Genomic DNA, 72089 nt, shown 5'->3' on the forward strand with positions numbered 1-72089 from the left:
CTGAAGGATCTAGAGAAGGTCTTTATGGAGGAGTGGGCCAAAATCCCTGCTGCAGTGTGTGCAAACCTGGTCAAGACCTACAGGAAATGTATGATCTCTGTAATTGCAAACAAAGGTTTCTGTACCAAATATTAAGTTCTGCTTTTCTGATGTATCAAATACTTATGTCATGCAATAAAATGCAAATTAATTACTTAAAAATCATACAATGTGATTTTCTGGATTTTTGTTTTAGATTCCGTGTTCTAGATTCTATGAACCTATGAAGTGTACCTATGATAAAAATAACAGACCTCTACATGCTTTGTAAGTAGGAAAACCTGCAAAATCGGCAGTGTATCAAATACTTGTTCTCCCCACTGTATATTGGTCCGCTAAAACAGGACTAGTAAAGGCCCAGCACACTACTTTTGTGAGAATAAAAAATAAATAAAAATTATGATTATAATTTGCCCGGCGCTACAGAAAGCTATATCGGTCCGTAATACAGGACTACTAAAGGCTCAGTGCACTACTTTTGTGAAGAAATATATATTTTTCTATATATACAGTATACAGTGGGGAAAAAAAGTATTTAGTCAGCCAACAATTGTGCAAGTTCTCCCACTTAAAAAGATGAGAGAGGCCTGTAATTTTAATCATAGGTACACGTCAACTATGACAGACAAAATGAGGAAAAAAAATCCAGAAAATCAAATTGTAGGATTTTTAATGAATTTATTTGCAAATGATGGTGGAAAATAAGTATTTGGTCAATAACAAAAATGTCTCAATATTTTGTTATATACCCTTTGTTGGCAATGACACAGGTCAAACGTTTTCTGTAAGTCTTCACAAGGTTTTCACACACTGTTGCTGGTATTTTGGCCCATTCCTCCATGCAGATCTCCTCTAGAGCAGTGATGTTTTGGGGCTGTCACTGGGCAACACAGACTTTAAACTCCCTCCAAAGATTTTCTATGGGATTGAGATCTGGAGACTGGCTAGGCCACTCCAGGACCTTGAAATGCTTCTTACGAAGCCACTCCTTCGTTGCCCGGGCGGTGTGTTTGGGATCATTGTCATGCTGAAAGACCCAGCCACGTGTCATCTTCAATGCCCTTGCTGATGGAAGGAGGTTTTCACTCAAAATCTCACGATACATGGCCCCATTCATTCTTTCCTTTACACGGATCAGTCGTCCTGGTCCCTTTGCAGAAAAACAGCCCCAAAGCATGATGTTTCCACCCCCATGCTTCACAGTAGGTATGGTGTTCTTTGGATGCAACTCAGCATTCTTTGTCCTCCAAACACAACGAGTTGAGTTTTTACCAAAAAGTTATATTTTGGTTTCATCTGACCATATGACATTCTCCCAATCCTCTTCTTGATCATCCAAATGCACTCTAGCAAACTTCAGACGGGCCTGGACATGTACTGGCTTAAGCAGGGGGACACGTCTGACACTGCAGGATTTGAGTCACTGGCGGCGTAGTGTGTTACTGATGGTAGGCTTTGTTACTTTGGTCCCAGCTCTCTGCAGGTCATTCACTAGGTCCCCCCGTGTGGTTCTGGGATTTTTGCTCACCGTTCTTGTGATCATTTTGACCCCACGGGGTGAGATCTTGCGTGGAGCCCCAGATCGAGGGAGATTATCAGTGGTCTTGAATGTCTTCCATTTCTTAATAATTGCTCCCACAGTAGATTTTTTCAAACCAAGCTGCTTACCTGTTGCAGATTCAGTCTTCCCAGCCTGGTGCAGGTCTACAATTTTGTTTCTGGTGTCCTTTGACAGCTCTTTGGTCTTGGCCATAGTGGAGTTTGGAGTGTGACTGTTTGAGGTTGTATACAGGTGTCTTTTATACTGATAACAAGTTCAAACAGGTGCCATTAATACAGGTAACGAGTGGAGGACAGAGGAGCCTCTTAAAGAAGAAGTTACAGGTCTGTGAGAGCCAGAAATCTTGCTTGTTTGAAGTTGACCAAATACTTATTTTCCACCATAATTTGCAAATAAATTCATTAAAAATCCTACAATGTGATATTCTGGATTTTTTTTCCTCATTTTGTCTGTCATAGTTGACGTGTACATATGATGAAAATTACAGGCCTCTCTCATCTTTTTAAGTGGGAGAACTTGCACAATTGGTGGCTGACTAAATACTTTTTTTCCCCACTGTATATACAGTTGAAGTCGGAAGTTTACATACAGTCGTGGTGAAAAGTTTTGAGAATGACACAAATACACATTTTCACAAAGTCTGCTGCCTCAGTTTTGATGATTGCAATTTGCATATACTCCAGAATGTCATGAAGAGTGATCAGATGAATAGCAATTAATTGCAAAGTCCCTCTTTGCCATGAAAATGAACTTAATCCCCAAAAAACATTTCGACTGCATTTCAGCCCTGCCACAAAAGGACCAGCTGCCATCATGTCAGTGATTCTCTCGTTAACATAGGTGAGAGTGCTGACGAGGACAAGGGAGGACATCACTCTGTCATGCTGATTGAGTTAGAATAAAAGACTGGAAGCTTTAAAAGGAGGGTGGTGCTTGAAATCATTGTTCTTCCTCTGTTAACCATGGTTACCTGCAAGGAAACACGTGCCGTCATCATTGCTTTGCACAAAAAGGGCTTCACAGGCAAGGATATTGCTGCTAGTAAGAATGCACCTAAATCAACCATTTATCGGATCATCAAGAACTTCAAGGAGAGAGGTTCAATTGTTGTGAAGAAGGCGTCAGGGCACCCAAGAAAGTCCAGCAAGCGCCAGGACCGTCTCCTAAAGTTGATTCAGCTGCGGGATCGGGGCACCACCAGTGCAGAGCTTGCTCAGGAATGGCAGCAGGCAGGTGTGAGTGCATCTGCAAGCACAGTGAGGCGAAGACTTTTGGAGGATGGCTTGGTGTCAAGAAGGTCAGCCAGGAAGCCACTTCTCTCCAGGAAAAACATCAGGGACAGACTGATATTCTGCAAAAGGTACAGGGATTGGACTGCTGAGGACTGGGGTAAAGTCATTTTCTCGGATGAATCCCCTTTCCGATTGTTTGGGGCATCCGGAAAACACCTTGTCCGGAAAAGACAAGGTGAGCGCTACCATCAGTCCTGTGTCATGCCAATAGTAAAGCATCCTAAGAGCATTCATGTGTGTGTTTGCTTCTCAGCCAAGGAAGTGGGCTCACTCACAGTTTATCCTAAGAACACAGTCAATAATAAAGAATGGTACCAACACATCCTCTGAGAGCAACTTCTCCCAACCATCCAAGAACAGTTTGGTGACAACCAATGCCTTTTCCAGCATGATGGAGCACCTTGCCATAAGGCAAAAGTGATAACTAAGTGGCTCGGGGAACAAAACATAGACATTTTGGATCCATGGCCAGGAAACTCCCCAGACCGTAATCCCATTGAGAACTTGTGGTCGATCCTCAAGAGGCGGGTGGACAAACAAAAACCCACAAATTCTGACAAACTCCAAACATTGATTATGCAAGAATGGGCTGCCATCAGTCAGGATGTGGCCCAGAAGTTAATTGACAGCATGCCAGGGCGGATTGCAGAGGTCTTGAAAAAGAAGGGTCAAAGCAAATATTGACTCTGCATAAACTTAATGTAATTGTCAATAAAAGCCTTTGACACTTATGCTTGTAATTATACTTCAGTATACCATAGTAACATCTAACAAAAATATCTCATAACACTGAAGCAGCGAACTTTGTGAAGACCAATACCTGTGTCATTCTCAAATCTTTTGACCACGACTGTACACTTAGGTTGGAGTCATTAAAATTCGTTTTTCAACCACTCCACAAATTTCTTGTTAACAAACTATACTTTTGGCAAGTCGGTTAGGACATCTACTTTGTGCATGACACAAGTAATTTTTTCAACAATTGTTTACAGACAGATTATTTCACTTATAATTCACCGTATCACAATTCCAGTGGGTCAGAAGTTTACATACACTAAGTTGACTGTGCCTTTAAACAGCTTGGATGTCATGGGTTTAGAAGCTTCTGATAGGCTAATTGACATAATTTGAGTCAATTGGAGGTGTACCTGTGGATGTATTTCAAGGCCTACCTTCAAACTCAGTGCCTCTTTGCTTGACATCATGGGATGTATTTACAGTGGAAGTCGGAAGTTTACATACACCTTGTCCAAATACATTTAAACTCAATTTTTCACAATTCCTGACATTTAATCCTAGTAAAAATTCCCTGTCTTAGGTCAGTTAGGATCACCACTTTATTTTAAGAATGTGAAATGTCAGAATAACATAGTAGAGAGTGATTTATTTCAGATTTTATTTATTTCATCACATTCCCAGTGGGTCAGAAGTTTACATACACTCAATTAATATTTGGTAGCATTGCCTTTAAATTGTTTAACTTGGGTCAAACGTTTCGGGTAGACTTCCACAAGCTTCCCACAATAAGTTGGGTGAATTTTGGCCCATTCCTCCTGACAGAGCTGGTGTAACTGAGTCAGGTTTGTAGGCCTCCTTGCTCACACACGCTTTTTCAGTTCTGCCCACAAATGTTCTATAGGATTGAGGTCAGGGCTTTATGATGGCCACTCCAATACCTTGACTTTGTTGTCCTTAAGCCATTTTGCCACGACTTTGGAAGTATGCTTGGGGTCATTGTCCATTTGGAAGACCCATTTGCCACCAAGCTTTAACTTCCTGACTGATGTCTTGAGATGTTGCTTCAATATATCCACATAATTTTCCTTCCTCATGATGCCATCTATTTTGTGAAGTGCACCAGTCCCTCCTGCAGCAAAGCACCCCCACAGCATGATGCTGCCACCCCTGTGCTTCACGGTTGGGATGGTGTTCTTCGGCTTGCAAGCGACCCCCTTTTTACTCCACACATAACGATGGTCATTATGGCCAAACAGTTCTATTTTTGTTTCGTCAGATCAGAGGGCATTTCTCCAAAAAGTACGGTCTTTGTCCCCATGTGCAGTTGCAAACTGTAGTCTGGCTTTTTTATGGCGGTTTTGGATCAGTGGCTTCTTCCTTGCTGAGCGGCCTTTCAGGTTGTGTCGATATAGGACTTGTTTTACTGTGGATATAGATACTTTTGTACCTGTTTCCTCCAGCATCTTCACAAGGTCCTTTGCTGTTGTTCTGGGATTGATTTGTACTTTTCGCACCAAAGTACGTTCATCTCTAGGAGACAGAACGCGTCTCATTCCTGAGCGGTATGACGGCTGCGTGGTCCCATGGTGTTTATACTTGCGTGCTATTGTTTGTACAGATGAACGTGGTACCTTCAGGCGTTTGGAAATTGCTACCAAGGATGAACCAGACCTGTGGAGGTCTACACATTTTTTTCTGAGGTCTTGGCTGATTTCGTTAGATTTTCCGATGATTTCAAGCAAAGAGGCACTGAGTTTGAAGGTAGGCCTTGACATACAATCACAGGTGCACCTCCAATTGACTCAAATTATGTCAATTAGCCTATCAGAAGCTTCTAAAGCCATGACATCATTTTCTGGAATTTTAAAGGCACAGTCAATTTAGTGTATGTAAACTTCTGAACCACTGGAATTGTGATACAGTCAATTATATGTGAAATAATCTGTCTGTAAACAATTGTTGGAAAAATTATTTGTGTCATGCACAAAGTAGATGTCATAACCGACTTGACAAGGAGTGGTTGAAAAACGAGTTTAATGACTCCAACCTAAGTGTATGTAAACTTCCGACTTCAACTGTATACACTACCGTTCAAAAGTTTGGGGTCACTTAGAAATGTTGTTGTTTTCAAAAGAAAAGCAATTTTTTTGTCCATAAAAATAACATCAAATTGATCAGAAATACAGCGTAGACATTGTTAATGTTGTCAATGACTATTGTAGCTGGAAACGGCTACAAAATATCTACATAGGCGTACAGAGGCCCATTATCAGCAACCATCAGTTACCACCATTATTGCTAATCCAAGTTTATCATTTTAAAAGGCTAATTGATCATTAGAAAACCCTTATGCAATTACGTTAGCACAGATGAAAACTGTTGTGCTGATTAAAGAAGCAATAAAACTGGCCTTCTTGAGACTAGTTGAGTATCTGGAGCATCAGCAATTGTGGGTTCGATTACAGGCTCAAAATGGCCAGAAACAAATAACTTTCTTCTGAAACTCGTCAGTCTACTCTTGTTCTGAAAAATGAAGGCTATTCCATGCGAGAAATTGTGTGTGTGTATATATATATTTATTTGTATTAATTTTTATTTATTTATAAGATTTTTCAGGGGGTGTTGCAGCACCCTCAGCATCCCTACTTCCCACAGCTACGTCTGTCATGGGTTATTTTGGGTACTGTTTACTGCTTGACAAAGAAAATGAAGAAACACCATGTCATCTGTTTTGGTGGTTGGATTGGCTAGTTTTAGCGTCTGTTTTAGCATTTGTTCTCTATTTCTCCCTAGGTAGCAGGTATCAAAGGCATGCTGATCGCTAACAGGAGGCTAGACAACCAGGTGAAGACCTACATCACCTACAACAAGGGCCATGATTGGAGGTTACTGCAGGCCCCGGCGACAGACCTGGCTGGCAACGACATCCACTGTGTACTGGTGAGTTATACTGAAGCTAACAGGGAAGGCTCATCGCTGTGGTAATCATACATGATCTAAGACTGCCTGAACTCTGAGGTGCTTTCCTAGACCCAGATTAAGCCTACTCCAGGACTAAAAAGGCATACTCAATAGAGAATCTCGATTGAAAGTTCATTTTAGTAAAGGAATATGTGTTCAGTTCCCTTCAAGTTATGTACATCAATGATAACTGTGTGTTACATCACACACTCAAGGGAGTTTGCTTACTCATCTTAAGGGAAGGGAAATTACTTTACATAATCACATTTAAGCTATGATATGAAGATGAATTGTGTACACACTCCTTATTATTTAAAGTTATTATTAATTTATGTGCCCTATCTTTCCTTTTATCCCACGTGAGGCGACTGTAAAGGATGACTATGTAGAGAAATAACTTTGAGACATTAGCAGTAAGAGTTCATACTGCTTAAAAGCCTAGGGAGGCAATTGTGGAGGCTGCACGGCGTGCGCTGAGTGGGCTACAGGTTGAATACAATTGTGCATTCACGTGACGTTCTAATTACAGATTTCTTTTGATTACCCTGTTAAATCCCATTGCCCTTGGTGTCCTTACAGCAATGTCACGCTATCAATTGGCAAAGATGAAAGCGGACATTTTTTGTGGGAGCTCTGTGAACAGATACAAAATCATCCCTATGTCTCTATATTATTACGACAAACTATGGAGACGCAGCATGGCTTTTCAGAGGGAGGCTGCGGGAATTGGCTTGGTTGTGTTTAGATTTTTTCATGTTTTGTTAACCAAATATAGTTTGTTGTATAGTTACCTGACTATGTTAGCATTTGGTGTAAATGTAACTCACTGGAAGACTTCAGAATCAAAAGGATTCTATTAGGCAGTATCTTCAGGGTTTCTGAGATGAAATCCTGATAAAGACAGCATAGCAGCTTTTCTTTTCCTTATCTAAAGGACCTTCTCTTGAAACAAAAAGCATATACTTTGTGCACCTATAAAGATCAACCCTGTAGTGTTCTATGTAACATTGGGGATTTGACTGACCAGTGTATAATGGCTTCGTCAAATATAATGGACTGTCTGTCATTTCTCACCCCTCAGCCCTTCTGTTCACTCCATCTCCAACTGCAGACATTTGAAAACCCCTACCTGTCAGGCAGCATATCAACCAAGGCCTCAGCACCAGGAATTAAAGTGGCCACAGTTGAGAGAATACAGAATGACCATTTGATAGATAAGATTAGATTAGATTACCTTATTGTCCACTTATGTGGAATTCATTTGGCTGAATAGAAAGACATCTATTAAATTTAGGAAATGGTACAAAAAGAGAATAGCTGTCTATCATTTCCAGTCAGCACTGAAATTCCATTTGTAAATAATATGATGCAAGTCCTGTTATAAACAACTCATCATCGATTGTGTGGAAAGAATATTGTGTTTTAGCAACAACCAAATAATCTGCTTTCTTGATCTCTGTCCTCAAATAATCTTTGCTCTGTCACAAAAACAATAGTTTGTTCTCTCCTCCTATCCTCTAATCTCGTACTGGATCTGTGAGATCCCTAAGCCACTGTGAGCCTGTATAACTGTACTGAATCTGGCCAGAGACACACTATCACACTTCTGATGTTGGTCTTACTCAGAGATGTTAGGTTTTGGTGACGCAAAGTCACCCAGTTTATTTAAGTGGGCCAGTGCAGACTGAGGACACATGACACAACAGATGATGTTTGTTTGTGAGTGTGTGTTCCGCTATCTCTACACAACCCTCTGCTTCGGCCCAGTTCATCACTCGACCCTGCGCCCTCACACACACACCCACACACACACACCCACACACACACACACACACACACACACACACAAGTCAGCTGGTGCAGAGATCAGTTGGTGAACCTGACAAACACGATGCAGCTCAAAACTCGTTCTTTGTTGTATTTTTACCACAGGGAATACTGGGTCTGAGCGGTCGTACAATAACGTTGGAATGTTCATCTCATCTGATGCTGGTAACAACTGGAAACAGGTGAGTTTAGTCTGAATCTGGGGGTTAAATCTAAGGCATTCAAGGAAAACACTGAATATTGTAGTCTGGAGAATAAGTATTTTGGACATGTACTGCTGTCTCTGACTTTTGATCAGTGTTTTGAAACTCAGTATTCAGCTGTAAACTGCAGTAGATAAATGTGTACAGTAGGTATATGATAAAAACTGTATGTAAATATTATATTATATTGAATTGCCTCTGTGTCCCCTTTCAGATATTCGAGGAGGAACACTGATAGATTAATTTGTATTTTAAGAATAATGACTAAAGGATTTCACCCCAAATACAGTACAAATGTGTGAATGGTGTTAGAGTTATAATGTAGTGTCAACCCATTAACAGAGGGGGGGGGGGAGTTAGAAACTGTTGAAAGCATTCCAGGGTGAAGGGGACTAAGAAACGGTTTATAGGTGGGCGGAGCAAAGTGCCTTTGTGTGTCAAGGAATATAAAAGCTGTATGTATGTTTTTTGGCGCCAGAGCTCTCCATGAATAAAAATACAGATCATTCTTGCTGGTGGCGGACCTTTGTTTAATTCATGATTAAACCAGATAATTTACACCCTCTGGGAATTATTCAGAGCATTAAGTTTGATTAATTAGAGATAGAAATTCTCGTGACAAATGGTCCTTCGAGCCAGATCTTAAAATACATCTTTATCGTTCTGAGGACACCGAAAACCGTGCACGGGCGGATGATAGCATCCGTATAGAATAGACCTGGCCTTCGACGTTAAGGTTATAAACAGGCCGGTGATGAATCTTATGAACGATAAAGACGTTAACGAGTTTGAAAAAGCATTTAAATCCGAACTGCAAGGAGAAGGTCAGTAATTTGTATTCATGGATTTTGGTGTAATTATTTGAACTTGTATGAGAATAGTAATTCTTGCGGAGGGCAGAGAATAGTTACCAAAATCTCATAAGAGAATTAAAAGGGAGGAAGGGGGTCTGAAATGACTCAAGGTGAATGGCCATCACCAAAATAAACTAGTTAATATTGAGATTGTACGGGGTACAGTGTTTACAATATAAACAGGAAGGGAGATAATTATCATCGTGTCCATCGAAATACGTGATAATTGTTTCAAGGGAGGGACTAAAATAGGTCACGTGAGAAGAAAATGGTTGTCCCATCCCTTTCATGAAACTGGGGTTTTAAAAAACTCTGGGTTACGGGTTGGATAATTTAAATGGTTAATTACAAAACAGATCATAAACATTGGCTCAAGAGTCGCACCAGATAATATGTCCCAGGAAAATAATTCTGGATTGAATTATTACTAAACGGGGGGGATTTCTTATTTTTCCACCATGGGAAATAAATATTCTAAAGAGGTTTGAGAATTAACGGGGGATGAAAGATATAGCATTGTGTTAAGGGAATCGAAGAAATATCTTTTATGGATCCATTTGGGAGAAGAGGTATGGATTTATTGGGCATCTCGATGTGGAGAAATTAGAGGCTAAACTGTGGAACGGATTTGAAGAAACAGCTAGGGGAGGGGCTAGACACAGCAAGAGTATGGCTTTTGGAGAGTTAGGAAAGACTATAGAGAATTTTGCTAGAGAGTGTAAGGCCCCGTGTAAATACTGTAACAAAACAGGTCATAACCATCGCGACTGCAGAGCTAAGGGAAAGGGCAATGTCCGGGAAATGACAGTCTATTTTTTGGTTCCACGGGTAAAATGTTTGAAGAAGTAATTTGTGTCGATTAAGAATTGGCTAAAAACACCACGAAGCGATTATTTGAGAGGTACCTATACATTTCTAACGATATATACGTATGAACTTTCTCACCCAAACGTAGATGTACGTCATGGGTGAGAAAGTAGAGAATATTTACATTTGCATTTTTGGTCATTTAGCAGACGCTCTTGTCCAGAGCGACTTGCAGGAGCAATTGGGGTTGGGTGCCTTGCTCGGGGGCACATCGGCAGATTTTTCGCCTGGTCAGCTCGGGGATTGGAACCGGCGACCTCTCGGTTGCTGACACGGTGCTCTTGGTTACTGGGCTACCTGCCGCCCCATATGAGTTTAAGGTTGTGCCGTTGTTTGATTATGTGATAAGGTTATGTGATAAGGTTTAATGGATAATCGGACCATTGTCACGATCGTCTTGGAAAGGAGTAGACCAAAGCGCAGCGTGTTGCACGAACATGATGCTTTATTTAATTAAAGCGAAACACGAAACAACAAAACAAATAACGATTTGTGAAGTCCACAGTGACAATGACTGACTAGGAACAAAAACCCACAAACACAAGGTGAAAACAGACAGTTTAAATATGGCTCCCAATCAGAGACAACGAGCCAACAGCTGACACTCGTTACCTCTGATTGGGAGTCACTCAAACAAAGAAATACAACAACCTAGAACAACCCAACCAAGAAACAGAACACAAAGAAACGAACACACCCTGGCTCAACATACAGAGTCCCGGAGCCAGAGCGTGACAGTACCCCCCCTAAAGGCGCGGACTGCGACCGCGCCTCAATAAGGGCTAAACAAGGGAGGGCTGGGCGGGCATACCTCCTCGGCGGCGGTTCTGGCCCCGGCCTTGCCCACCACCCTCCAAACAACCCCCCATAGCGCCCCTGGTCCGGTCTGACCCCGCTGGCTGGATCTGGACTGGACAATGATGGAGCGGATTGCTTACGCTCCGTTGTGGAGCAGCTGACCGGTCTTACCAGGCTGACGACTCGCACCCCGGGCTTGGTGCGAGTAGCAGGACCGGGCTGAACCAGGCTGACGACTCGCACCCCTGGCTTGGTGCGAGTGGCAGGAACGGACCGGGCCGGGCTGGCGACGCACACCGTAGGCTTTGTGCGTGGAGCAGGGACAGGCCGGGCTGGGCTGGTGACGCACACCGTAGGCTTTGTGCGTGGAGCAGGGACAGGCCGGGCTGGGCTGGCGACGCACACCGTAGGCTTTGTGCGTGGAGCAGGGACAGGCCGGGCTGGGCTGGCGACGCACACCGTAGGCTTTGTGCTTGGAGCAGGGACAGGCCGGGCTGGGCTGGCGACGCACCCTGTAGGCTTGGTGCGTGGAGCAGGGACAGGCCGGGCTGGGCTGGCGACGCACACCGTAGGCTTTGTGCTTGGAGCAGGGACAGGCCGAGCTGGACTGGCGACGCACCCCGTAGGCTTGGTGGGAATGGCAGGAACAGGCCGGGCTGGGCTGACGACGCGCACCACTGACTTGGTGGGAATGGCAGGAACAGGCCGGGCTGGGCTGACGACGCGCACCACTGACTTGGTGGGAATGGTAGGAACAGGCCGGACCGTACTGGGGACACACACCACTGGCCCCACGCAGGGATCAGGAACGGGCCGGACCGGACTGGTAACACACCCCAGTACCTCTCGCCGTGCCTCCACACTTTCCCTCTCCTCTGTGCCCAGTGGCCCCCCTAACCTGGCGGCCTTCTCTGCCAACGCTTTGCACCACTCTAACCCGTACACCTGCTGCCCCGACGTCGTGAGCCCCCCCCTAAAAATTTCCTGGGGGACTCTCCCCTTGGCCAAGGCCTCTCTCCCTCTTGCCAGACTCGCAATCATCTCCTGCCACGTCCATCCTCTCTCCTCGTCACGCTGCTTGATCCAGTCGAGGTTGCCACGGAGATCTGCCAGCGATGGCTCCTGAACACGCTGCTTGGTCTGGTTAAGGTGGGTTTTTCTGTCACGATCGTCTTGGAAAGGAGTCGACCAAAGCGCAGCGTGTTGCACGAACATGATGCTTTATTTAATTAAAGCGAAACACGAAACAACAAAACAAATAACGATTCGTGAAGTCCACAGTGACAATGACTGACTAGGAACAAAAACCCACAAACACAAGGTGAAAACAGACAGTTTAAATATGGCTCCCAATCAGAGACAACGAGCCAACAGCTGACACTCGTTACCTCTGATTGGGAGTCACTCAAACAAAGAAATACAACAACCTAGAACAACCCAACCAAGAAACAGAACACAAAGAAACGAACACACCCTGGCTCAACATACAGAGTCCCGGAGCCAGAGCGTGACAACCATAACTAATGTGGTTATAGAAGTAAGGTATAAATAGTAGAGAGCCAATAGAGGGTTCCATTGAACTATTATGTTTTGTTGGGCATTTCAATGGCATAAGGTGAAATCTGTATGTATGAGTGAATTCAACGGCTGGTATGAATGGTAACCGGATACTACTGAGTATTTGGTTCATTGATGTTGAATGGAAGATTTGAAGCGTGGTTGGGGTTAAATAGAAAGACTCACTTATTCAATAGGGAATGGGTGTAGGGAGAGAGAGTTTTTACGTGTATTAAAAGTTGAATTAGATAGCTTTAGAAGTATTCTAGATAGGTCTATGAAAATATGTTACAAGTACGAATGACATTATTCCCTAAGAAGGAAGATGATTAGGGCAGGTCCCCGCGCCTCCCCCGTTGTGTAGGAAGGAGCGGGGGGGGTGAGAGACAGTACATAGTTCAGATGATAGGAATATCATTAAATGTATGCTTATCAACGATATCAAGTATTTGTTTTATTAATTAGGGCCGAATCAGAGAGAACAGTTAAAGAAATTGAATAGCGAACTGAAATGGCGATAGAGCTGTGAAAATTGAGTTGAGGACAAAGGAGAATAATTTATTGCTCTGGTTAGCGGGAAAAAATAGAGACAGACCAGCGAGTTAGATTGAGCTGTAAGATTTCAAGTAGAGGTCTAAATACTTGACTGGAAGGAAGTGCTTTGATACATTCAAATGGTTATAACTTTATTGTATAGGTTGGGTAACACAAGTGGTGTATAAAAATAAGTGGTGAATTCTAAAACGATAATTTGGTTTCGTTACGTGAACAATGGGATATCGTTTTTACTATTAGGATGATGATTGAATAAACATTGGTTATAAGTATGAAGTTATTAAACAATATGTTTATATTTTAAAAACATCAATGCAACAGGTTGCAATGATTAAATTAATAGAAAGAGAATGCCTGGGATAAAATATAATGTCTTACTTACACGGAGTATGTGATTGTATTGGCTAATGAATGAAAAATGACATTTACAGGGGCGAAAGGAACAATAGAAGGGGAGACAGATTTTCCTATGGTGTTGGTAAAATAATTGATAATGGATCATTTGAGATGAGATCACATGGAGCATATTTAGGGGTTCAATAATCATTGTGAGATTAGTTATGAGGAATTAGATTGATACAAACGATTATTGATGAGTTAGGACTGGGGATATCTGTATCATGTTTTGTGTGTACTTACCATCTTTAGATTACTGATGGTAATTGAAGGTTGACAAAATGTATAACCAGGAGAAAGAGATTAGCTTATCTCATTGGAATGTTGCCAAGGGCTAGGGGGAGCAGTAGTGAAGTTAGGCAGTATTTAGGTCGTAAAAGTGAGCTACCAAATTAAGTGGGGCCTGGCTATTTGTGGTTGTTGTTTTTCAAATTGGGTTTTTCAAATAGAAAACAACACACCTAGTATGATGGTTATAAAGGGTTGTTATGTTGAATTTAGGGGCTTTTCAACAGTTCATAGGTGGTGTTTACTATGCTGTGGGATAGAACGGTTTGTTGGGTGATTTCAATGGCCTCTGGGCTCTGTTTTGACTTTCTGGTGTTGATTGGTCATCCACACTGGTGGTTCTGGGGGCATGAGAGGAGGACTTTGGGATGGTTTATTTTATCAAATTGAGGGTAATTTATAGTGCTGTGAAAAGTGTGAAGAAGATTATAATTTGGTAATAATAGGATTTGAAACATTAAAATAACAGAAGAGGGAGAGAGCTTTCCCTGAATGAAAGATACCTGTTGCTAGTCAATTGTACTAATCTTGGATTACTTTTACGGGATAGAAGTAAATTGAGATATTATCAAATGTTGTCATTTACATTTACATTTCATTTTTATTATGCTTTAATAAACAACAAGTTGGTATTTGAAACTAAATTAATGCAATGAGCTGCAGTAATCAGAGGAAGGCCCAATCTAATGCGAAACAGCTATTGCCTAGATCATTGATTTATTAATAAGATCAGGAAGATAGTAATAATAGGAAACTGGATAGGATAATTTAAGATAGGGACTAGCTGTCCAGAAATAGATGAACCAAGTAAATCAGTCAAAGGATGACGGAGTCAATTCAACTAACCCGTCCACGATAAAATATTTTCTCCTCCAAGAATGGAACCAAGGGGAAGTAGAGGGAGTCCCGGATGAAAATCTCTGGTTAAAGTGGATGAAGTACACTGCTAGGGCCTTGGGGGAGACCAATTGTTATGCATGCTCCATTGGGCGACCGACAATGTTGACCGCCCCAGTGCCAAAGGAAATGTTTACCTGTGTATTAGACCTGGGGTCCAATCAAAAAGAGCACAATTGCACAGGAATTGGGCTAGCAAAGTTGACTTACTCGGCCTGCCCACCTAGGTTCACTTTAACTCCTGGCGAATACCAGTCTTACAGACATAGAAATGGCACCCGTAACTTGGGTGATTTTGATGGCTGTAAGGAGATAATTAATGTGACTGATTTAGATAGGGGAGGGGGGAGGGAAAAATTATGAACCTTACCATCCCTCTGACTGATGTGTGGTGGGCATGTACTAACAAAGGGAGCATTCGACAGACATTACCAGAAGGATGGGTGGGTACTTGTGCCCCAGTATTGTTGGTCCAACGTGTAAGAATTAGTCATCAAAGACCAGTGACAGGAGGAATAATCAGGAGGAGAAGAAATATAGGTCAGGAAGGAAATAACCAAATTTGGATATATGGTATAGGCATCCCCAGGGGTGTTCCAGACGAATACAAAGCTATGAATCAAATATGGGAGGGTTTTACCACAACATTTTCTGGTGGGTGACAATAAACAAGATTGTGAAGTGGATTAATTATATCTATTACGACCAACAACGATTTATTGGCGGGACTAGGGATGCAGTAAAAGGGATTTCTGAAATTATCCGCCATCCCACTCATGACTTAGTAAAAGAGGTTGGCTCTAGATCAGGCAGAAAGGGCCAATGTCTATAGAATGATAAGCCATTGTTGCACATTTATCCCTAACAACACCACACTGGATGGGACAGTCACCAGAGCTCTTGCAGAATTAACTGCACTAAGTGAAGAATGAACTGAGAACTCAGAAGTTAGTACATCGTGGATAGGGTGGTTTGATGAAATGGTTGGTAAATGGAAAACCATAGCAGCCACCATCTTAGGGGCGGTCAGTGTTTGTATGGGTATTCTTGTATTATGTGGTTGTTGTCTTATTCCCTGTGTCCGAGGATTGGTGAGTAAGGCATTGGTGAAATGCAGTATCTCAACAATGATGAGAGATGGACCGACTCCGGACTCTGACCAGGGGAATGTGAAAAACGATCCTCCAGGCTTGGTGGATGACGAGGATTTTGACCCTGAAAGACCACCATTGGATGAAATGTTTATTAGTTCTGACGTAATCTCTGAGATTAATCATGCTTGTAAATACATTTATCCCGAATGTGAAAACATTTAGTCAAAGGGGTGGATTGATAGATTAATTTGTATTTTAAGAATAATGACTAAAGGATTTCAACCCAAATACAGTATAAATGTGTGAACGGTGTTAGAGTTATAATGTAGTGTCAACCCACTAACAGAGGGGGGGAGTTAGAACCTGTTGAAAGTATTCCAGGGTGAAGGGGACTAAGAAACGGTTTATAGGTGGGCGGAGCAAAGTGCCTTTGTGTGTCAAGGGATATAAAAGCTGTATTTATGTTTTAGGCGCCAGAGCTCTCCATGAATAAAAATACAGATCATTCTTGCTGGTGGCGGACCTTTGTTTAATTCATGATTAAACCAGAGAATTTACACCCTCTGGGAATTATTCAGAGCATTAAGTTTGATTAATTAGAGATAGAAATTCTCGTGACAAACACAAAGTCTGATTTCTGGATAAAGGAGGGGCCCTAGTCGCTGTGAAACAACCAACCGTCCCCACCAGACATTTACAGTAGGTTTAAACCAAATCAACATGTTAATACTTCTATTGATGTCAAAAATGTTATGTAACTTTATCTGTTGATTAAAGACAGTTTTCAAGTTTGGAACAACTTGCAAAGCACAAACATATGCAATAAAGATACTAAATTGTTTCTTCACCAATTCCCCCTTTTAGTACTTTAACACATTGCCCATCCTCTTCTAAATTGGAGCGCCCACATTTTGCCTCAGTGAAGAACAACTCAACTGAAACCACATTTCTCTTCTTCTTATATCACTTTATATTTTTTTTTTGAAATTACTTTTAGCACCAGTCAAGTGTGGAGGACGCCCTTCCTTCCTGGTTGTGTCTCCTAGACTATTTAAGTGCACTAGTTGAGTAAAGGAACACAGTAGAAGCCCTCATAGCAGACCAGGGTTCAAATAGTATTTGTTTTCTTTCAGAATTTAATTGAGCCTTTTCATTTTCAGGAGTGCCATATGGGCGGGGTTTGCACTTTTGGGCCAATTCCATTGGATCCATTAGGCCAGGCAAGCTCAGTAATGGGCAGCTAAAGTATAATAAATACTGTTTGAACCCAGTCAAGCGCTGTAGGAGCCAATCGTCCGTGGTTTCTCTCTCTCTCTCTCTCGCGCTCTCTCTCTCTCTTTCTCTCCTCCCAGCTGGTATCCTCCTATTAGATGTGTTTCAATGTTTTGTCTGTTGTCTGAACTTATAGCCAGATGAAGGCATGCTGGCTGAGGGAGGTATGGATGGAAGCTGCAACAAGGGGGATGCTTCTTGTATCCTAGTGCAAGACTCTGCATTGTTGAGTGTTCTTCCCAACCTTGTCACACACAGTCCTCAAGTGTTCTAACATCTGAAGTGATGTTGATGAGCTGTCAGAATCAATAGAGAACAGGCCCGGAGAATGAAAGTTGCCCAATCTCATTTTCTTTTTTTATGTGTCTCTCCCCACCGCTCCACCCCTGTTTTGTAGTCGTTAGAACATGAAACGGTTCTATTCCGGTTTGTAATGTCCTATGTTTTTTCTTCTTCACCACCTCGCTATAGACTGTAAGTTAACCCAAGACCCATGACGTTGTTGTTTTCCCTTCAAGTTGTTATGCCTCCAAGCTTTGATAGTCAGAGAGTTCTGTTTTTTTCTTCTACTTCTATTCAGCAGAACGTGTGTTAACTGTAGTCAATTACATACAACCTGAGATTCAGTGGCTGACTGTCTATGGAGACTATTCACTCCACTGATCTTCCATGAACCCAGTTGACTCACTGTAATTGAGAGCATCTGGGCTCGTATTCTGAGTAGGAATGCTGATCTAGGATCAGATCTCCCCGGTCTGTGTCTCATTCATTATGATCTAAAAGGCAAAACTGATCCTAGATCACCACTCTTACTCAGAGATACACTATATATACAAAGGTATGTGGACACCTCTTCAAATTAGCGGATTTGGCTATTTCGCAAAGTTTAGGCCACACAAGCTCACAGAACGGGACCGCTGAGTGCTGAAGCGCGTCTGTCCTCAGTTGCAACACTCACTACTAAGTTCCAAACTGCCTCCGGAAGCAACATCACTACAAGAACTTAGTCGGGAGCTTCATGAAATGTGTTTCCATGGCCGAGCAGCCACACACAAGCCTAAGATCACCATTCGCAATGCCAAGCGTCGGCTAGAGTGGTGTAAAGCTTGCCGCCATTGGACTCTGGAGCAGTGGAAACGCATTCTCCGGAGTGGTGAATCACACTTCACCATCTGGCAGTCCGACAGACTAATCTGTGTTTGGCGGATGTCAGGAGAACACTACCTTCCCTATGCATAGTGGCAACTGTAAAGTTTGGTGGAGGAGGAAAAATGGTCTGGGACTGTTTTTCATGGTCCGAGCTAGTTCCCTTAGTTCCAGTGAAGGGAAATGTTAATGCTACAGCATACAATGACATTCTAGACGGTTCTGTGCTTCCAATGTTGTGGCAACAGTTTGGGGAAGGCCCTTTCCTTTTTCAGCAAGTAAATGCCCCCGTGCACAAAGTGAGGTCCATACAGAAATTGTTTGTTGAGATCGATGTGGGAGATCTTGACTGCCCTGCACAGGGCCCTGACCTCAACCCCATCGAACACCTTTGGGATGAATTGGAATGCAGACTGCGAGCCAGGCCTAATTGCCCAACATCAATGCCCGACCACACTAATGCTCTTGTGGCTGAATGGAAGCATGTCCCCGCAGCAATGTTCCAACATCTAGTGGAAAGCCTTCCCTGAAGAGTGGAGGCTGTTATAGCAGCAAAGGGGGGACCAACTCCATATTAATGCCCATAATTTTGGAATGAGATGTTCGATGAGCAGGTGTCCACATACTTTTGGTCATGTACTGCATGAGATGGGATTTGTTGCATCCCAAATGGCACCCTATTTACTAGCAGCCTACACTACTTTAGACCAGAGCCCTATAGGACCTGGGTGCCATTTGGGATTCATTTGATGTGTTATTGTGTTGTCACTCTGTTCCAGGATCAGTTTTGATGAGGGGCGGCAGTGGACCAGACATAGCTTCTCCTTGGTGCCTCTGTTCGTGGACGGGATGCTGGTGGAGGCCGGGACAGAGAACCAGATCATGACGTGAGTAGGGACGATGGAGGAATGGAGGGATGACATAGTAGTGATAAATGATCTAGAGATGGGGGATGATGTTATTTTGTCCTCGGTTCTTTTGGGACCCAGTTCCTTTTGGAGAGGAGGGAGCAGGGGTAGGAAGGAACAGTGAGGTTATCTTACTTTGCTTTCTCAAGGTTTTTTGGACACTTCAGCCATAGGTCAGAGTGGCAGCTTATCAAGATAGACTACAAGTCCATCTTCAACAGGAAATGTACAGAAGGAGACTATCAGACATGGCACCTTCACAACAAGGTAAGACCTCTTCAACAGGAAGTTGGGTAGGGGTGAAAATATATATATTATGATAAAAGCGCTGCATGAATCTATACATGCTATTGTTAAAAAAGAGGATAGTCTAAGTTTGGAACAGTGCTAAAGTTGTCTATCAACTGTACAAATGTAGCTCAACAGAACCAGTTACCACTGAAGTATCTGATCATCAATGAATGTGCCATTTGTTGATTAACACAGCAGTCCCATATCATCACGTAGGCCTATATGCACTTGTAACTTTGTTTCATTTGGGAAACTCTAAATTTCTATTTTATTCCATGATATTGTTGTTACAAAATAGATTTGTGTTGACTGTGATTAGGGCATGGGAATATAAGAGCATCTGCTAGGCTAAATTAACAAACTAGTCATGCATAGCTCACAGCATGATCCTCAAACCAAAGAATGGCCAAACTCGTGTTTCCATTTAATGCTAAGAAAAAAAATAAAAAAAATAAAAAAAATATATATATATATATATATATATATATATACAGTTGAAGTCGGAAATGTACATACACTTAGGTTGGAGTCATTAAAACTCGTTTTTCAACCGCTCAACAAATTTCTTGTTAACAAACTATAGTTTTGGCAAGTCGGTTAGGACATCTACTTTGTGCATGACCCAAGTAATTTTTCCAACAATTGCTTACAGACAGATTATTTAACTTATAATTCACTGTATCACAATTCCAGTAGGTCAGAAGTGGTCTAAGGCACTGCATCTCAGTGCTTGAGGCGTCACTACAGACCCCCTGGTTCGATTCCAGGCTGTATCACAACCGACGGTGATTGGGAGTCCAATAGGGCGGCGCACAGTTGGCCCAGCATCGTCCGGGTTTGGCCGGTGTAGGCCGTCATTGTAAATAAGAATTTGTTCTTAACTGACTTGCCTAGTTAAATAAAGGTAAAATAAAACAAAAAATAAATAAAAATAAACATAAACATTAAGTTGACTGTGCCTTTAAACAGCTTGGAAAATTCCAGAAAATGATGTCATGGCTTTAGAAGCTTCTGATAGGCTAATTGACATCATTTAAACTCTGAAGTTTACATACACCTTAGCCAAATGCATTTAAACTCAGTTTTTCACAATTCCTGACATTTAATCCTAGTAAAAATTGTCTTTGGTCAGTTAGGATCACCACTTTATTTTAAGAATGTGAAATGTCAGAATAATAGTAGAGAGAATTATTTATTTCAACTTTTATTTATTTCATCGCATTCCCAATGGGTCAGAAGTTTACATACACTCAATTAGTATTTGGTAGCATTGCCTTTAAATTGTTTAACTTGGGTCAAACATTCCGGGTAGCCTTCCACAAGCTTCCCACAATAAGTTGGGTGAATTTTGGCCCATTCCTCCTGACCGAGCTGGTGTAACTGAGTCAGGTTTGTAGGCCTCCTTGCTCGCACACGCTTTTTCAGTTCTGCCTTTACATTTTCTATAGGATTGAGGTCAGGGCATTGACTTTGTTGTCCTTAAGGCATTTTGCCACAACTTTGGAAGTATGCTTGGGGTCATTGTCCCCAAGCTTTATCTTCCTAACTGATGTCTTGAGATGTTGCTTCAATATATCCACATCATTTTCCTTCCTCATGATGCCATCTATTTTGTGAAGTGCACCAGTCCCTCCTGCAGCAAAGCACCCCCACAGCATGATGCTGCCACCCCCGTGCTTCACGGTTGGGATGGTGTTCTTTGGCTTGTAAGATCACCCTTTTTCCTCCAAACATAACAATGGTCATTATGGCCAAACAGTTCTATTTTTGTTTCATCAGACCAGAGGACATTTCTTCAAAAAGTCCAATCTTTGTCCCATGTGCAGTTGCAAACCGTAGTCTGGCTTTTTTATGGCAGTTTTGGAGCAGTGGCTTCTTCCTTGCTGAGCGGCCTTTCAGGTTATGTCGATATAGGACTTGTTTTACTGTGGAGATAGATACTTTTGTACCTGTTTCCTCCGGCATCTTCACAAGGTCCTTTGCTGTTGTTCTGGGATTGATTTGCACTTTTCGCACCAAAGTACGTCCATCTCTATGAGACAGAACTCGTCTCCTTCCTGAGCGGTATGACGGCTGCGTGGTCCCATGGTGTTTATACTTGCGTACTATTGTTTGTACAAATGAACGTGGTACCTTCAGGCATTTGGAAATTGCTCCCAAGGACGAACCAGACTTGTGGAGGTCTACCATTTTTTTTCTGAGGTCTTGGCTGATTTCTTTTGATTTTCCCATGATGTCAAGCAAAGAGGCACTGAGTTTGAAGGTAGGCCTTGAAATACATCCACAGGTACACCTTCAATTGACTCAAATGATGTCAATTAGCCTATCAGAAGCTTCTAAAGCCATGACATCATTTTCCAAGCTGTTTAAAGGCACAGTCAACTTAGTATATGTAAACTTCTGACCCACTGGAATTGTGATACGGTGAATTATAAGTGAAATAATCTGTCTGTAAACAATTTTTGGAAAGATTACTTGTGTCATGCACAAAGTAGATGTCCTAACCGACTTGCCAAAAGTATAGTTTGTTAACAAGAAATTTGTGGAGTGGCTCCAACCTAAGTGTATGTAAACTTCCGACTTCAACTGTATATATATATATATATATATATATATATATATATATATATATATATATATATATATATATTATACAGCCAAAATGCGAAATGTATAAGCATGTTGTTGAAGTACTGTTGTTGATGTGTTGTTGAAATGCTGAGCGCTCCTGCCAGCCTGTAGGCATGTCACATATGTTTCACAATTGATTTCTTAAATGGCGGGCTATAGCCTGGAAATAAAAATACATTTCTGTTCCTTCTTAGGCTAACTGGCTTGCTCCTGACTGATGTTAGAGTTAGAATGTTTTTTAATAGCCTGTTGAAAGGTTGAACGTCATTTGATAGTGATAGAATCACACAGTACTTCCCAAGTACATTTATTGTCTCCTCGGCTATAGAAGGTTTTAGCACAGCCTCTGAATGTCATAGAGACAAAACAAACAAGATATCCCCTATGCATCAGAGTCACGTCTTTACCCGGCATTTTACAGCTTGTTTCTAGCATAAAGCGTTGCGGACTAACGTGTCATTATAGATCACTTTATATAATCAGGTCCGGATATATTTCCCCCAAAACAACAAGTTAACAAGGGGGTAGGCCTATGCTTTTAGCTATTTTCTTTAACAAAAACCACAATACCCTCACATACCCCCTCTATTCGAGCCCTGGTTTTAACTTAATACAACAAGCCCTTCACTGACACAGATATATAAGGAGTGTACGGTGACTGAAGGAATTGGCTGACAAAGTCTATGGATAGTTGACTATAATTCCATCTGTCAAACAGGTCTACCTCTTATTTCTTGAATAGGAAGAAATAGGCTTCAAAACAAAGCCCTATTGTTGTTAGTAAAGTCAAATTAAACTGCTGCTGCTTCATGGTAATGTAAGGTATGTAAATTACTAGAATATGGCTTCTTGTGAGGTCAATAACTCTGATAAATAGCTTCAATTATATCAGTAGCAAGCTCACCTCCAGTCCTCATTTTCATCTTTGCTCTCTCCGTCTCAAACTAAACAGGACATCAGTAGGCCTAGTCTTCCATTTCAAAACTCGGGAAGGAAGTACATTTTCTTACAAATATAACTTTGCCCTGTACTTCTCCTAGCATGCTCTTCATGTAGCCTAGTCCTATAACATATAGTTTAGGCTATGGATCATTTTATTGAGACCACACTAGGCGCACTTGATATTGCGCGCACAGCAGAGAATCAGGGATGAGGGGCGTCATCAGGCACACATCGAGATACTATAATAAGCAACTAATTCTCAAACCCTGAGCAATATGACATTTAATCGATTACAAATTACTTGACCCTCCCCTGGTGTCACGCCCTGACTCAGAGGACGCTTATATGTTGAGTCAGGGTGTGTATATTCCTTGTTATGATTGTCTATGTTGTATTTTCTATGTTTAGATCTAGTATGTCTAGATCTATGTTGGCCGGTGTGGTTCCCAATCAGAGGCAGCTGTCGCTCGTTGTCTCTGATTGGGGATCATACTTAGGCAGCCTATTGGCACTAGTGGGTTGTGGGATCTTGTTCCGTGTGAGGTATGTTGTTTGTGTACCTTGGACTTCACGTGTCGTTTAGTTTGTTGTTTTTGTCGTTGTTTATTCGGTTCTAATAAACATGTATGCATATCACGCTGCACCTTGGTCTGACCCGTCTATGAACGAACGTGACAGAAGATCCCACCAAACGAGGACCAAGCAGCGTGCCCAGGAGGAGCGAATAGCCATGACACAGGTGGGCAAATGGTGGTCATGGGAGGAGATATTTGCAGGGAAAGGGCCATGGGCGAAGGTAGATGCCCAGGCAGGAGAGGTGAAACGGCGCCAACCGTGCCGACGACGGAGACCCGAGAGGCAACCCCAAGAACATTTTTTGGGGGGGCACACGGGGTGGATGACGAGGCTACAGGAGGCTAAAAGGGAGAAGGAAAGTGTTAGGCAGCAGAAGGAGCGGGGGTTAATAAAGGAACCCAGTTCTGCTCCTCGCACCAAGCCAGTGGTGCGCGTCGCCAGCCCGGTCCTGCCTGTTCCTGTCCCTCGCACCAAGCCAGTGGTGCGCGTCGCCAGCCCGGCCCGGCCTGTTCCTGCCCCTCGCACCAAGCCAGTGGTGCGCGTCGCCAGCCCGGTCCGGCCTGTTCCTGTCCCTCGCACCAAGCCAGTGATGCGCGTCGCCAGCCCGGCCCGGCTTGTTCCTGCCCCTCGCACCAAGCCAGTGGTGCGCGTCGCCAGCCCGGCACGGCCTGTTCCTGCCCCTCGCACCAAGCCAGTGGTGCGTGTCGCCAGCCCGGTCCGGCCTGTTCCTGTCCCTCGCACCAAGCCAGTGGTGCGCGTCGCCAGCCCGGTCCGGCCTGTTCCTGCTCCTCGCACCAAGCCAGTGGTGCGTGTGTCCAGTCCGGCACGGCCTGGAGCCAGAGCAGTCCGCTCCACCGGTGCCTGATCCAGCTCCGGTCAGCGGCTCCACTCCGGAGCCAGAGTAGTCCGCTCCACCGGGGTCCAGTCCAGATCCGGTCAGCGGCTCCACTCCGGAGCCAGAGCAGTCCACTCCACCGGTGCCCAGTCCAGCTCCGGTCAGCGGCTCCAGTCGGGAGCCTGAGCAGTCCGCTCCACCGGTCCAGCTCCGGTCAGCGGCTCCAGTCCAGACCCAGACGTCAGCCCCTCTCCAGGTTCGGGGTCTCCCACACCAGGGTCCAGACAGGGCTTGGAGTATAGTGGGAGGAAGGAGAGGGGAAGCAACGCGCCGAGGTCTAGACCAGACCAGGGGCGCAACAGGGAGGCGAAGAGTGAGAGGTCGTCACGCCCTGAGCCGGATCCGCCTCCGAGGCGGAATGCCCACACGGAATGCCCACCCGATATGCAATCTGTTGGTCACAGATACCTTAAAAAAAATTGATTTCACAATGGGCCTCAGGATCTCGTATGTGCATTTCAATTGTTGTCGATAAAATGCAATTGTGTTTGTTGTCCGTAGCTTATGCCTGCCATACCATAACCCCACAGCCACCATGGGGCGCTCTGTTCACAACGTTGACATCAGCAAACCGCTTGCCCACACGATGCCATACGCGTGGTCTGCGGTTGTGAGGCAGGTTGGACGTACTGCCAAATTCTCTAAAACGATGTTGGAGGTGGCTTATGGTTGAGAAATGAACATTCAATTCTTTGGCAACAGCTCCGGTGGACATTCCTGAAGTCATTATGCCAATTGCACGCTCTTTCAAAACTTGAGACATCTGTGGCATTGTGTTGTGTGACAAAACTGCACCTTTTAGTGACCTTTTATTGTCCACATTACAAGGTGCACCTGTGTAATCATGCTGTTTAATCAGCTTCTTGATATGCCACACCTGTCAGGTGAATGGATTATGTTGACAAAGGAGAAATGCTCACTAACAGGGATGTAAACAAATTTGTGCACAACATTTGAGAGAAATAAGCTTTTTGTGCATATGGAACATTTTGGGATCTTTTCAGCTCATGAAACATGGGACCAACACTTTACATGTTGTGTTTATATTTTTGTTCAGTGTATATACATTGATATAACACTTGATATAGTGTATTAATAATAATTCCCACGCGGGGCCAGTATGAAAAAATTTATGCACTCACTAAAACTGTAAGTCGCTCTGGATAAGAGCGTCTGCTAAATGACTAAAATCTCAAATCTAAAATCTAATAATAAGTGAGGAGAGATTAGTATTAATGTGTAACCAAAACATCATAGGAGTCTGCACGACTATAATGTACTAAACTGGACACAATGCTTTTGTTTGACTTGCATTACCAAAGCTGTGATTATGTGGTGCTGTAATGTCCTTAACTGGACACTGTACCCTCATTGGACTCACTTGGTCCCTTATAACTATTATCCCGACCAACCATAACATCATAACTTCACTTGACAGCCTGTCAATAAATTGGGGGAGGTTCCTAATCACACTGAGGCCAGACCCGTCCATAGGGAGTCCTAGAGGGACCTCAGGCTTCGTTGCTTCTTTGTTAGGTCTGGCTAGGTAATTAATTGATTAATCAATGACAGCGTCATTATTAGAATGGGCACTTGCCTAACCTGCTTTGCCCGATGTAAATCACTTTGTGATTGGGAGGTAGCTAACGTCAACCTGTGTTGCCTGTGTTGACATGGAGTCCCCCAGGGCTCAGTCTTCGTACCTCTGCTGATCTGGAGCATTTGTCAACTGCAGCCCAATCAATATATAATAATGATGCGTTGCAATGCAAAAAAAATGCTATTATATGTATTGTGCTGAGGGAATAGGAAAGAGAAGCTGTAACATATAACACAGTAATACTGTATGTCCTTTGGATCAAAATCATATCAAATTGTATTAATCACATGCTTCGTTGTCACGATCGTTGAGAGACGGGTCAGACCAAGGTGCAGCGTGAAAAGCATACATGTTTATTTAACCCAATAAACATAAACAAAACAAGACACAACGTAACGTGAAGTCCTCAGGCTATACACATACAAGCCTAACACGGAACAAGATCCCACAACTAAGGTAGGCAAACAGGCTACTTAAGTATGATACCCAATCAGAGACAACGAGCGACAGCTGTCTCTGATTGGGAATCACACCCGGCCAAACATAGAAACACCACATCTAGATCCTAAACATAGAAATTCTAACAGAGTTTCACACACTGACCAAACTACCTAGAGAATAACAGTATCTCCAGGTCAGGGCGTGACATTCGTAAACAGCAAATGTAGACTAACAGTGAAATGATTACTTACGGGCCATTTCCAACAATGCAGAGACAAAAATGTAGAAAAATAATAATAAATACACAATGAGTAACGATAACTTACAATGGCTATATACAATGGGTACCAGTACCGAGTTGATGTGCAGGGTATGAGGTAATTGAAGTTGATATGTGCAAATAGAGTAGCTAGAGGCAAAGTGTTGATATTGATCTCATTCTGTATGTGATCTGTTATAGTGATTATGGCTTTGAACGGCGTAGAGAAGAGAACTGTCTACCAGCGTTCTGGTTCAACCCATCTGTTGTATCAAGGAGCTGCAGCCAAGGACATAACTACCTCAACAGCACAGGGTGAGTTGCACATAGGGACACTATTTTGTAGCGTTTCTATGTTGTCTATTCTAAGTGAAGGCAACCCTTCTGTATATTTCTGCTCAACGAAAGGTAAAATATTTTTCTGTGTTTTTAGAATGTTTTCCATTTCATTTTGTAAAGCATTATGTTGGTCATAATATGGTCCATGATAAAAAGCCTGAATAGGTATCAAACATTCCAAAAGAGAACTACAAAAACACATTAAAGCTTACAGTAGCTACAGTATCTCTCTGTATAGGTTGGCCAATGCTTCATCATCTTCCCATCTTCCCACTGTAATGAAACACTGTCAGGGTGTCACACCCACTGGCACGGCTCCTAGTGTGAATAGTGATATTGGCTATTCAGGCCTGAGTCATTCACCAGACAGTAGATCTATACTGAGTGACATAGTGTACTGCTGAGAGCTACAAAGCACTGTCAGGAGTCCTAGGACACAGATTAGGACGCCTCAGGATGTCTGAGGTCTGAGGAGAACGGTACATCTTTCATTTATTAATTTGCGTCCCTAAGGTTAAAAGTCAAGTGTTGTCTAGGAGTTAGTAAGCATTTTGGAGTTTTGTCAATGTGACCGACAACTACTGTACGTCTTGTGTCAAACATGAACTTTCAGTGTTAAACGTAATGTTTTGTTTAGTAGTTACTAAGCATTTTTTTATTTAGTCAAAGAATAGCAAGTCTTGTTCACTAGCTCTGTCACTTCCACAATCACTTTGAGGTAAAAAATTAAAAATATGCGATTTCTTGTCAGCTTCATTGATGAACGTGACCAATACCTTAGCCTTGTTAACAAGTAGCGTCATGAAGCCATAACCTCAGTAAACCACACTAAACATGTCCTAACTCATTCATATGGAATCTTCTTAAGGTACCGAAAAATGGTGTCCAACAACTGCATCAAGGGAGTCAAGGACATGTACACACCCAGGAAGCAGATGTGTCCCAACAGGGCTCCAAAAGGCCTTTCTCTCTCCACCAGAGAGGGCAAGCTTACCGCCGACCTGGGAACCAACGTCACCTTCCTGGTGCATCTAGATGAGGTAGGGCTTGGCCAAAAGCCAAAATGGCCTCCTTTTTGTATATCATTGTTCTGGGCCTAGGAGCCCAAATGGATGCCGTTGTATACATTACTGTCATGAGTTGCATTGATTTTTACCTTAAGCAATGGAATGAAAAATCAATGTGTTTTGTATTGGTATGCATGGTTGTAAAAGTAATACTAGCATGTGGTGCACAACTCACTCAATGTAGACCTATGTTACTGAGTGAAATATTTGATGTGTTTCCCATATGTTCAACATGGATGTTTCTCCAGGCATACGGCTGAAATTATTTCCCTGTTATGTCATCCCATATACACCAACTGCTGAAAGTTTAGTAGTAACTTGTAACATAACATCACCCACACACAGCTACAGGCACTGAGCTCCGAGCCCAGAGACAGAGTAAGAGCTAAAGACCTTGGAGAGAGATGCACCCTGGAGACCCTGTTATAGATTGATAGACACAGAGTAGCCTTCTTCTAGGGACAGGGCCTTGCCTCGCTCCCCTCACTCCCTAGGCACTTTTAAACCACATCACATTAAATTCAGGTGGAATAAGTGTGGTAGCGCTCTGCTCTGTACGGTTGTGCTTTCCACCTGCGCTGCAGCTGAGAAGTAAGTGTCTCTCCCACGAGGTCTCTCCCGGGACAAGCTGTCATATTACAGTGTGATGAGTTGAGGAGACTAATGGAGGTGAGGAATCCTCATGGCGTTGGGTCTTATGCATTTGGAAAATCCTTCGCTCCCGTTGAATTCAGACTTTAATTTATATTCATGAAGCCCAAGATGGCAGTATTTCTTGGGGAGAGCAAATGGGTCTAAATATTTAATGTGTTCAGAAAACCTAAAAAAAAAAGGAGAGAGAGAGGTGGAAGAAACTTAGATGTTTTGAGAGAGGGATAGGATCTGTAGTGTCACACGTCAAGATTTCATTATCACAAAGTGACCTTATAGCATGTCATGTGTACACCAACCAGATTTACTGTACATTAGCTACCTTATAGCATGTCATGTGTACACAAACCAGATTTACTGTACATTAGCTACCTTATAGCATATAATGTGTACACCAACCAGATTTACTGTACATTAGCTACCTTATAGCATGTCATGTGTACACCAACCAGATTTACTGTAAATTAGCTACCTTATAGCATATAATGTGTACACCAACCATATTTACTGTACATTAGCTACCTTATAGCATGTCATGTGTACACCAACCAGAACCAATGGAAAAGTCCTAAATATGCAAATCCGTCCATCTAGCTCTCCAGACAGGCTCAATCAAATGCTCAAAGCATTTGAAAGAAAGCAAAAACTATTTGAACACAGGTATGACACACCGTCAGCATGACAGCACTGACATCACACCGTTTACAACATCCTTAGTGTGTTGACATTCACCTGAACAAGAGTCCTGTAAACAGTCCTGCTGTGTCTGGATCTGAACTAACAAAACCCCTTATTGTCAACCAGCACTGATGTCCAGACCCTATTATGCGTTTCGGATTTGGTGGCCCTCTGAGTCACACACAGAGCCACGGACACAAAGCGTGACATTAAGCCAGCATGCCAGCATCAGTCTCATGCAGGTTAGCTAGTGATCCCAGGACACCTCTATAGAGAACTAGAAATGTCCACAGAGTGTCAACAACGGACACCAACAAAAGCCTGAATGACATCGACGCCACTGTAGACCTAAGTGCCATTCCGAGTGCCATTTTGGCAAAGGATTGTGGGCCATTACAGTTCCACACAATAGCCGCCACTCTTATCCCTTTTCTTCCATTCTATTCTACCTTTCTTCATTAGGCTTATTCATAGTTTACAATTTTCTGGGTACAATGGCGTGAAATTTACCCCCAGATCCTTCCCCCACACACAGCCAACCCTACGGTGTTTTCACACTCTGCTGCGCTTGAAAAGAAGCAAAACAGATATATATATAGAGAGAGAGAGAGAGAGAGAGAGAGAGAGAGAGAGAGAGAGAGAGAGAGAGAGAGAGAGAGAGAGAGAGAGAGAGAGAGAGAGAGAGAGAGAGAGTGTAATGGGTTTTCCATTTTGCTATTGTTGTGTTTGTTGCTGGAACGGAGCCCCCTCGTGCGAATGCAGTGTTACAAATAAAGATCCCAATTGCATTGCGTTACAATGTGCTGCGGGGAGGCTGGGAGTTAGTTGTGCTTGCTCTCAGGGTACGGGCGGGATAAGTGGGAGGGTTTGGTCGCAGCGGCAGCTGGAGCCACCAACAACACTTGTTGTATATGTGTGTGTGTGTTGACTGTTGATCCTAGGGAAGTGCCAGATGTAACCACCCTGAGTAGACCTGCTGCAGATACTGCAGTGGCAGAGCACTCCTACACAAACACACACAGAGAGAGAGAGAGAGACACACACACACACCTCATGAGCAGTAACAGGCAATCACGCTGCTCTCACGGTCGGGCAGAATATGATGCATCCCAAATGTTTCGGCTGGTTCTGACTTCTTGTGTCTGTGTGTGAATGTAACCCAGCAGTCTGTTGACTAGTGTACCTGCCACCCTACTGTCTCTTGATTACTACACTGCCTCAACCTCCCTGTGGTTCTCTCTCTCCATCACACACACATATACACACACACACACAACAGTGACACGTACGTGCACATAAACACACACACACACACACACCACAGGAGCCAGACACTCCCAGTGGTGTTATGTAACATGTCAGACTCAGGATGCATGCTAATGTAGATGTGTCACAACACCAGCTGTTGGACTTTTGACAAAAACAAAGAATGATGCCCTGCCTGTGTCCATGCATGCTGAGTGCTGATTACTGAGTGGGACTGTGGTTTTGGGGCATTGTATTGAACCCCATTTCAACAATGATATGTATTTAAGTCTAGAATAAACACAAGTACAAGCATCTGGCTGGGCTCTCAAATACAATGGACTTGTGTGTTTTTAAATAATAATGATGTTTGGGACTCTTTCTTTCTTTCTTTCTTCATCTGTAGTCCTTAGGTGAGACTTTACTTGCTTTCCAGGGTGACTCAATGAGAACCAACATCCAACTGGATTTCGGAGATGGCACGGCAGTCTCCTACTCCAACCTGAGCTGGATCGAAGAGGGGATCAGACACGTTTACAAGACGGCTGGGATATTCCGTGTCTCGGCCTTGGAGGAGAACACCCTGGGATTTTATACCACCACCTTGTACCTCCATGTTACATGTACGTCACCTCTATACATTCAGCTATTGTGTCAGGGCTATTCAATTCCCGCCATCGAGGACTGAAGTACTTCTGGTTTTCTTTTGTACTGCACCTGGTAGATAATTGGTCAGTTACTGTGACGTCGGCCATTGATTGGCCAGAGTAGTCGCTCACCTGGTGACCCAGGTCTGAATCAGTCCCTGATTGGAGGGAAAGGATGGAAAACAACAGTGAAGTGGTTCTCAAGGATCATAATTGAATATCTCCGCCTCATATTTCTCTGTAAATAACCATCTTACTAATTATAGAGCAGTGTACAATGGAGCCAGTTATAGGCAAAGTACCAGAATGCTTTGCACATAGTACAGCACAATGATGCTGTCTTGCACTTATCATCTTGTAATGAACAAACCAAATGTCAAGTAAATAATAGTGACAAATATAACATGCTTATGTCTAAAAGGCTCAAGAATTATCCAGCTCTTTGCGGTGCAGTGTTTGAATTGCACCCCTCATCTCTTGATTTGATCAAGAGACGAGGGGGTTTGAACAAGAGACGTGAAGGTGCCATTTAAATGTTGTCTCTGGTCGCCAAGATACTTTCAATCAGTGTACTTTGATATTTCTGATGGCATTGATTCTGCTGGTGTTTTTTTCTCCATAGTTTGGTACATTTTGAGGTAATTCACAGGGGAGAGAGCGTGCAGGCGATGCTTTTAGCGATGTGCCAAGCACGATGCCGCCACAGATTTCCAATTGGAATATTTTTAACACCAAACACAGTTTAGGGAGCCTGTCCAAATGACTCACATCACTCATGCGCCTGCACACACACACTCAACACACATGCACATACACATCCACATAGACACAGGCTTAGAAGGGACACACACACAGATACACACGCTTTCTCTCTCTGTCACACACATCACACACACACAAACACACACAAACATACACACACACACACATACACAGACACACACATACACTGCATGCGTTTGAAAGCTAGGATAAGGATAAAGATTAGTCTCAGTTAAAGAGGATAAGAGTTAACAGAAGCCCAGGCGGAGACGTACACGCTAGAGCGCAGAGTCACAACAGAGTTTTACTGTTAAAATACCGTGTAATATCTCTCCGCTATAGGAAACTTCACCGCTTAGATGACGGTAATGCCACGTTACCCACGTCAGCTTCCATTACGGTCTCAGCATGGGAGACCACAATATTAATCACAAGGTATCATGACAAAAACATGACAACGCCAATGTGTTTTAAGTCTAGAATAAATCTTGTTCTTCAAGTAAATTCCATCAAAACTATAAAACATTATGACAGTTATTGAGTAAGATTTCATTCAACTTCCCTTTTCAGCTAAAGTAGTCTTATTGAAAAGAAGACCCACACACTACCCCAGTGATAATGATAAGTTATACTGGCAAGCGCAGTGTGAGGGATTTTCTTTTCTCTAATTCTTAATTCTCTATTTCTTTTTTCCCACGCCCCTCTAAAAATAATATTTTGATGTGCGAGTGCTTTTCATATTGTAAAGTAGGTAGTCTGAAAAAATATCCATGTAATTACAATCATATACTGAGTCTGAATCATTCAATACTGAGTCTGAATCATCCAGTACTGGGTCTGAATCATCCAATACTGAGTCTGAATCATCCCATATGGAGTCTGAATCATCCCATATGGAGTCTAAATCATCCAATAAAGAGTCTGAATCATCCAATACTGAGTCTGAATCATCCAATACTGAGTCTGAATCATCCAATACTGAGTCTGAATCATCCAATGCTGAGTCTAAATCATCCAAAGCTGAGTTTGAATCATCCTCTGTGTTTGTATCAGGTGCTGTGGAACATGTCCAGCTGCTGGCTCAATTTGTGGTCATCAAGAACAAGGAAGTAAACCTAACAGCAGTGGTCTGGCCAATCCACTCCAGGACCCTCAGCTACTTCTGGTGGCTTGGGAACAGCACTGAGGTAAACTGGACTTAAAACACTTGGTGTACAGAGAAGAGGGCCTAGAACCGAGCCCTGTGGGACTCCAGTAGTGAGACCACATTGTGCAAACAGATCCTCTTCTGATGTTGTGTATAGTATACAGTATACTGTATGTGCGGTACCAACTGTACAACATTAGTAGAGGTAAACTGACACTATTCAAAAAGGGTCTTACCCTATAATGCCATATACTGTACATGTACTGCAGTGGTGGCTGGTGTCACTTTAACTAAATCGGAGGACGGGATTATTGTAATGGCTGGAACGGAATAAATGGAAAAGCATTTTACACATCAAAGACATGGTTTCCATTCCAGTTCCATTCCACTTCAGCCATTACTATGAGCCGTCCTCCCTTCACTAGACTCCACTGATGTTATATGAGGTATACAAAATGTCTATGGTATTAGGTACATTGACCTCTTCTATGATCGAAGGTGGCTGTGATAGAGGCGGAGCAGTCTCTGATCTTGTATGTTATAAGTTATTACCTTAGCTGCATTGGTTCTCGGTCTTATGGGGAGGATGTTTTTTGTAGGGTTTTACTAAAGTCAGAATTTTGACTACTCTAACTACTCAAGTCAAAAGTTCTGTCTACGCTAAGTGAGAAGTTCAAGGAGAAGTTGTTATCATCTGACATGGGTTTCTTTCATGTTCCGGGGTTTTAGGTGAAGGGATTATGACCGGATCAAAGTGTGATCATCCATTTTGTCCATGTTCCCTCTTCCTCCAGCCGGTAATCAGCTTAGACGGCAGCATCTCGTACACCTTCACCAGCGAGGGAATGAACACTGTTACTGTCCAAGTGTTTTCAGCCAACACCATTGTGCAAGACACCAAGATGATAGCAGACCAAGGTAAGGATCAGTATTCTCTCTCTCTCTCTCTCTCTCTCTCTCTCTCTCTCTCTCTCTCTCTCTCTCTCTCTCTCTCTCTCTCTCTCTCTCTCTCTCTCTCTCTCTCTCTCTCTCTCGGATCTCCCTAATCAAATAATTATACTTGATTTAATGCTAATTTGCACATCTAGCAGCCATCTCACTTGGTATGCAACGTTTGAGGGTACTTTACATTTGAATATGTCAGGATAAATGCGAAGAGGACGCTTCCCCAATTATCTAAGAAAGCACTTGTACGAGCAATCATCTCCCTTTGTCAAACCATGAACACACACACGCATACGGACACACACACACACCAACATCTCTGTCAGCTTTCCCACCCATCAGAAGACAGTTAGAGGAGGGACACAACTAGAACAAATGACAGTGGGGAATGAGGAGGATACCTTGAAAATAATGCACCTAGATCAGGAGCTGAATTAACGGTCTGTTTCTGGAGCCAATGGAGCCAGTTATTCACCAACTCCACAGTGGAAATGACATGAGGCGACTCAGACGAGCTAGGCTGAGAGCCAGTGGAGGGAGCTACTGTGATAGAGGTCAGGGTGAGGCTTTGTGACGGATAAATTGCACTTTGTCACCTGGGAGCAACATACGCTGTATTCGGAAAGTATTCAGGCCCCTTGACATTTCCACATTTTGTTACGTTACAGCCTCAATCTAAAATGGATTGAATCTATTTTTTCCTCATCAATCTACACACAATACCCCAAAATGATGAAGCAAAAATAAGTTTTTAGAACTTTTTGCAAATGTATTAAAAATAAAAAACATAAATATCACATATACATAAGTATTCAGACCCATTGCTATGAGACTCGAAATATAGCTGTTTCCATTGATCATCCTTGAGCTGTTTCTACAACTTGATTGGAGTCCACCTGTGGTAAATTAAATTGATTGGACATGACTTCGAAAGGCACACACCTGTCTATATAAGGTCCCACAGTTGACAGTGCATGTCTGAGCAAAAATAACAAGCCATGAGGTCAAAGGAATTGTCCGTAGAGCTCCGATACAGGATTGTGTTGAGGCACAGATCTGGGGAAGGGTACCAAAAAATGTCTGCAGAAATGAAGGTCCCCAACAACACAGTGGCCTCCATCATTCTTAATTCATTCGGAAGAAGTTTGAAACCACCAAGACTCTTCCTATAGCTGGCCGCCCGGCCAAACTGAGCAATCGGTGGAGAAAGGCCTTGGTCAGGGAGGTGACCAAGAACCCGATGGTCACTCTGACAGAGCTCCAGAGTTCCTCTATGGAGATAGGAGAACCTTCCAGAAGGACAACCATCTCTGCAGCACCACCAATCAGGCCTTCATGGTAGAGTGGCCAGACGGAATCCACTCTTAAGTAAAAGGCACTTGACAGCCCGCTTGGAGTTTGACAAAAGGCACCTAAAGGACTCTCAGACAATGAGAAACAAGATTATCTGGTCTGATCAAACCAAGATTGAACTCTTTGGCCTGAATGCCAAGCGTCACGTCTGGCGAAAACCTGGCACCATACCTACGGTGAAGCATGGTGGTGGCAGCATCATGCTGTGGGGATGTTTTTAGCACCAGCCAATTGAATTGTGTTGAACTGAGGGGCACACTCAGTTATAGAAAGTCATAGCTCTAGCTTGAGTTATTAATTGCTAGCCTCAATAGAGTGTTACAGCACCTCTTTTCATTCTGAAAGTTTTGTTATACAACCTTTTATTACCTAAAGTAAATACATTCAACGGTATATGGGTTTCAGGTCTCTATTGAGTTTATGAACACTAGTTAATCTCCTCCATATGCTGTTTAATGCTATCAAACCATCCCTCCTTTCACTCTTTCACCCTTTCTCTGAAAGGAAATCATAGTAAGACCTATTCATCCATGTACTGCTAGAGTTGGTTCATAGCCTAGATATTGTGCAACAACCGCCATACAAAGTGTTATTACATTTATTTCTTCATTTATTTTTATCTTGCTGCGGTTCGTGTTCAGTTCATCATGTGTCAAAGTAAACATCTCCCCTCAATAAAGTGAAGATGATTAGAAGGAGAAGGGGCAGCAACATCGCAATTAAAGTCAGGGTCCATTAAGCTGCAGTGTTGCTGTACTACAGTACAGCTCTATGGCTGACAATAGTGAGGCCTTCATGGTAGAGTGGCCAGACGGAATCCACTCTTAAGTAAAAGGCACTTGACAGCCCGCTTGGAGTTTGACAAAAGGCACCTAAAGGACTCTCAGACAATGAGAAACAAGATTATCTGGTCTGATCAAACCAAGATTGAACTCTTTGGCCTGAATGCCAAGCGTCACGTCTGGCGAAAACCTGGCACCATACCTACGGTGAAGCATGGTGGTGGCAGCATCATGCTGTGGGGATGTTTTTAGCACCAGCCAATTGAATTGTGTTGAACTGAGGGGCACACTCAGTTATAGAAAGTCATAGCTCTAGCTTGAGTTATTAATTGCTAGCCTCAATAGAGTGTTACAGCACCTCTTTTCATTCTGAAAGTTTTGTTATACAACCTTTTATTACCTAAAGTAAATACATTCAACGGTATATGGGTTTCAGGTCTCTATTGAGTTTATGAACACTAGTTAATCTCCTCCATATGCTGTTTAATGCTATCAAACCATCCCTCCTTTCACTCTTTCACCCTTTCTCTGAAAGGAAATCATAGTAAGACCTATTCATCCATGTACTGCTAGAGTTGGTTCATAGCCTAGATATTGTGCAACAACCGCCATACAAAGTGTTATTACATTTATTTCTTCATTTATTTTTATCTTGCTGCGGTTCGTGTTCAGTTCATCATGTGTCAAAGTAAACATCTCCCCTCAATAAAGTGAAGATGATTAGAAGGAGAAGGGGCAGCAACATCGCAATTAAAGTCAGGGTCCATTAAGCTGCAGTGTTGCTGTACTACAGTACAGCTCTATGGCTGACAATAGTGAGAGCCAGGCAGGGCTGCACTTTTGCTCCTCAGCTGATTCCAACCCACCACCTCATAAAGGTTTGAATGGGGAGTTCAGTAATAGAGGCTATTTGAAGTTATTTTCAGAAGTCATTCCATCTTCGGTTTCTCCGGCTTCTTCTTTACTCCCCTTGCGGTACATGGAAGATGGCAGAAGACTCCCTCTCAGGTTCAAATCAATCAATCAATCACATTTTATTTATAAAGCCCTATTTACATCAGCAGATGTCACAAAGTGCTATACAGAAACCCAGCCTAAAACCCCAAACAGCAAGCAATGCAGATCTAGAAGGACGGTAGCTAGGAAAAACTAGACAGTGACTGTCGGAAGCTCCCCGCTGGTTTCACCGCCACCTATTAATGCACCTCTCAGTGTGGTGCAAGAGGTTAACATGTCATCTTTTTTCCCGAAGAGAGTGCACTGCTTCTGGGCATCCCTTTCATGCTCTCGCCCCACCTTTCCTTTCCTGGGTAATGACTGTACTTTACATCAGAGAATAAAATGATAGTTATAGGTAAATCATCATAACCTAGTATTGTCATAGTTCATAGTTACGGTCAAGTTCACGATGAATGAAAAACAGAATCCACATCATGGTGTGTTTACAACAGTAATTAGTAACTGACCACTTTTTATTTAGCTTTGCATACAGTAAGATTGTGAGGAAGCCGCTCCAAAAGCTTTTGCTGTTCAAATATTAAAGCGTCAAGATAAAGCCCGGTAGACGTGTTTTTTCAGCCACATTTGAGCTTGGCCAAAATTCCCTCCTAAAAGCTCACTCATCTGACTCAGTCTGACTCACCTACTCCCCTCCCTTAACCCAGATCAGATGTTTCACTCCAGCCAATGAGTTTGGGGGACATAAAATGCCAGTGCTACCCAAGCACACAGAGCCAGAAGGCTTTTTAGACTAATGAGTGATCGCAAAGAGAACAAACCGGCCTGAGTGTATTGATTTTTACAGGGGCTATTGCATCCTATCCCCTTCCCTATCCCTCTCCTTTCCTTCTATGCCTATTTACTCTCATTGTGAGTCATTCCTTTGCTCTCTATTTGTCCACTATTTTGCTACTCAAATACTGATTTTTATGCTTGATAATTAATGTGCTTCAAGTGTATGTGACTCGCCGACTACGCCACTCCATTGTCTGCCGATAGCCCCATAGAGAACCCATTAAAACATGAATGGCTTTTAAAATGGGCACTGATTACCGGTTGGAACCCCCTGCCTCATAGGTGGTCTGAAGTGGAAAAAGGCCATTATAAAGAAAATAACATTTAATAGTAGCTATTTTGAAGGTCTGGAAAAACTGTTGGTTGGCAAGACCTACTTTTCCTATCAAGAAATAAATACACTTTCGTGAAAAACATGGCGGTTGAGATAAGAAAGTCCTATTAATGTTGGATTATCATCTATTGGTTTGGTGACATATTGTATCATTGTTTACCTGTAGGTTGTACTGGGTTATCAACACATGTTGGTCAAGCCCAAAACTATTTCGTTGTCACCTCCCTCTCCTTTGATTTCAAACATGTTAAATATGCATATACTCTAAAAGCATTGTTTTTGACTGTAGACAAAGAATACTATACAAGTATGAACATATTGTAACAGTACTGTCCATTGTCAACAGGTGTCAGACTTTCCAGAGGATCAGCTATTGGTTGCAGTGTTTCCAGGTGTGCCAACGGCCGCTGAGCTCTTCCTGTTACCACACAAGAACCAATCAGAGGGCAGGAAAAAGAGCGAAGAGGAGCTAAAGCAGGTATGGGACAGTTAGATTGGACGCTGACATTTTGAGTGTCATTGTAATTCTGTCATGGCATATATGACTAATTGTTTCCAATCCTTCACGCCAATTCACCCAATAGGATAATTACATTGTCATGGCTAAAATGACACACATTCATTCTACGCGCCCGAGTCTGACAATTGAGATAACTGAACCAATGTGGTGGGTGTCATGACAAGATGGCAAATATTATTTAAATATGCAGTGTGTGAATTGAAAGAGCTGTAAATGGTGACAATTGTTTAACTAAATTATGCTTCTTTCATCTCCTTCAACAGATCTCTGAGATACTTGCCTGCACTCTGGACCAGAATCTGGTGGAGTTTGAGCTAAAGCCAGGAGAAAGAGTAATTGTTTACATCACACAGCTAACTTGGGTATGGAAAAAAGTTAGCATCAAGATAATTACATAAATTAACTGTAAGTACTTGCATGAGAAATCATAATTTTCTCTACATATTCTGCCTTTTTTTAGCTGTGTTTGTTTCTTTTTGTGATGTCTGTCACGCCCTGGCTCTGGGGACTCTGAAATGTTGAGCCAGGGTGTGTAGTTTCTGTGTTATATTTTCTATGTTGATGTTCTAGATCGTTTAGATCTATGTTGGCCAGGGTGGTTCCCAATCAGAGGCAGCTGTATCTCGTTGTCTCTGATTGGGGACCATAATTAGGCAGCCTGTTTGGCACTAGTCGGTGTGGGATCTTGTTCCGTTAAGGTTTGTTTTGTGTAACCTAGGACTTAACGTTTCGTTTGTTTGTTGTTTTGTCGTGAGTTAAGTACTTAATAAAATGTACGCTTATCACGCTGCGCCTTGGTCCGTATCTTCCATAAACGATCGTGACAGAAGATCCCACCAACAGAGGACCAAGCAGCGTGCCCAGGAGGAGAAGATAGCGATGTCTCAGGTGGGCAAATGGTGGACATGGGAGGAGATATTCGCGGGGGAAAGGGCCATGGGTAAAGGTAAATGCCCAGGCAGGAGAGGAGAAACAGCGCCAACCGTGCCGACGACGGACACGCGAGAGGCAACCCCAATAAAAAAATTTTGGGGGGGGGCACACGGCGTGGATGACGGGGCAGCAGGAGGCAGCTACAGGGCAAATCTGCAGACTAGAAGAGGAGGCCACCAGGTTACGGGGGCTATTGTTCCAGAGGGAGCAGGAGTTAATTGGTCAGAGGGAGGAGCTACAAGAGGCGTTAAGGGAGAGGGAGAGTGTAGAGGCACGGCGAGAGGAACTGGTTAGGCAGCAGAAGGAGCGGAGGTTTATAAGGAAACCCAGTCCCGCTCCTCGCACCAAGCAAGTGGTGTGTGTCACCAGTCCGGTCCGGCCCGTTCCTGATCCCCGCACTAAGCCAGTGGTGCGTGTTCCCAGTACGGCCCGACCCATTCCTGCTTCCCGCACAAGGCCAGTGGTGTGTGTTCCCAGTACGGTCCGGCCCATTCCTGCTCCCCGCACTAAGTTAGTGGTGCGTGTTCCCAGTACGGCCCGACCCATTCCTGCTCCACGCACTAAGCCAGTGGTGCGTGTTCCCAGTCCGGCCCGGCCCGTTCCTGCTCCCCGCACCAAGCCGGTGGTGCGTGTTCCCAGTCCGGTCCGGCCCGTTCCTGCTCCCCGCACCAAGCCAGTGGTGCGTATTCCCAGTCCAGCCCGGCCCGTTCCTGCCCCTCGCACCAAGCCAGTGGTGCGCGTCGCCAGCCCGGTCCGGCCTGTTCCTGCTCCCCGCACCATGCCAGTGGTGCGGCGTCGTCAGCCCGGTCCGGCCCGTTCCTGCTCCCGCACCAAGCCAGTGGTGTGTATTCCCAGTCCAGCCCGGCCCGTTCCTGCCCCTCGCACCAAGCCAGTGGTGCGCGTCGCCAGCCCGGTCCGGCCTGTTCCTGCTCCCCGCACCAAGCCAGTGGTGCGCGTCGTCAGCCCGGTCCGGCCCGTTCCTGCTCCCCGCACCAAGCCAGTGGTGTGTATTCCCAGTCCAGCCCGGCCCGTTCCTGCCCCTCGCACCAAGCCAGTGGTGCGCGTCGCCAGCCCGGTCCGGCCTGTTCCTGCTCCCCGCACCAAGCCAGTGGTGCGCGTCGTCAGCCCGGTCCGGCCCGTTCCTGCTCCCCGCACCAAGCCAGTGGTGCGCGTCGCCAGCCCGGTCTGTTCCTGCCCCTCGCACCAAGCCAGTGGTGCGCGTCGCCAGCCCGGTCCGTCCTGTTCCTGCCCCTCGCACCAAGCCAGTGGTGCGCGTCACCAGCCCGGTCCGGCCTGTTCCTGCTCCCCGCACCAAGCCAGTGGTGCGCGTCGTCAGCCCGGTCTGGCCCGTTCCTGCTCCCCGCACCAAGCCAGTGGTGCGCGTCATCAGCCCGTTCCGGCCCGTTCCTGCTCCCCGCACCAAGCCAGTGGTGCGCGTCGTCAGCCCAGTCCGGCCCGTTCCTGCTCCCCGCACCAAGCCAGTGGTGTGTGTGTCCAGTCCGGCACGGCCCGTGCCTGTTCCACCGGTGCCTATACCGGCACCGGTCAGCTGCTCCACTCCGGAGCCAGAGCAATCCGCTCCACCGGGGTCCGGTCCAACTCCAGTCAGCGGATCCACTCCGGAGCCAGAGCAATCCGCTCCACCGGTGTCTAGTCCAGCTCCGGCCAGCGGCTCCAGTCCAGAGCCTGTACGGTTTGATCCACCGTCGTCGGGTCCAGCTCCAGTCTGCGGTGCCAGACCAGATCAGGGGCGCAATGGGGAGGTGGAGAGAAAGTGGTGGTCACGCCCGGAGCCGGATCCGCCTCCGAGGCGGAATGCCTACCCGGCCCCTACCCTGTTGTGTTTGTGTGGCGCGGTCGCAGTCCGCGCCTTTGGGGGGGGGGGGGGGTACTGTCACGCCCTGGCTCTGGGGACTCTGAAATGTTGAGCCAGGGTGTGTAGTTTCTGTGTTATATTTTCTATGTTGATGTTCTAGATCGTTTAGATCTATGTTGGCCAGGGTGGTTCCCAATCAGAGGCAGCTGTATCTCGTTGTCTCTGATTGGGGACCATACTTAGGCAGCCTGTTTGGCACTAGTCTTTGTGGGATCTTGTTCCGTTAAGGTTTGTTTTGTGTAACCTAGGACTTCACATTTCGTTTGTTTGTTGTTTTGTCGTGAGTTAAGTACTTAATAAAATGTACGCTTATCACGCTGCGCCTTGGTCCGTATCTTCCATAAACGATCGTGACAATGTCGTAAATGCAATGTCATTTACTGGAGATAATCTCTTCATAAGCCATATTTGGATAGCATAAACCAAACACTTTTTTTGTTCTGTATTTAAAATGCATGATATGTTTGTCACCATCCTGGGTGTATGAAGATTGGAGGAGGACATGGGAGGAAAGGGATGATGGATTTTATTTTAAGTGGAACTCCTTGAGACAAGTGATCTTTTATATCAATACGCCCAACATCTGTTCACTGTCTTTTACAGCCATCCAACCACAAAATGAGTGTTGCACTGAGTATAATTATGTTGATTATTTAGTCCTTGAGAAAAGGACAAAAAAAGAGAAGTTTGGTTATAAATGCATGCAGAATTCAGAATCACACCAGAATTACACCAGTTTGAGTGTTGGCTTGAAATGAGACAAATAAATAACTACTCTTGGCTGCAATTCAAATGATTTGCCAGTGTCCAACCAGAAACAAAACAAAACCTGCTTCACAATGGAAAAGATTTGTGTGTGTGTGTGTGTCATCTCAGAAAAGGTAGGAAGAGCCTTCAAGCTGCTCCAGAAAGGTCATCGACATCACTGGCCGCCTCTCAGAGCTGGGGCTGGAAAAAATACAAAGTAGAAAATATACTAATATTCATTTCAAAGTCAATGTAATACCCCAGAGAGAGGGTGAGAATGAGGTGTTGAATAGGATAATCAGCATCACACACTTATTCCACAGTAAGTGTTGCTGTGTTGCACTATATTTGTGACAGTAAAAGGCTAGTTTTTACCATAATTTAGCATTTACCTCAGAATATGAATGTTGCTATGCTTGTTTTAAGCAGATGGCTTTTAGTTGGAGGAAAGGCAACCAATTAGAAATAGCAATTTCACACTACCACCGTCTTTTGATTTTGTGAAATTATAAACAGGGCAGGTTCTCATAATGCACTATCATTGCCGTGGATCTACCCATAATCCATAGCCAGATTTATTTACTGTTGCATAAACTTGGTGGCGAAGTCGTCCCTTGTCCCAGCTCTGTTGTTTTGGGCCTAGACTACATCATCACACATATCAGACAAAATAAATGACATTTGTTGCTGTATACGGGCCACTGAAAGGGAATAGTTTTTTGACAATGTTGTGGCTCCAAAACAAAACTTTATTGTATACTGTGGTCCTGTTTAATACAAATTTGTTTTAAACAAATTGATTCAAGTAAAGCATATGCATTGAATGAATATAGCCCTACTGTACAAGACTATTGCGATGCAAAAAATATATCTCAACTGTACTCCATGGTTGTTATTGGTGATACAACAAAGTATAGGTTCAATTTTGGCAATGAAGCAAGAAAATCTCAAAAAACAACAGCCTTTATTGTGTTGCTATGTTCTTGTTATGTTTAACGTTGGTCTTCCTCTACCCTCTGTTACAGCACCCTTGGTGGATTCCAGCCCGAGACACAGCAGTTCAGCCATGCTGATGCTCCTATCAGTAGTATTCCTGGGTTTAGCAGTGTTTCTCATCTACAAATTCAAGAGGTATGTACAGTACTGTATGATTATATATTTGAACACTGTATCCCATCACTAATCCAATCACCTGCCATCATCTTTAAAAATGCATATTATAATAATATGCTAGATTGATAGAGCCTGCATAAATGAACGATGAACTAATTACATTCCTTTGAAATATCTTTTCAAATTATTCTGTAGATGTAGTAAACAGATTTAGAGTGATCTGGATGCATGAGGCACATGTGTGAATCAGTGATGTTATGATAAGAAAACTATCATTAAATTGGTTAATATGCTGTTGTCGTACTTTGGCTGTTAGTAGCTGAATTATTGAATGATGGAAAAGTCTGCGGAAAACGCATCAATTATGGATATGGCATTTCCTGCATTAATCTAAAGAGGAAACAGATTTATTGAAATGTCACACACAACAAAGCAAAACAATTAAATAACAAAATTGCTTGTAATTTGAAATAAATTGAAGTACGAGTCGATTAAACACATATTTCTAATCATAAATATCAATGGGGAAAGATTTTTCAGAGATTATGCAAAATGTATATGCATTAGGATTACAGTCTTATATCACTACTAGACATTGATGTCAAATGGGAATTTAATGATGCGTAGATTAAGATTTTCTTAGTGGCTTCATGATAATAACATGTGCAAGGGTTAATTTAGTCTTGTCATCATACGAACTCTGAACAAAAAGTGTAATATACATCTTTGAGAAATGCTGCCAATGGGACGGACCATCATTGACTAGTCATTGCTTATTGTAACATGGCTGTTGTCTGTCTACATTTACCAATCTGCAGAAAAATCCCCTGGATTAACATATACGCAGAGGTGAACCAGGAGAAAGAGCATGAGATGATCGGTTCGGTCAGCCAGAATGACAGCACGTCTAAATCACCCTCAGTGAGAAGGAGATGGACGCCAGGGTTAAACGTAAGATACATAGTCTGATAAATCGTTGTTTATTCTGTTATTAGCAAGTTACTGATTTGGTGACTTTGAACTTCCTTGTTGAGAAAGATCCACCAATATTGCACATACATTGTCCAAACTAATTGTATTGGACTAGAACACATATGGGTCATATCTCCATGTATAACAATGTTGACTTTTGACCTGCAGTGTATACAATACATAGTGTTTAGAAAGTCTACATTGTTTCTTTACATGGAATTAACTGGTAGGAAAAAGGAGGGGTACTGTATCTTCAGAAGAAAACAAGGAAACAAACTAACGAATGGGTCAGCCACTAATGTCCCACACATGAAACAACAGCTTAAGAGCTTTTGATATGACATTGTAATGAAACCCAAGTAATTAACAGGCCGTATCAATGTCCAAGTAGTTATTTGTTTCACAGGCATCAAAGGCTCTACTACTAGTGGACTAACCCACATTGTTCTTATGTTGTGTTTTTTTTCTCTCTACCCCAGGGCGAATTGGAAATGCCTGCGAGAGCACAAGGGAGATTCCTAACTGTACTAGCGTGTAAAGCCGAGGAAGGAATGCAACAAATGTGTACAGACTTAAAGTATTGCCATTTTGAGGGTTTTCTCTTTTTTTATGTATTTTGTAATTTCTCAAACACAAACCCAATGTTAATAGTTTTCTAAGGAACTCATTTATATTGATGTGCATGGGTGTCTTGTTTGATAGCATCTATGCGGCGAATTTGAAATCCACTCAATGAGACAAGTTTTAATTACAAGTATGAGCTACTTAGGCCTACTGCTACACAATTTGGATTACAAAGAAACGTTTAATTTTCAGTCCTTAATTGCCTTATTTCATGGACATTTATCAAAGCCTTTATTAAAACCTACGAAGAGAGGTATGTACATTTCTTAAAGTTTTACTTTCATGAGGTATAAGAGTATTGTCTGTATGGGCCAACATGTCTAGGTCTCCGATCTAACAGGGAATATTATTGAAAATGTACCAATTTATCTTTAGATATCTGTTATCGCTCTGTATAAACTATATGTATATTTACTTTCCACATGCTTGTAGTAAAAGTACAATGCTGTCACGATCGTCAAAAGGATTGGACCAATGCGCTGCGTGGAATGCGAACATACTTTATTATATATTCACCACACGAACAAAAACAACAAAACGATACGTGAAGTCCTTGGTAACAAACACAAACCAACACGGAACAAGATCCCACAATACACTGTGCCAAACAGGCTGCCTAAGTATGGTTCCCAATCAGAGACAACAAGCAACAGCTGATTCTCGTTGCCTCTGATTGAGAACCACCCCGGCCAACATAGATACACATGAACTAGATCCTAACATAGAAACACAAACACATAGAATCTACACACCCTGGCTCAACATATAAGAGTCCCAGAGCCAGGGCGTGACAAATGCAGAACACAGGAGATCTAGTCATGGCCTGTTATCAGTTCTTGAAAATGTGTTAAAAAGCAAGATGTTATACACTGCTCAAAAAAATTAAGGGAACACTAAAATAACACATCCTAGATCTGAATGAATTAAATTATCTTATTAAATACTTTTTTATTTACATAGTTGAATGTGCTGACAACAAAATCACACAAAAATTATCAATGGAAATCAAATGTATCAACCCATGGAGGTCTGGATTTGGAGTCACACTCAAGATTAAAGTGGAAAACCACACTACAGGCTGATCCAACTTTGATGTAATGTCCTTAAAACAAGTCAAACTGAGGCTCAGTAGTGTGTGTGGCCTCCACGTGCCTGTATGACCTCCCTACAATGCCTGGGCATGCTCCTGATGAGGTGGCGGATGGTCTTCTGAGGGATCTCCTCCCAGACCTGGACTAAAGCATCCGCCAACTCCTGGACAGTCTGTGGTGCAACGTGGCGTTGGTGGATGGAGCGAGACATGATGTCCCAGATGTGCTCAATTGGATTCAGGTATGGGGAACGGGCGGGCCAGTCCATAGCATCAATGCCTTCCTCTTGCAGGAACTGCTGACACACTCCAGCCACATGAGGTCTAGCGTTATCTTGCATTAGGAGGAACCCAGGGCCAACCGCACCAGCATATGGTCTCACAAGGGGTCTGAGGATCTCATCTTGGTAACTAATGGCAGTCAGGCTACCTCTGGCGAGCACATGGAGGGCTGTGCGGCCCCCCAAAGATGCCACCCCACACCATGACTGACCCATCGCCAAACCGGTCATGCTGGAGGATGTTGCAGGCAGCAGAACGTTCTCCACGGCGTCTCCAGACTCTGTCACGTCTGTCACATGTGCTCAGTGTGAACCTGCTTTCACCTGTGAAGAGCACAGGGCGCCAGGGGCGAATTTGCCAATCTTGGTGTTCTCTGGCAAATGCTAAAGGTCCTGCACGGTGTTGGGCTGTAAGCACAACCCCCACCTGTGGACGTCGGGCCCTCATACCACCCTCATGGAGTCTGTTTCTGACCGTTTGAGCAGACACATGCACATTTGTGGCCTGCTGGAGGTCATTTTGCAGGGCTCTGGCAGTGCTCCTCCTGCTCCTCCTTGCACAAAGGCGGAGGTAGCGGTCCTGCTGCTGGGTTGTTGCCCTCCTATGGCCTCCTCCACGTCTCCTGATGTACTGGCCTGTCTCCTGGTAGCGCCTCCATGCTCTGGACACTACGCTGACAGACACAGCAAACCTTCTTGCTACAGCTCACATTGATGTGCCATCCTGGATGAGCTGCACTACCTGAGCCACTTGTGTGGGTTGTAGACTCCATCTCATGCTACCACTAGAGTGAAAGCACCGCCAGCATTCAAAAGTGACCAAAACATCAGCCAGGAAGCATAGGAACTGAGAAGTGGTCTGTGGTCACCTCCTGCAGAACCACTCCTTTATTGGGGGTGTCTTGCTAATTGCCTATAATTTCCACCTGTTGTCTATTCCATTTGCACAACAGCATGTGACATTTATTGTCAATCAGTGTTGCTTCCTAAGTGGACAGTTTTATTTCACAGAAGTGTGATTGACCTGGAGTTACATTGTGTTGTTTAAGTGTTCCCTTTATTTTTTTGAGCAGTGTATATAGAAAGAGTCCAAATGTATTTGTTTTTAATGAGGTCCTTGACTTGTGCATGTTATTATTAAGGACACGATGTATATGTTGTAGATAAGCAAGTGTTGTAAATGGTTATTTTCTATTCCCCTTGGTTTCTCAAATGACTGTCTCGCCTGGTTCACCAACTACTGTCAAATCGGAGGGCCTGTGTCTGGACCTATGGCAGTCTCTATGGGGGTGCCACAGGGTTCAATTCTTGGGCCGACTCTTTTCTCCGTGTATATCAATGATGTCGCTCTTGTTGCTGGTGACTCTCAGATCCACCTCTACGCAGACGACACCATTTTGTATTCATCTGGCCCTTCATTGGACACTGTGTTAACAAACCTCCAAACGAGCTTCAATGCCATACAACACTCCTTCAGTAGCCTCCAACTGCTCTTAAACACTAGTAAAACTAAATGTATGCTCTTCAATCGAACGCTGCTGGCACCCGCCCACCCAACTAGAATCACTACTCTCGACGGGTCTGACCTAGAGTATGTGGACAACTACAAATACCTAGGTGTCTGGTTAGACTGTAAACTCTCCTTCCAGACTCACATTAAGAATCTCCAATCCAAAGTTAAATCTAGAATCGGCTTCCTATTTCGCAACAAAGCCTCCTTCACTCATGCTGCCAAACATGCCCTCGTAAAACTGACTATCCTATCGATCCTTGACTTCGGCGATTTCATTTACAAAATAGCCTCCAACACTCTACTCAGCAAATTGGATGTAGTCTATCACAGTGCCATCCGTTTTGTCACCAAAGCCCCATATACTACCCACCACTGTGACCTGTACGCTCTTGTTGGCTGGTCCTCACTATATATTCGTCGCCAAACCCACTGGCTCCAGGCCATCTATAAATCACTGCTAGGCAAATCCCCGCCTTATCTTAGCTCATTGGTCACCATAGCAACAACCACCCGTAGTACGCGCTCCAGCAGGTATATCTCACTGGTCATCCCCAAAGCCAACACCTCCTTTGGCCGCCATTCCTTCCAGTTCTCTGCTGCCAATGACTGGAACTAATTGCAAAAATCTATGAAGCTGGAGACTCTAATCTCCCTCACTAACTTTAAGCATCAGTTGTCAGAGCACCTTACCGATCACTGCACCTGTACACAGCCCATCTGAAATTAGCCCACCCAACTACCTCATCCCCATATTGTTATTTATTTTGCTCATTTGCACCCCAGTATCTCTATTTGCACATCATCTCTTGCACATCTATCATTCCAGTGTTAATACTAATTGTAATTATTTTGCACTATAGCCTATTTATTGCCTTACCTCCATAACTTGCTACATTTGCACACACTGTATATATATTTTCTGTTGTATTTTTGACTTTATGTTTTGTTTTACCCCATATGTAACTCTGTGTTGTTGTTTTTATCGCACTGCTTTGCTTTATCTTGGCCAGGTCGCCGTTGTAAATGAGAACTTGTTCTCAACTGGCTTACCTGGTTAAATAAAGGTGAAATAAATAAAATAAATAAAATAAAATTCATCAAAAGAGCTCACTAATTTTTACATACAGTATATATACAGACTTGCATAACCATCATTTTGTTAATTTATGGCTATACAATGTATCTGTCTTGTACAAAGGGTTTAACTGTTAAGATGGGCATCATTTTCTAAATATCAAACCAGGTTTACACAACGCCACCCCTGTTTGACATGAAATAAAACACATCATTGGTGGTAATTTTTTACATGCATCTCAATGGTTAAACTCATTGTAACAGATAACACTTTCCATAAGCATCATGGGATTATTTATATTGTTTGCCCTTTGAATGTAACGAGAAAAATGGAGTCAACCATTTATGATCCGTGGATATCATTTGTGTCTGACTCATCAAGATGATCACACATTGTTGTACATGTCAATTGTTATTACTGATGAGTATATTGTATAAGGCCCTTCAACGTGACAAGGACAAGTAGCTTGAAGGTATTTTGCAGTGCTATAGTTTATCATGTCCTTTGCTGGCATCTATTCATAGTGTTCTATCTCTGTAAAGCACATGAACTCTCAGAGTTTCATGGTAATCTCCTCAAACATTATCTCGCAAACATTATTTCCATACAAGAAGGGAACAAAACAACTTTGTGTTGACTTTCCACTCATCTGATAAGGTGTCTAGAGTAAAAACTACACAAGACACAGATTTTTAACCACCATCCCATCCATATGTCTTATCAAATTATCCCACTATCAACATATTTCATCAGCTTCATTTAGAAGTTAGAAACCAACTGTTGAGTCAAGTTCCACCACTTGAATTCCCTAACATAGTGAAATACTGTACACACAACAGTGTGCATGCTAGCTAGTAGCTAGTTTCCTCCACTACACTGCTGTGCAAAGCAGTCCTCTGAAAGCTGTCATCAGCAGGAGTAGAAGCAGGAGCTCCAGTCAGCCAGTCAGCAGCTTGAAGGCACGCACAGGTCCCCTGGCAGCAGGTGTAGCCAGTCTGGCTGTAAACAGAGATGGGTGGATGGTTAAGCACCGAATGCACCATGCCGAGCTATCCCAGAATGCCGTGCCTGGAGTCGGCATGTAACGACACAAAGGAGAGTGAGAGGAGAGAAGGACGGGGATGTTTAGAGAATGTTGTACAAGTTCTTTTTTCAGTCACAGGAACGTGTTTCCCATGATAGTGTACATAAGTGTGTGTTCAGTAGTAAAGGAAAGAGGCCGGAGCTTTTGTATCTGTAGTCCCTTGTTACATTGTAACAAGAGTGGTGTTACATTCTAATAAGAGTGTTATAGCAGTTGTCACAGCAAGCTGTTGCTGTAGCGACATCTAACGTTGTTATGATGCATTCTTCAATGACACGACATATCAAAGCAACACTTTGTTTTGTTGAACGATAATTGCATTATCCTCACTATTTGGTTTGTTGTTGACAACTCATTTTGATGTTCTCAATGTCACCCCTGCTTTGTTCAAATACTTATTAAAAAGAAAGATTAACAGAGTGACAGATAACGGGAACATGGAAGTGTTTCTTCTTTGTGTCATCTCTGCCACCACCAGTTCCTAAGGCGACTCCTCCACTGCCTCCACTGGTAGACAAAGCTGAACTAGCTGACCTAGAAGGTCACTGAGAGTTCATCCACATGTATAATTCATTTTATTTCTCCTGAATTTCCCCGGAAAGACATTCCTTCGGCATGTAAGGCCATTATATCGGTGGAGTACAACCATTCATCCCATGAGCCTCGAAGCTCCTTTCGCCCTATGAGCAGGAAACATGCGTTGGCATTTTAGCCTTGGTCGTCGATCATTGAACAGTGGTAATGTCTTCAGACATCCTTCAGAGGCAAGACTGACTCTGAAAATACATTTTCTTGTACAGCTGCAGATTTGTAGGGGAAGTCATTGGGTTTTGTTATATTTGTTGCAGTTTGTGTGCTTATTTAATGGTGTAGATATTTTGCTCTGCAATGTTTGTTTGAATAGTTCTCTCTTGTGTTCATTGCTTTACATCAGATTCTATTGAGCTGGTTTGATTACATTTTCGTACAAATGTTGAACACCTATTATAATACTATATATGAAATCTGAAAGGGAATCAAGGTTGTAAAATTGGAAATTAGGAAATCTTGGGTTACATAGATGCGGTAAAGAGGTCAATGGAACTCGACCAAAACAATGGAAATGACTTGGAAACACGTGGGAGAAAGATGCCATGGAGGAAATTTCCTGAATCTCCTCATTGCCCCCCAGCAAAATGTGCCTATATGTATGCAATTGTTTATATGTGTATTTCACACTACGTTGAGGAAAAAAAATCGGAGTATATTGCTTGTATGGATGTCATCGTGACCCATCAGCTGCATTACAGTTAAAAACGACTTTGACTACCACCACTGATTTCTGTATGCTAGCTATGCTACCAGCTTATACGAACGGGAGTTAGCATTTAGCAGTCACCTCTTTAAACCTGAAAAGGGACAACTTCTAAATGTTATGCAGCGAAAACAGCAAAATATATGCAAATCACACTTTAGTAACCACTTTGTGGACCTGTTAAAATACATCAATCATGACGGATTTGACAACTACCTACTTTGTTAGATCAGATTTGTTGAACGCCAATCCCCAAAGTCTGCGTTTCATTGACCTCTTTAACACATTTATTATAATTCTAAGGGCAGACCATTGTAATACTCTTCATTGCACAAATCCTAAAAATGCATGCGTCATCAGTACGGTTCTGTTTAATCTTTATTTCAATATTTATACTGTAAAGAAACTGTCATTTTGAAATTGTTTCAAATAAATGTATTTTCTACATCAAAGCATTTCTCTCTGTGTAATAGGGTAATGGGAGGTGATCTGCACTGCATATTAAATTGACATTCTTACTGCTATATCCCACGTGTTACTGTGTGTGTGTTAGCGTGTGTGTGTCTGCATGTGTGTTAAGGTCCTCTCTCGCTCTCGCTCGCTCTCCATCTCCATCTCTCTCTCTCTCTCATGCACTTGATGTCTCGACCTCTGAACGCTCGGCTATGAAAAGACAACTGACATTTACTCCTAAGGTGCTGACCGGTTGCACCCTCTATAACCACTGTGAATATTATTTGACCCTGCTGGTCATCTATGAATGTTTGAACATCTTGACGAATGATCTAGCCTTTATGGCCATGTACTCTTAGAATCTCAAACTGGCACAGTCAGAAGAGGAGCCACCCTTCAGAGCCTGGTTCCTCTCTAGGTTCCTTCCTAGGTTCCTGCCTTTCTAGGGAGTTTTTCCTAGCCACTGTCCTTCCACATCTGCATTTTTTGCTCTTTGGGGGTTTTAGGCTGGCTATCTGTATAAGCAGATTGTGACAACTGCTGATGTTTAACAAGCTTCATAAAATAAATGTGTTTGATTGATTGATGCGTGTTTAAATGATGTTATGCAGGTCATTCCTTCTTCATTACAGTTGTCCAAGTGTTACAGTGTTAAAACTGTAGAAAAAAATACAGTTTTGGGAAAACCAGTGTTGAAAAAAAACTGTGTCAACAGTGTTGGGGAAAAGGTGTTTAAAAAGCCCAACTTCAGCATATACCTTTACTCAAAGTCTAACAACTCCAGTTTCTCCTAATTCATCAGCACTGAAGTCGATAAGGAGCCAGCAAACCGTGTCACGGTGGACCGTCTGATAGCTTGTCGTGACTAAACAAACCTTGATACATTACAACTGCTCAAGCCAGCTCTGCAAGCTACAGCCAGGAGCGAAAGTGTACACAATGCTCTCCCTAGCACCAACACTGCAAATCGGAATCAGCCTTCACTTACTTACACTGCTGCAGGCATTTAGACAGTGCACTGCTGTGGGACGTGGAAAAACAATGTACTGCTGTATTCCTGTCTGTCACGATGTTACTGTGTGGAGAATGCATTATCTAAAATTATTAGGGGGATACATGTGTGTGTCCCTAGTGATGGGCATGTCATTAGCAAATAGCAGCTACAACAGTGGTTGTAAAATACTTATGGTAAATGCAAAGGCTGCAAAACAAAGGTTGGGCATGAATATTGTCAATGTGATTCATGTGATAGTTTGTGAATTGCTGTCACCTATACTTGTTCACAAATGATAAAGTCAGTTTTGTGTATTACAGGTTAATCTTCTGATAATGCAGTCATGTTATACGGTAAGTTCCTGTTAGAGCTACTGTATCTTGTAACTGTAGATACTATACTGTATCCTGTTATTGTAGATACTATACTGTATCTTGTTACTGTAGATACTATACTGTATCCTGTTATTGTAGATACTATACTGTATCTTGTTATTGTACATACTATACTGTATCTTGTTATTGTAGATACTATACTGTATCTTGTTATTGTAGATACTATACTGTATCTTATTATTGTAGACACTATACTGTATGCTATAATTGTAGATACTATAATGTATCTTGTTATTGTAGATACTATACTGTATCTTGTTATTGTGGATACTATACTGTATCTTTTTATTATAGATACTATACTGTATCTTGCTATTTTAGAGATGTTATATTTCTTTAAAATATATTCTACACTTCCTGTATGGTAGTGAAGTCGCTGCGTGTCTCTTTTCTGAACCCAAACAGGTGAGAGGTATTCCTATGAGGCACTGGTTTAATTATCACCATGGCAACAGCTTAACATCACTGTATTATGGGATGCCACCGCCCCTTCTGATCTGTCCCTCACCATTCTTTGGACACTGACAGTTAAAATGTCCCTAATTTGACGTCCGCACCGTGTGACACCCGCTATCACTCGAACATCAACAATGAGCGGCATCTAAGTGGCCATGTTTTGTTGTGTTTTTTTAAATCCTCGAGTTGCCTGTTGCCGGTAAGAGCGGACGAAGTGGTGAAGAATTGATTGGGGGCAGAATATTTGCGCTTGATAAAATACTCTTGTCAAGAAAGATGGAAGCATTGTCATCTGCGAATTCACCATCCTCTCAAGGGATTGGGCTTTCACCAGACTATAAAAGTACTCTGTCACGTAATGGCGAATAAAGGCTCTCCTTCGATTACAGTTTATTTCACTTTCGCAGTTTTATGGCGTAGTTGGCAGATGGGCCAATTTGGACATGAAATGGATACCGATGGACGGCAAAGCCTGGCATAAACAAGGGCCATTTGTCTTGATTCGCCAGGGGAAAGCCTTCGGAGCAGCCTCATTATACCTAGGGTTAGATTAATATTGTGGCCTGTCTCTCCCTTTCACCTTAGGACCCCATCACAATGTATTACAGGTATCTTAGGCTGCGTTTACACAGGCAGCCCAATTCTGATATTTTTCCCACTAATTGTTCTTTTGACCAATCAGATCAGCTCTAAAAAGAGATCTGATGTGAAAAGATCTGATGTGATTGGTCAAAAGACCAATTAGTGGAGAAAAAGATCAGAATTGGGCTGCCTGTGTAAACACAGCCTTAGAACCCCAAACACATACTCCAACCCTTGGCTAGGGTTGCTGATAGACCTATGGGTTGGGTAATAGAAGTTTGGAGCTAGGCGTGTATATACACATTGTTTCAATGTGAGCTGGGCTCCCACACATAAGCAGAGCTCCCACACGTAGGATAACAAGATATTGGTTAGGATGGCACTCCTGTGAAGAGGTGGTTTGACCGTAAGGATGTACTGTACATTTTGTCAAGACCGCCCAGGGCCTGAGACTATGTTTATGGTGTTAGGATAGTTGATTGTGAGTAAACATAGTAAACATTTCAACAGCTAGTGTTTTCTGTAATAAATGATTTTATGATTACTCCACATCTCCCACGTAAAAATGACTTGAGTTTCAGTGTTTTCACTCAAACATTGACTTCATCAAAATACGTATTACTATAGGCCCACTGTGGTATTGCACAAACAGTGAGGTCATGTGATGTGCAATGATGTGGTCTTGCCTGAAAACTGCAAAGTCATCATCTTGTGTCTCCCATTGAGCATAACATAGACATGGTAAAAATGTATTTTTGAGCAAAACAACCTCCATAAGCATCTGTAATTGCCTCTGACTTGGAGTTATTTTCCTCTGCTAACAGCAGGCAGGCTAGAGAACAGCTTTCCATTGTCTTACATCCCACAGGGACCGGAAGAGGACAGGAAGCCATTACCGGGGTGGCTTATGCATATTGTAATAATAATAATCATTTTATTAAATATACCACAAAATCACTTTCCCAAAGAAGCCTATTACATAAACAGAGGTACTTAGCTCGATGAAAAGCCCTTCCACTGACTCAAGAGTTCGGCCAACACTTATCCTGAAGAGAGGGGACGGACAGCAACCTCTGTCGACTAACATAAGATAATCTGTTTGAAATCAAATCCCCTTAAATGAGCTCTGAAACATTTTGACTCTGCAAGTGGGAGAATTTTAAAGAGAGTGCTAGGCTATAACAACAATATATTTAGTATTCCTTCTAGGGTCCTACTCCAGACTGAAGTATCTGAGGAGATGTAATGCTGTCCACAATATTTGAACAATATCTCTCCCAGTTTAGCATAAATAAATTTACAAAATCACATAAGATGAGTTATGAAACATGACTATTGTCCCTCTTTTAAAAACAAGCGAATAACTAATTTATTTATTTTTGATTTCACACGCTGAGCAGATTATATTATAAATATTCATTCTCTACCTCTTGTCAAAATGGAGCTGTCAGATATCCAGGCATTTTTATCAGTTAACACAACAACACCGGAGGCTATTTGTGTCATGAGCCCTCTCACTCCACCGGGTTACCACCTTAATGTGTTTCCACTATCTTCCACTCTGCTCATCTCTCTCTCTCTACTCAGCCTAACTAGCTCCACCTGTCCCTGCTCTGCTCGGCTCTAATTACTCTGCCAGCTGCGCTGCATTACCCACTAACCTCTCCCAGTATTTAAAGTCCTGTCTTTCAGCTCTCCTTTGTCAGATCGTCTGCAAAGCTCACACCCGGAACCTGTGTGCTCGCGCTTCTGGCTCACCCTTGTTTTGTGACCCCGGACCTGCCTGATTCTTGGATACTCTTCTGCCCCAGGAAAACCAGACCTGCTTTCTGCCATTACGACTCCTGACTACTCTTCAACCCCGGTAACTCTGACCAGCCTTCTGCCTTGCTACAACGTATTTGGATTTCCCTTGAACTGTACTTCTGCCTTGTTTCATCCGCCCCGTTGTGTCTGTGTTTCCTCCCCCCCCCAGGACCTCTGGACCACCAACCCCCGGCGTCATCGGACGCATCGCTGCCACTGGGGGGGGGCACAGACCCAGCACATTGGACGGGATAACCCCGGGAGCCTTCACTCACTCCCTACTTCCCTTTTCCCTTAAGTTTTAATAAACTTTCTGGTGTGACGCAATTGTGGTCCTCTCGTCGTCTGTCTGAACCGTGACAGTACGATCTGACCATCATGGACTCAGCGCACACTTCCCCCGACATGGAAACCGAAGAACCTGAGCAACCCACCGCCATGCTACGCCTGGAACACACTGAGAGAGAGCTAGGCCGCATGAGCGGCGACATCACCTCTCTGCTTCAGGTCGGCCACCAACAGCATCAGCAGTTCCAGCAGCACCAGCAGCAGTCCCAGCAGCAGCAACAACAACTCGCCAGGATCATCCAACTCCTCACCAACCTTACCCCAGCCAGTCTGCCCACCAGCCCTGCCTCCGAGTTACCTGCCCCGGTCATTGCAGCCGCTGCCCCGGAACCCAAGATTGGAAACCCCGAGCGGTTCAACGGCGATTCTACCCAGGTCCGGCCATTCCTGACTAGCTGCCGACTTCAGTTCTCCTTGCAGCCAAGGACCTTCGCCACGGAGGGGCTAGGGTCGGGTATGCCATCACTCACCTGACGGGCCGAGCTCGACTCTGGGGAACAGCAGAGTTCGAACGTCAAACCCCCGCATGTGCAACCTTCGACCTGTTTGCTGAGGAGATGCTGAAGGTGTTTGACCTGGATTCACCAACCGCAGAGGCGTCTCGTGAACTGTTCAGTATTCGACAAGGCAGACGTACAGTCGCAGACCATTCCATCGACTTCCGAACCCTGGCAAGACGAAGTTCTTGGAACACACCATCGTTGGTGGACGCGTTCTTCCATAGCTTGGCTGACTATATCAAGGACGAGTTGGTCTCCCCATGAACTGCCTTCCACTCTTGATGAAGCCATCGCACTGACTGTCCGGATCGACAGAAGGATACAGACCCGTCGTCGTGAGAGGGGGGCGCCAAGGTCCACCAACTACCGGCATTCGGAGAGATCCGACTGGGCTCCTGTCAGCTACTGCCACTCACCCAAGTCAGCTTGATCAGTCTGAGCCTATGGAGATTGGGCGAGCCTCTCTCACTCCTGCAGAGCGCCAGCGCCGCTTCACCTCAAACCTCTGCCTCTATTGTGGAGGTGATGGACATCGTGTGGTAACCTGCCCTTTAAAAGCCGAAGCTCACCGGGCATAGGGGGAGTCCGGTTGAGCTCAATGACCATCCAGTCCTCCGACCGCAAACCCTTGCTGCAAGTTCACCTCCGCCTCTCTGACTCAACTCACACCCTGGCTGCTCTGGTGGATTCTGGCGCCGAAGCCAACATAATGGACATCAAGCTGGCACGCCAACTGGGACTGGAGAACCTCCGTTTGACACCTCCTATTCCTGCCCGGGCACTGGACGGACACTTACTCGGATCGGTCACTCATGTCACGGCCCCGGTCTTGATGGGTCTGTCCGAAACCATCAAGAAACTATCCAGTTTCACCTGCTCCCCCTCTCCAGGCCAACCCCTCATCCTGGGTTACCCATGGCTCCGCCCGGCACAACCCTCAGCTCGACTGGGTGACCGGGGTGATCAGGGAGTGGGGAGAGGACTGCCACCGAACCTGCCTGCTTGCTGCCGCACTACCCCCTCGGCCAGTACCTACTAACTCCGCTCCTGACCTCTCCCATGTCCCAGAATGCTACCATGGTCTCAGAGAAGTGTTTAACAAAGCAAGAGCCACATCTCTGCCCCCTCACCGACCGTACGACTGTGCCATCGACCTCCTCCCTGGAACAGCCCCTCCAAGGGGTCGTCTTTATTCGTTGTCTGCTCCTGAAAGAAGGTCCATGGAGGACTACATCAATGACTCTCTGTCCACAGGATTGATCCGTTCATCTTCATCTCCGGCTGGTGCTGGCTTCTTCTTTGTGGGGAAGAGGGACGGATCTCTTCGCCCCTGCATCGACTACAGGGGACTCAACGACATCACAGTGAAAAACCGTTACCCTCTCCCTCTGCTCACCTCTGCTTTTGAGTTGCTCCAGGGAGCCACTGTTTTTACCAAGTTGGATCTCAGAAACGCTTACCACCTAGTGCGGATCCGGGGAGGGAGATGAATGGAAGACCGCATTCAATACACCAACAGGCCACTACGAGTATCTGGTTATGCCTTTTGGCCTCACCAATGCTCCTGCTGTGTTCCAGGCTCTAGTGAATGATGTACTGCGGGACATGTTAAACAAGTTTGTCTTCGTTTACCTGGATGACATCTTAATCTACTCCAGAAACCTGTCTGAACACACCCGCCATGTCCAGCAAGTCCTTCATCGTCTTCTGGAGAATTCCCTCTACGCCAAGGCAGAGAAATGTGAGTTTCACGTCAAGACAGTGGCCTTCCTGGGGTACATAGTGGCAGAGGGAAGTATCCAAATGGATCCTGCCAAAGTATCAGCAGTCACTTCATGGCCAGTTCCGGAGAACAGAAAGAAGCTGCAACAGTTTCTGGGGTTTGCTAACTTCTATAGAAAGTTTATCCGGAACTACAGTACCGTTGCTGCCCCTCTCACTGCTCTAACCAGCACCAAGCAACCCTTCACCTGGACCCCAGCAGCCGACAAGGCCTTCAGTACCCTCAAGGTAAGGTTCACCTCCGCTCCCATCCTCCAGATGCCTGACGTGGACCGGCAATTCATTGTGGAGGTGGACGCCTCGGATGTGGGAGTTGGTGCTGTGATTTCTCAGTGGGCTGCGGAGGATAGGAAGCTCCATCCCTGTGCCTTTTTCTCACGTCGGTTGTCCCCCTCTGAGTGCAATTACGACATAGGGAACCGAGAGCTGCTGGCTGTGAAGCTTGCCTTGGAGGAGTGGCGTCACTGGCTGGAGGGGTCCACCATTCCATTTCTCGTTTGGACCGATCATAAGAACTTGGAGTACATCCGCACGGCCAAACGGTTGAACTCCAGGCAGTCCCGCTGGGCCCTGTTCTTCACCAGGTTTAATTTCACTCTGTCATACCGGCCTGGATCACGCAACACCAAGCCAGACGCCCTCTCCCGTCAATTCCAGAAGGATGACAACCCCTCCAAGGATCCTGTGTCGATTCTGCCAAGTCCCTGCATCGTAGCAGCTCTGACCTGGGCTGTTGAGGAACAGGTGCTGGAAGCTCTCCGTAACCAGCCCGGTCCCAGCACTTGCCCAGCTGACCGCCTTTTTGTCCCCGAAAACCTAAGGTCCCAGGTCGTTCAGTGGGGACATGACTCCCGCCTAGCTTGTCACCCTGGCTCCACCCGCACTTACAACCTGCTCGCCCAGAGGTTCTGGTGGCCCGCTCTGAGAAAGGATGTACGGGAATTCGTCCAAGCCTGCCCCATCTGCAACCAACACAAGTCGTCCTGCCAGCCCCCAGCCGGATTGCTGCAGCCCCTGCCTGTGCCCAGATGTCCCTGGTCTCACATCGCCCTTGACTTTGTCACGGGGCTGCCCCCTTCAAGGGGCAAGACCGTCATTCTCACCATAGTTGACCGATTCAGCAAGATGGCACACTTCATTCCCCTCCCCAAGCTCCCAACCGCCAAGGAGACCGCCCAGGTGGTCCTGGAACACGTCTTCCGGATCCACGGACTGCCAAAGGATGTAGTTTCTGACCGTGGTCCACAATTCTCCTCCGCTTTTTGGAAGGAGTTCTGTCACCTGCTGGGAGCCACAGTCAGTCTGACTTCCGGATTCCATCCCCAATCCAATGGGCAGTCAGAGCGGGCAAATCAGGAGCTCGAGAAGGCACTGCGATGCATGACTTCACGCAACCCCCACTCCTGGTCGCAGCAATTGACATGGGTGGAGTACGCACACAATTCTCTGACCTGCTCTGCCATCGGTATGTCCCCTTTCCAATGTGTTTATGGATACCAGCCTCCTCTATTTGCCAGTCAGGAAGGGGAGGTTACTTGCCCATCTGCACTTGCGTTTGCCCGTCGATGTCGCCGCACCTGGTCACAGGCCCGAGCCACACTTCTCAGATCCGTTGCCAGCTACACTACCGGGGCCAACCGTCGGAGAATCCCTGCTCCCACCTACCATGTTGGTCAAAGGGTGTGGTTGTCGTCAAGGAACCTGCCACTCAGGGTGGAGTCGCAGAAGTTGGCACCTCGGTTCATTGGCCCATTCCCTATCATAAGAGTGATTAGCCCAACTGCTGTCCGGCTCCAACTGCCTAATTCCATGAGGGTGCACCCCACTTTCCATGTGTCTAAGATTAAGCCCATTCATGAGAGTCCGCTGGTCCCTGCTGCGCCTTGTCCTCCTCCTCCACAGCTCGTCGATGGTGGTCTGGTTTACACCGTCCGCCGCCTGCTTCGGTCCAGACGGAGGGGTAGGGGTCTCCAGTACCTCATTGACTGGGAGGGCTATGGACCTGAGGAAAGGACCTGGGTGCCAGCTAGTCGGATTGTGGATAGGACTCTCATCACCGCCTTCCACCAACGGCATCCTGATCAACCTGCAATCCGTAGGGGCCGCCCCAGAGGGATCCCTAACCGTCCTGCCCGCTCGGCTTCCTGTCCTGTGCCTGATCCTGTCTCGGGACCTGTCCCATCTCCCGACCACGGCCCTCCGGCTTCCTCCGAGGATGAGGGCGTTCGCTCGGACCGTTCGGAGGAGTTCTAGCCCTCCTCCGGCTCCCCTCCTCCCGCCCGGCGTGGTGTTGCTCTTGGGACTTCTGGGGCCGTCCCTTGGGGGGGGGGGTCCTGTCATGAGCCCTCTCACTCCACCGGGTTACCACCTTAATGTGTTTCCACTATCTTCCACTCTGCTCATCTCTCTCTCTCTACTCAGCCTAACTAGCTCCACCTGTCCCTGCTCTGCTCGGCTCTAATTACTCTGCCAGCTGCGCTGCATTACCCACTAACCTCTCCCAGTATTTAAAGTCCTGTCTTTCAGCTCTCCTTTGTCAGATCGTCTGCAAAGCTCACACCCGAACCTGTGTGCTCGCGCTTCTGGCTCACCCTTGTTTTGTGACCCCGGACCTGCCTGATTCTTGGATACTCTTCTGCCCCAGGAAAACCAGACCTGCTTTCTGCCATTACGACTCCTGACTACTCTTCAACCCCGGTAACTCTGACCAGCCTTCTGCCTTGCTACAACGTATTTGGATTTCCCTTGAACTGTACTTCTGCCTTGTTTCATCCGCCCCGTTGTGTCTGTGTTTCCTCCCCCCCCAGGACCTCTGGACCACCAACCCCCGGCGTCATCGGACGCATCGCTGCCACTGGGGGGGGGCACAGACCCAGCACATTGGACGGGATAACCCCGGGAGCCTTCACTCACTCCCTACTTCCCTTTTCCCTTAAGTTTTAATAAACTTTCTGGTGTGACGCAATTGTGGTCCTCTCGTCGTCTGTCTGAACCGTGACAATTTGTTGTAATTCAAAGGCTGAATATGTTTCATTGTACCCATATTTAGGTAAACTTTAGGGAAAAAATCTGTCATCGTCCGTACTGGTGAGGCATTTTGTCATCCAAGGGGATACGTTTGGGAAACCACTACATATCACAATAAATATACTCATCATTCCGCCATGTTTCTTCTTGGTACTATCTAAAGCATGACTTCTCATGTGTTGTAACAGCAATTAAAATTGGCCAAAAATAAATAAATCTGTCAATACTTGGACTGAATCATGTTATGATGGTATGAAAAATGATCTGCACTAACACGTTTGGACATGGGCTCCATCTAAAGCAAAAAGGAAATACACAATCTTCTAGTTTAACTTCAATTGATGAAGGTAATATAATTGGCTAAGCCTGATATCAACTCTATGACCTCATGATAACAGGTCATAGAGGAGCATGGGTGAACAGAAGGTCCAGCTTCACTGCAGAGATTTAGAAAATAGATAAAAAGGGAGATATGGAGGATCCGTTAGGGAGATATTGAGCTTATTGTCAATATGATAATATTGATCGTAATGTAGATTTTTGGATTAGCAACATCCATTAAAAGATAAGCGTATGTACGTAAGTATATCAAGGCATATACTTAATTTGATAATTTAAGAATAAGGAAAAGGAGGGAAACTTGTTAAATTTGTATTATTCTGTTATTTATGGAGTTTATATGTGTCTTTGAGAGTGAGAGACAGATAGGTAGAGAGTGAGAGAGAGAGAGAGAGAGAGAGAGAGAGAGAGAGAGAGAGAGAGAGAGAGAGAGAGAGAGAAACCACCCCTTCGCCCCTACCAACTCACTCGGAGGGCCCTCCATTGTCACGTGTTGCTGACAAAACTTCGAGGGTGACTTCCAGAGAGTGGCGACGGGATATATAAACCCATCAAATTCGGGACACACTCCTGACTGGAATTATGTAAATCATGTTCCACTTTTAAATAATAAAACAAGCATGAAATTCAAATTGACAAAGCCCCTGTCTTTTTACAAGATATAACCTCAGTAACCTCAGTTAAACGTTTAATTTGGGAGGTTTTTCAAGTGTCAAGTCTCGAAATCAAACATAAACAAATGCACGTGACATAAAATTAGGCACACCTCGCCATTATTTTGTATGACATTGTGCAAACTCCAAACATATCGCAGTGCGTGTTGGGATTAAACTTCGCTCTGAAGCCTGCAGCATTGCTGGCTCGGTCAAAGTGGCTAGCTGAGGGTCTAATTAGCCCCTACACCCTCTATAATTTTCTCTCCCTGAGCTTTGGGACATTTGCGCAAATGGCAGAGAGGCGCGTAAATGTGCAAATGGAGGGCTGAAGGGCGAGGGGAAGGAGGTGATTTAGGATTCAGCCAGAGAGAACATGGTACTTTAACAGTATATGGAATAGCGACTTTTCATTATTGAACTAGATAGTTGGTTCAGCGCTAGTTCAAGAACAAATCACTGTCTAACATTGGTCTGTGGAGACAAGATAGTATACCCTGTTTTCTACTGCTTTCCCTCAATGATATGATTCGACTCACCTTAGAGAAAACGTAACTGATACCTTATTTAAGTGGGGTTGTCAGCCCGCGCCTGCACTGAGTAACATACACTCAATGGTATTGGTATTTCATGACACTTTTAAAAACTCTTTGATGAAGTGTGATCCCCAAACATATTAAGACAGCATCTGTGCTTTCATTTTCAATTTCGCCGCCATCAAAGGACCATACGGAATGTGTCTAAAGCTATTGTGTCTGAGGCTATTGTGTATTCTGATCATCGAGCTCCTTACACAATGCTGCAAAGATTCACCTCTGAGTTTTAGCATGGCACCTTCTCAGTGTGCCAGACACAACCCAATTCAGCGAAGCTCATAAATACAAATGAATATCACTTGCACTTTTTTTTTTTTTTCTTTGTATCTGTCAGTCTCAGGAGTGGAGGCAATTTTAGTGGAGGAATATACAGGTAACTGACAAAATAAAGGAAACACCAACATAAAGTGTCTTATAGAGGGCGTTGGGTCACAATGAGCCAGAACAGCTTCAATGCACATTTGCATAGATTCTACAAAGCGTCTGGAACTCTGTTGGAGGGATACGACACCATTCTTCCACAAGAAATTCCATCATTTGGTGTTTTGTTGGTAGTAGAAAACGCTATCTCAGGCGCCTCTCCAGAATGTACCATAGGTGTTCAATTGGGTTGAAATCTGGTGACTGAGACGGCCATGGCATAAGGTTTACATTGTTTTCGTGCTTCTCAAACCACTCAGTGACCACTCGTGTCCTGTGGATGTGGGAAATGTCATCCTATGGGGGCATTGCCATGGTTGCCAAAATAATGGTCAAAATAATGGCCTGCCCAGCATTTTTATACTTGACCCTAAGCATGATGGGATGTAAATTGCTTAATTAAGTCAGGATCCACACCTGTGTGGAAGTATCTGCTTTCAATATACTGTACTTTTTATCCATTATTTTGGAAATTACCTGTATGTTAAATGCATTGTAAACCCATCCACCTGTGCCATTGAAGATATACACTTCCAAAGGTCTCTATTCGATCCGTAGTGCTGAAGACAATCTTTATAGCACGATTGACAGTTAAAGGCGATGTTCACGCGGTCGCTCAGACTGAATTCACGTTAGGCCTAAACGCTGCTTATGTCTGCTGAATCGGTAATTTCCTTAACGTTTTTATGCAAATCTTCCACAATACTTCGGCGATACAGATTGAATCCAGCCCAAAGACTTGCCTTAAAGTATATTTACCAACAAAGTCATAGCTCACCTGTGTACTTGGGGGGCTGAGTAGTCTCTCAACTGAACGCCACTTAGTCTAGACAAAACCCAAGTAATGCCAGACAAAAATACAAATTCATATCACTTGAGCTTTGCTTCAACCAAATGAAAAGCTATACCTCCTGTTCTTATGGAAATTGTGATGAAGATTTGAGATTCAGGTTTGAGATGTACAATGACATTGCAGAGGTGACTCTAGGATTATCCACTGTCTATAACAGTGGATGGGTTTATAACAGTGGATGGGTCTATAACAGTGGATGTGTCTATAACAGTGGATGTGTCTATAACAGTGGATGGGTCTATAACAGTGGATGTGTCTATAACAGTGGATGTGTCTATAACAGTGGATGGGTCTAGAACAGTGGATGTGTCTATAACAGTGGATGTGTCTATAACAGTGGATGGGTCTAGAACAGTGGATGTGTCTATAACAGTGGATGTGTCTATAACAGTGGATGGGTCTAGAACAGTTGATGGGTCTATAACAGTGGATGGGTCTATAACAGTGGATGGGTCTATAACAGTGGATGTGTCTATAACAGTGGATGTGTCTATAACAGTGGATGGGTCTAGAACAGTGGATGTGTCTATAACAGTGGATGTGTCTATAACAGTGGATGGGTCTAGAACAGTGGATGTGTCTATAACAGTGGATGGGTCTAGAACAGTTGATGGGTCTATAACAGTGGATGGGTCTATAACAGTGGATGGGTCTATAACAGTGGATGTGTCTATAACAGTGGATGTGTCTATAACAGTGGATGGGTCTATAACAGTGGATGTGTCTATAACAGGTCTGTGCCAGACCCATCCACTGTAATGGCGCCGGAGAAGATGGCTGCCGTTTTACAGCCCTCTAACCAATTGTACTATTATGTGTGTTTTTTGGCGTTATTTGTAATTTATTTTGTACATAATGTTTTTGCCACCGTCTCTTATGACCAAAAAGAGCTTCTGGATATCAGGACAGCGATTACTCACCTTGTATTGGACAAAGATTTTTTTCTTCAACGAAATGGACGCAAAGGATATTCTACAGACACCCGACAAGGCCCAAATCCCCGTCATTCGCATGAGAAAGAGACAGAGATTTTGTGGACGAAGGTCGGGGTGCCTTGTAAGGATCCGACGGCGAGCGAGTAAACTGCCTCTTCAATCAATCCCATTAGCCAATGTTCAATCATTTGAAAATAAATTGGACAACCTAAGATTAAGGTTATCCTACCAACGGGGCATTAAAAACTGTAATATCTCATGTTTCACCAAGTCGTGGCTGAACGACTACATGGATAACATACAGCTGGCGGGATATACACTACATCAGCCTGATAGAACGGCTGACTCCGGTAAGACAAGGGGTGGCAGTCTGTGTATATTTCTAAACAACAGCTGGTGCATAAAATCTAATACTAAGGAAGTCTCGAGGTTTTGCTCGCATGAGGTAGAGTATCTCATGATAAGCTGTAGATCACACTATTTACCAAGAGAGTTTTCATCTATATTTTTCGTAGCTGTCTATTTACCACCACAAACCGATGCTGGCTCTAAGATTGCACTCAATTAGCTTTATAAGGCCATAAGTAAACAGGAAAACGCTCATCCAGAGACAGTGCTCCTAGTGGCCGGGGTCTTTAATGCAGGGAAACTTAAATCCATTCTACCTAATTTCTACCAGCATGTGAAATGTGCAACCAGAAGAAAAAACTCAGGACACCTTTACTCCACACACAGAGATGCGTACAAAGCTCTCTCTCGCCCTCCATTTGGCAAATCTGACCATAACTCTATCCTCCTGATTCCTGCTTATAAGCAAAAACTAAAGCAGGAAGCACCAGTGACTCGGTTAATTTGGAAGTGGTCAGATGACGCAGATGCTAAGCGACAGGACAGTTTTGCTTGCACAGACTGGAATATGTTCCGGGATTCTACCGATAGCATTGAGGAGTACACCACATCAGTCACTGGCATCATCAATAAGTGCATCGATGATGTCGTCCCCACAGTGACCATACGTACATACCCAAACCAGAAGCCATGGATTACAGACAACATCCGCACTGAGCTAAAGGGTAGAGCTGCCGCTTTCAAGGAGCTGGACTCTAACGCCTATAAGAAATCCCGCTATGCCCTCCGACAAACTATCAAACAGGCAAAGAGTCAATACAGGACTACGATTGAATCGTACTACACCGGCTCCGACACTCGTCGGATGTGGCAGGGCTTGAAAACTATTACAGACTACAAAGGGAAGCACAGCTGCGATCTGCCTATTGACACAAGACTACCAGACGAGCTAAATCACTTCTATGCTCGCTTCGAGGCAAGCAACACTGAAGCATGCATGAGAGCATCAGCTGTTCCGGATTACTATGTGATTACGCTCTCCGTAGCCAATGTGAGTAAGACTTTTAAGCAGGTCAACATTCACAAGGCGGCAGGGCCACACGGATTACCAGGATGTGTACTCCGAGAATGCGCTGACCAACTGGCAAGTGTCTTCACTGACATTTTCAACATGTCCCTGTTTTGATATAATATTCCCAGCAGGGTTGTGCTTTGCACGTGGTTAGCTACACATTCAAGATGCTTTGTATGTCAAAATGTGTTGGAAGAGTGGTATGATACACATTTAGTAAGAAAGGACCCCGGTTGAATGGGAGTCAGTTGGCGTAGCAATGAGTGTGGCTTTTTCAGGTCTCACTTCCTGAAGTCATCTGTCAAACACAGCTCACCTGTGTACTTGGGGGGCTGAGTAGAGTCTCTCAACTGAACTCCACATGGTCTCAAGATGTTGTCATCTTCATGTGGCTCTGATCTCTATGAAAAAACATGATTTTATACTTATTACTTTTCCATCAACAATGGATGGGAAAAGAGGAATATGATCTCACTGTTGTAATGAAAAAAAGATTAAAGATGATGGAATTGTAATTCATTTCCCTGATCCCTGATGTTGGATGATGTTGGATGTTATTGACCTTTGCATAATTTCTAAGAAAATAGCACTTTTTTAATATAACATCTTGAAAGCCAAAGATAATGGAAAATAATCAATAGGCCAGCAGGCCATGTTTGAAACATGAATCATTAGCAATAGCACAAAATAAATTATGATTATGTTCAGATGTATATCAAAGTGTTACATCAACGTTATATCTTTCACCTCACGATTTCAGCAATTGCTGGAAGAATCTGAAATATTCTAGTATTTTTTCAAAGCCTGTTTATGTGATTTTAGATGAAAATCGATTTCCCTAAAAAACTAACAGTGCAACCTGAGTGGAGTGCAGATGCAGAGCGCTACAGAATAACATTAAAGTTAATGATGAAAGACATCAAGTCCTAATGAAGCATCTGGAATCTTGAAATAAGAAGACAACCTGGTGTATTCCTTCCTTCCCTCCCCCCTCCCTCCCTCTCTGGTGGAATGGATGCTTGTCCTTGATGCTTAGCGCCTTGTAAAAAAAAAACAAGGTGAATGCCGTGGGAGGGTTACCAATAGGGGGTAAGGGGGTTGGAAAACTCATAATTTTCTATGAGTTTGTCTGAAATTTTTATTAAATGTTTGAAGTAGGGGATGAGATTGACGCCGGGCTATAGGTTAAACTAGACCCTGCACATTGGAAACTGAGCGTTTAAGACGTACTTTGTATTTCAGAGATGTGTGTTGAGAGGGGAGATGTGGTGGCATTTGTTTCATTATAGCAATGACAGACACCAGCACACAGGGGGTCTTTAATGCAGGTATAGCTGTGTGTAACGGTCAGCGGCGCAACTTTGGTTTTAGACGTGGGGGGGACATAATTATTATTATATATATTTTTTTTATCCAGTCGGATAAACACACCAAACAGCCTACCCGACATGGTCCTAAAGCACACATTTACCTTGTTTTGTATCACATTCCAATGATAAAACTGGGAGGGGAAAAAATTATATTTCAGAATGTGGGGGGTGGGCAGGGGGGGGGGAACATGTCCCCCCCGTCCCCAGTGAAAGTTACGCCCCTGGTAACGGTGTGTGAGCACGTACATGAATGTGTGTGTTGAGAGGGTGGACAGTGTTTTCAACAGTCTTCCCCTGATTATTTATGCCTGTAAGTAAATTGACACAAAACAACAGGACGAGGCTAGGACAGCTTAAAAGGTTCAAATATCAGTTTAAAGGTAAATTAACTTTGATTTCCTCTCTGGCTCGGCACAAAACGGTGTCTCACGGGAGCTTACTGAGGCAGTTGAATTAATTACAAAAAAAGGGTTCACTGATGGAACTGTTTCTGGGCTTGATTGATCAGAAACGGACTATAAAACTTTGGCCACTTAGGGGCACTTGGAGATCATTGGATAAAATACTACTGTATTGGGCTAAAAAAAGAATGTGGACAGACGAATGGTGTGAGTCAGTGATGATTATACTCTTTCAGAAGTCTCGAGGTTGGTTTTGTTCATTTATATATGAGAATTTAATGAGTCCCCTGTAGCTCAGTTGGTAGAGCATGGCGCTTGCAACGCCAGGGTTGTGGGTTCGTTTCCCACGGGGGGCCAGTATGAAACATGTATGCACTCACTAACTGTATGTCGCTCTGGATAAGAGCGTCTGCTAAAATGTAAATATTTCACCTTGGAATGGCAATAACTGGAATTAAAGTCAATGCTGCTTAAATGCAGAGGTATTCATGAGTAATGTAAATTATCAATTTCTTGAATGGATGAAGTGGCTGAGTTGAAGCCTAGTTCAACTAAGTGTTCACTCATACACTGGGGTTTGGGATATTTACAGTACTTATTAAACAGTTCTATTGAGTATGACCTTGCTGAGCTGACAGCTCTCTAATACCCCCCAAAATTCTGGTCAACTATGTCAAAGGGGTCTTTCAGTTACTTTGCTGCTTAAAGTTATTCCTGTTATCTAGTCATCCCTGTTACCTAAAAACAGTCTAAGAGCACTCCCTTTGTGTATAGCTGTGAGTGGACATTTTAAGAGCTTTTTGACAGGACCAAGGAGCATCATCGGTTCTGGTATAAAAGGCCGAAGTGGGCCGCCACATTCACCGGATTCAAACTGGCAGTTTATTATGTCAGACATCAGGGAATGCATTACGTGTTTTACAGTAGGATAGGAAAAGAGCTCAATATTTCATTGGCCACAGTCTCACAGTTACATTTTCAGAGTTTCTGTGGAAGTGCCTGAACATGAATAGCCTGAATTACCGACCGCCTGGCTCAGAACTACATTCATTATATAGGATCAAATTAAAGAATGTTCTGTTCCATACTGTTTGTTTAGCTGCTACAGTATTGTAGGGCACTCCACTGTTCACAATCATATGAATAGCTATAAGAACAAAACAAATCTATCTTCACTCCTCAAACATTGTCAGGCTCAATCAGAATCTCTGGAATGGATACGCCACAAACCATTGCATTTACAATTTCTCTATCAAGTCTCTCTTAGCTAAACAAGTGGAGCTATTTCCTGGACGGCATCTGTCAAATCACAGAAAAAATAATGAGTCCCTCTCACCGCCACTTCACCCTCCTGTACCTCGACACACAATCCTCCAATGAGGAGTATTTAATAGTTTAGCATAAGCCTTAGTGTAAAGTGTACTAATACTGCCTCTTGTATCCTCCAAGTCCAGAGTTCTCCATGCAACAGCAGGGACCGCTGCCCTCGTTCACAGCTCATTTGCTTCGGCTTGTCATCTGTGTATGAATAATAACTCCGCAGAGACCTACTGTTTTTTCCCTTCTACTTTTATGTGCCATCGTTATCACCTGTCAAGTATTTCTGTCAATAGCCCTGTGAAAGTAACACAGTAACTTGCGGATTCATAGAGTTGTGCATATTTGTGGACATTTGAGAGTTTATTGACTGACCTCTGTCAATTTAGTGAAGTCACAATTGATTTTATTGAACCACTATCAAACAAATGTTTGTACTATTGAGTTATTAAGATCATATTTTGTGAATTACTAAACCAATGTATTCAGATATGTAAAGTACCATCAGAAAGTATTCAGACCCCTTGTGTTACAGCCCGAATTTAAAATGGATTTAAAAAATAATATATGAATTACAAATGAAAAGCTGAAATGTCTTGAGTCAATAAGTATTCAACCCTTTTGTTATGGCAAGTTCAGGTGTAAAACTTTGCTTAACAAGTCATAAAAAGTTGCATGCAATAATAGTGTTTAACATGATTTTTTAATGACTACCTCATCTCTGTACCCCACAATTATACAGTATGTAAGGTCCCTCAGTCGAGCAGTGAATTTCAAACACAGATTCAACCACAAAGACCGGGGAGGTTTTCAAAAGCCTCGCAAAGAAGGGCACCTATTGGTAGATGGGGAAAAATAAAAAGCAGACATTGAATATCCCTTTGAGCATGGTGAAGTTATTAATTACACTTTGGATGGTCTATCAATACACCTAGTCACTACAAAGATACAGGCGTCCTTCCTAACTCAGTTGCCAGTGAGGAAGGAAACCGCTCAGGAATTTCACAATGAGGCCAACTGTGACTTTGAAACAGTTACAGAGTATAATGGCTGTGGTAGGAGAAAACTGATGATGGATCAACAGCATTGTAGTTACTCCACAATACTAACCTAATTGACAGAGTGAAAAGAAGGAAGCCTGTACAGAATAAAAATATTCCAAAACATGAATCCTGTTTGCAACAAGGCACTAAAGTAATACTGTAAAAAATGTGGCAAAGCAATTAACTTTTTGTCCTGAATACAAAGTTTTATGTTTCGGGCAAATCCAATACAACACATTACTGAGTACCACTCTCCATATTTTCAAGCATAGTGGTGGCTGCATCATGTTATGGGTATGCTTTTAATTGTTAAGGACTGAGGATTTTTTCAGGATAAAAAAGAAATGGATTGGAGCAAAGCACAGGCAAAATCCTAGAGGAAAAACTGGTTCAGTCTGCTTTTCCCCAGACTCTGGGAGATGAATTCACATTTCAGCAGGACAATAACCTAAAGCAGTGGTTCCCAACCCGCGCCAGAGTTCACAGGGGGGGGGCGCGTGATCTCATTTGCTTTGAGGTCATACATCCATTAAATGTTCCACTATCATTTTATTGTACAATTTTTAAATGTTATTAAAAATCATATGCTTGCAATGCCAAGGCCAATCTAAAAAATAATAATAATGGCAGAGAAAGGTAAAAGCG

The 72089-nt window shown here is 43.8% G+C and overlaps 2 protein-coding genes and 1 long non-coding RNA gene across 3 annotated transcripts; all 3 read left to right on the plus strand.

The window, feature by feature from the left end:
* Positions 1 to 6309: 6309 nt before the first annotated feature.
* LOC121554093 (VPS10 domain-containing receptor SorCS3-like) lies at positions 6310 to 27172 on the plus strand. Its single transcript, XM_041867549.1, has 5 exons — positions 6310 to 6570; positions 8524 to 8600; positions 19125 to 19232; positions 19403 to 19520; positions 27090 to 27172. The coding sequence occupies exons 1-5, from the start codon at positions 6442 to 6444 to the stop codon at positions 27090 to 27092; spliced, it is 435 nt and encodes a 144-aa protein (XP_041723483.1). The 5' UTR covers positions 6310 to 6441; the 3' UTR covers positions 27093 to 27172.
* LOC121554094 (VPS10 domain-containing receptor SorCS3-like) lies at positions 27103 to 39638 on the plus strand. Its single transcript, XM_041867550.1, has 7 exons — positions 27103 to 27203; positions 28096 to 28267; positions 31275 to 31491; positions 33331 to 33464; positions 34219 to 34342; positions 38979 to 39110; positions 39416 to 39638. Exons 2-6 carry the CDS (start codon positions 28106 to 28108, stop codon positions 39041 to 39043), a joined length of 702 nt encoding a protein of 233 aa, XP_041723484.1. The 5' UTR covers positions 27103 to 27203; positions 28096 to 28105; the 3' UTR covers positions 39044 to 39110; positions 39416 to 39638.
* Positions 39639 to 43628: 3990 nt separating this feature from the next.
* On the plus strand, positions 43629 to 45876 carry LOC121554095. Its single transcript, XR_005997628.1, has 3 exons — positions 43629 to 43839; positions 44640 to 44772; positions 45273 to 45876. It is a non-coding gene; the product is annotated as an uncharacterized LOC121554095 (long non-coding RNA).
* The last annotated feature ends 26213 nt before the right edge of the window (positions 45877 to 72089 follow it).

The sequence above is a fragment of the Coregonus clupeaformis genome, unplaced genomic scaffold (genome assembly GCF_020615455.1).
Source record: "Coregonus clupeaformis isolate EN_2021a unplaced genomic scaffold, ASM2061545v1 scaf0179, whole genome shotgun sequence".
NCBI classification, from domain to species: domain Eukaryota; kingdom Metazoa; phylum Chordata; class Actinopteri; order Salmoniformes; family Salmonidae; genus Coregonus; species Coregonus clupeaformis.

Bases quoted from the DNA above. Each gene is read 5' to 3' on its own strand.
- LOC121554093 (XM_041867549.1), top strand. From the start codon at position 6,442: ATGCTGATCGCTAACAGGAGGCTAGACAACCAGGTGAAGACCTACATC. The intron at 6,571-8,523 runs GTGAGTTATACT...TTTTTACCACAG, and splicing joins ACGACATCCACTGTGTACTG to GGAATACTGGGTCTGAGCGG. The intron at 8,601-19,124 runs GTGAGTTTAGTC...ACTCTGTTCCAG, and splicing joins CTGGTAACAACTGGAAACAG to GATCAGTTTTGATGAGGGGC.
- LOC121554094 (XM_041867550.1), top strand. From the start codon at position 28,106: ATGGTGTCCAACAACTGCATCAAGGGAGTCAAGGACATGTACACACCC. The intron at 28,268-31,274 runs GTAGGGCTTGGC...CTTCATCTGTAG, and splicing joins TCCTGGTGCATCTAGATGAG to TCCTTAGGTGAGACTTTACT. The intron at 34,343-38,978 runs GTAAGGATCAGT...CATTGTCAACAG, and splicing joins CAAGATGATAGCAGACCAAG to GTGTCAGACTTTCCAGAGGA.